Source organism: Nicotiana tabacum, chromosome 11, assembly GCF_000715075.1.
Source record: "Nicotiana tabacum cultivar K326 chromosome 11, ASM71507v2, whole genome shotgun sequence".
Lineage (NCBI taxonomy): Eukaryota > Viridiplantae > Streptophyta > Magnoliopsida > Solanales > Solanaceae > Nicotiana > Nicotiana tabacum.
The window spans coordinates 37,995,214-38,067,302 of record NC_134090.1 but is presented as its reverse complement, the minus strand read 5'-3'; the positions used below and the strand labels follow the sequence as shown (position 1 = coordinate 38,067,302).

General features: G+C 37.2%; 4 protein-coding genes across 5 annotated transcripts; 3 read left to right on the top strand and 1 right to left on the bottom strand.

The window, feature by feature from the left end:
- The first annotated feature begins 23,475 nt into the window (after window positions 1-23,475).
- Window positions 23,476-30,593, top strand: LOC107832667 (protein S-acyltransferase 8). Of its 2 annotated transcripts, none has more exons than XM_075224984.1 (5): window positions 23,476-23,837; window positions 27,280-27,465; window positions 27,938-28,228; window positions 28,509-28,739; window positions 29,788-30,593. In XM_075224984.1, the coding sequence occupies exons 1-5, from the start codon at window positions 23,601-23,603 to the stop codon at window positions 30,172-30,174; spliced, it is 1,332 nt and encodes a 443-aa protein (XP_075081085.1). In that variant the 5' UTR covers window positions 23,476-23,600; the 3' UTR covers window positions 30,175-30,593. The 2 variants fall into 2 exon arrangements, with proteins under 2 accessions (XP_075081085.1, XP_016516014.1); XM_016660528.2 differs by lacking the exon at window positions 23,476-23,837 and adding an exon at window positions 24,360-24,584.
- A 6,749-nt stretch (window positions 30,594-37,342) lies between these two features.
- LOC107832668 (26S proteasome non-ATPase regulatory subunit 12 homolog A) lies at window positions 37,343-47,994 on the top strand. Its single transcript, XM_016660529.2, has 12 exons — window positions 37,343-37,557; window positions 37,655-37,849; window positions 40,592-40,699; window positions 40,779-40,883; window positions 41,036-41,092; window positions 41,183-41,379; window positions 42,704-42,803; window positions 43,843-43,955; window positions 46,405-46,558; window positions 46,692-46,769; window positions 47,383-47,622; window positions 47,698-47,994. The coding sequence occupies exons 1-11, from the start codon at window positions 37,555-37,557 to the stop codon at window positions 47,599-47,601; spliced, it is 1,329 nt and encodes a 442-aa protein (XP_016516015.1). The 5' UTR covers window positions 37,343-37,554; the 3' UTR covers window positions 47,602-47,622; window positions 47,698-47,994.
- A 1,985-nt stretch (window positions 47,995-49,979) lies between these two features.
- Window positions 49,980-52,639, bottom strand: LOC107832669 (uncharacterized). Its single transcript, XM_016660530.2, has 3 exons — window positions 52,162-52,639; window positions 50,729-50,901; window positions 49,980-50,662 (listed from the first exon to the last, which is right to left on the bottom strand). Exons 1-3 carry the CDS (start codon window positions 52,505-52,507, stop codon window positions 50,114-50,116), a joined length of 1,068 nt encoding a protein of 355 aa, XP_016516016.2. The 5' UTR covers window positions 52,508-52,639; the 3' UTR covers window positions 49,980-50,113.
- An 11,771-nt stretch (window positions 52,640-64,410) lies between these two features.
- On the top strand, window positions 64,411-68,996 carry LOC142165809 (uncharacterized). Its single transcript, XM_075224184.1, has 3 exons — window positions 64,411-64,585; window positions 68,594-68,895; window positions 68,955-68,996. Exons 1-3 carry the CDS (start codon window positions 64,411-64,413, stop codon window positions 68,994-68,996), a joined length of 519 nt encoding a protein of 172 aa, XP_075080285.1.
- Window positions 68,997-72,089: the final 3,093 nt, after the last annotated feature.

Here is a 72,089-nt window from a genome sequence, read left to right as displayed (position 1 = left end):
CATCTAAAACATCCGTCTAAGAGTATGGAAAGTCTACACAGTCTAGTACAAGGCTAGTACAAGGAAAATAAAGATATGAAGGAGAAACACTGGGCTGCGAATGTCGAGCAGCTACCTAGTGAACTCCGAACAACCTGGTGGAAGCAATAAGCCCTCATTAGCGGGATCCGAAGCTTCTGAATCTGCACACAGGGTGCAGGGAGTAATGTGAGTACGCCAACTCAGTGATTAATAAAAGTAAAGGCAACTGACCGATAAGAAAACACGTAAAACACAGCAAAATTCTACAAAGGGGCAGTGTAACACCGATACAATGCAATAAAATAGTGAAAACTTATAAAAACACCTTAGTTCAATATAAGCTTCTTTAAAACATCTTTTAACAGTAAAACGAGTGAATGAAAAGCAGTGAGAAAGGATAAACACATAAAACCAGCCCCTCGGGCAAAGTACCAACAGAATCAACCCCTCGGGCTATCTCAAAATTGCACGTATCCGCCCCTCGGGCAATAGCATGGAACAACATCAGCCCCTCGGGCTATAACACATCTCACACTGGGTACCCGCGCTCACTGGGGGTGTACAGACTCTGAGAGGGGCCTCTTATGGCCCAAGCACAATATCAAAAAATCTCGTGGCATAATCAAATAGGCTCTCGGCTTCATACCAAACCATCTTGTGGCGTAATAACTCAGGCCCTCGGCCTCATAATCATGAATCAGAACAATACCGCTGCGGCGCGCAGCCCGATCCCATAATCACCTCACAAATACAAGCCCTCAGCCTTACTCAATCAGAAGTCTCTCAAAGCCACTCGGGCATAGTAAAAATATGATTCTCAACCCAAAATATCATTTAAGATGTCAAAACAGAATAAATATGGCTGAACTATGAAAATAGTAGAATACAGCATGACTGAGTATAAATATGAAGTCAAAATAGTAAGGAATAGTAGTAAAAATCCCCTAAGGGTTCAAAACAGTTGGCACGAGGCCCAAATATGGCATTCAGCCCAAAACATGATGATAGCAAATAGTTTTCGATCAAATACGCAGTAAAACAGTCATACGGGACGGACTAAGTCATAATCCCCAATGGTGCACGACCCCACGCTCGTCATCTAGCATGTGCGTCACCTCAAAGTAGCACAACGATGTGAAATCCGGGGGTTCATACCCTCATGACAACATTTACAATCATTACTCACCTCAAGTCGGTCCAAACTCTAGCCCGCGATGCCTTTGCCTCTCGAATCGACCTCCAAATGCTCCAAATCTAACCAAAATCAGTATATTATCATCAATATACGCTAAAGGAACAAAGCCCAAGCGAAAATAATCAAATTAACTCAAAAATTCCGAAATTGGCTTAAACCTGGCTCCCGGGCCTACATCTCGGAATCCGATAAAAATCACAAAACTGGAAAACCCACTCGCTCACGAGTCTACCCATATCAAATTCACCAAAATCCGATATCAAATGGCCAACCAAATCCCAAAATCAACTCTCCAAACCTTCCTCCATTTTTCTCAATTTTTATCCCAAATTAAATTATAAGAATCAAGACATAATCATGAGATTTTACCAAAAATGGCCGAAATCCTCGAAATAGAGTACTTTATAATCTGCCCAGGCATTTACCCTATGCTATCGCGGACAAACTATAATGCTAGCGAAGCACAAAATTTCCAGCCTTTCTTTTACCCTATGCAATCGCGGCCATTCCCCCGCGATCGCGTAGAACAAATTTTTTCAACAGCCTTCTCCAACTCTTTTGGACAGCCTCTAGTATAATGGTCATAACTTTTTATACAAAACTCCAAATTATAATTGGTTTAACTTCCTGAAAACTAGACATCAAGGGCTACAATTTTTATTTTTGGATAATCTTCAAATTCCTTATAAATTGTGAGATATAAGCTTCCAAAGTCGGGTCAGTGCAGCAGAGATTTTAGTCTACGCGATCGCGGGAAGACTTATGCGATCGCATAGCACGACTCCGTTTTTTTCAAATTTTCTCTATGCTAACGCATTGTACACTGATCGCAGCAGACTCAACCTAAGGAAGAGTGGGCGCTAATACTTTTACCCAATAGCGGTATCGGGGTCAATTTTCCACAGTGAGCTTCAATTTGGAGTTGAGTGTTTGTATGGTCTAGGATTATGTTTTAGCTCCTAATTGATCTTCTAACATTTTTGGTTTTCTTTTGATTATCAACTCAATATATCAACTACAAATTTAAAGCTAAGTTATGCTAAGATATTAATTCTAAGTTATATGCAATATAGAGAAAGGCACTAGGGTCGTGGCATGCACCTAGGTGGTCAACTAACGGGTAGAGATTCCTAATACAAGAATGATGAATATGGGACTTATGCTATAACCGTTGCACTTTTGCACCCACTCTCACACCTCTCGGTAGAGAGAGTGATTTTGCCCAATTGACTCTCTCGAGACCAATTGGGTAGGCCAATTTGCCCAAGCAACTTATGGTTCAAATTGGGTAATTACTCTCTCGAGGTTTAACCCGTTAATTGGGACTACCATTCTCATGGGTCCATCCCAATTCCTTGTTGGAATTAATCTTGGGGTCATAGACTCTCTTTCTCAAGAGGAGTCAAGACTCACTAAGCTAGACTTAGTGTTTGCAACCACCAAATCTTAATGAAAACATAAGATTAATCCAAATAACAAATACCCAACATCATTCATGCACTAAACAATCACACCCATTAATTACCCACACTAGGGTTGAGCCACAACCCTAGCTAATGGGTTTAGCTAGCCATAATAGAAACAGAAATTGAAGAAATAGTAGATGAAATTGACATAATAATTAACTACAATGTTAATCTACTCAAATCCACGTTAATACTAGAAGAAATTGCCCAAAATAGGCTAAAACTATGAAGTCTCGAGTTCAGCTGCTATCTGATAAAAACAAAAAAAAACTCTCCTCTAAAAAGTAAAATGTTCTATTTATACTACACAGGAAAAACCGGACAAAAATACCCCTGAGGGTCTGGCGCGGACCGCGCACAAATGACGCGTGGCCGCAGAGGGTTTTGTGTCTTCATTTCTTGCTTCTGGCACTGGGGACGCGGACCGCACAAAAGTGACGCGCGGCCGCGTGAACTTCATCCACGCGGACCGCACTGATTAGGTGTGCGGCCGTGTGGGCTTTTGCCTTGAATGATTGAGTCTCTGACACTCTTAGGCGCGGACCGCATGAAAAGGGGCGCGGACCGTGCAGCTTGACTTAAAAAATGGCATGGCCTCTGAACTTTCCTGTGCGGCCGCGTGGCAAAACAGTGCGGACCGCGCAGGTTGAGCTTGAAAATGCCCAGCCTCTGAACTCTCCTGTGCGGCCGCGTGACAAAACAGTGCGGACCGCACAGGTCATTTTGTTCCCCCCTTTTGTTGTCTTTTGACACTTGGCAGATTTCACTCCTTTTTGAGCCGATCTTTAGTATTTGTCATCTTGTCGCTCAAACCTGCAATCAAGCGCAACTTGTAAGCATTTTGGGACTAATTTATGGCAGTTAATGCACAAAGCTTAAGTAAGAATGGGTATAAAACATGTAGAAATCACAGTTATCAACTCCCCCAAACTTAAACCTTTGCTTGTCCTCAAGCAAATAAAATGAGACCTACCCCTCAATGGAAAACACCCAAGTAATTCATGTTTGTCCTAAAGTAACCTCAACAAGCATCAATTAGGACTAACAATTGCCCTCAATGCGAATGCATCATTAACATATTTAAACTTTGAAAACTTGTGGATCAAGTGCGACACAAGAGCATCAAGAGTTGACACATTTCATCAAGGAACCTTTCTCAATTTCTTTGGTCATTGTGGAACCCAAACTCACACATCCTCGACTTTCCCTGAGTGAACCTCACCTTTTAGAGTATTTGCACACAAATCGAGGTGAATGGACTTCTCTCTCATCTCTCACAAAGAAAAGGCCCTAAGTCCGGCTCTAAGTACCATATGCTTGCCCCTTATGTAAGTATCCACTAATGTAGGCTTCCCTCAACTCAAGATCATATAGGGCTTTTGAGGAGTTATTGTGAAGGCTTTGGGTAAAGGTAGGACGTGTTTTTGTTCAAATGGGTTCAATCTTCCCTCAAACACTTCTTTTGATTTATTTTGGCACACTTTCTTGACTCAATTGAGTAATTCACTTCCTTCAAGGGGTTAGAGAGACACATTGTCACTCTTTCTTTTGCAATTCAAACCCTTTCTCCTTTTTATCACTTTTCCACACCTTTTTCACTTTTTTGTTGTCCTTGGATTCCCTTTTTGGTTCTTATTCATTTTTGTCTTTCTTTTTGTCTTTTTGTCTTTTTTTTCATTGCCTTCCTTTTCTTTTTGCTTTTGCGCCTTTTTACCATATTGATGCCTTTCTTGTCTCCCCCCCCCCCCAAACTTAGACATTTGCCATTTACTCAAGGGAAGATTTGGGTGCCAAGAGAGGGTTTCGTTAAGAACGGGTATAGGCTTGTAGCTTGGTTCATGAACGAAAAAGGTTTAAGGCTCAAAAGGGTTGAACTAGGGATTATTTCATTGGTAGGTCATGGAAATTGTTCAAATTTTGCATTTTGGATCAAGGAGAGCCTATAATCACGTCTCAAGGCAAGTTCCACCTATGATTTCGCCTCAACAAACATTCAGGGCAAGTTCTAGACCATTGGCTCGGTACTTGGGCTCACGATTCGAATTCTCACTACACACACTCAAGGATTGCCTAAGACGGAGTCGAGGGCCCACAACAACCTTAGATATGATTCAAGCGCACAATGGCCCAAAATGACCACATGATGATTGTTTGGTCAACACAAGAGTCTCAAGGCCACAACTTTCACCATCCTACACACAACATAATATCTTTGACCATAGGATCAAAGGCAAATGTGTTAGGCCCAAGTGAAACTTTGCCTGAGGTACCCTTAACTACAAAAACTTGAAAATCAAAAAGAAAAATCAAAAACAGACTCAAACCCTTAAGAAGGTTGTCACGCCATCTATCATTGGGAAGAGCCACCCGGTTCGCACAACACTCTACCTTTGGAAAGAACCGTGGCATTAAGAAAACCAAGGGCTTATTGCAAACGCCAAAACAAAACAAAAAGGCTACGAGCCTAACTTTGCAACTAAAACGAAAAATTTTAACGAAAAATAGAAAACCAAAATGAAAATCGAATGAATATGTACAAAAGGGGAGTAGAATATACAACCAGGGTGAATGAATATATACATAGAGTTTGAGAGCATCTGGAATGAACAGTTATATACAAGCCAACTACAACTACGAATGTGCAGAAAGTAAAAGAATATATACAGTAATCCAACAGTCAATCCAAATAGTAGGGCCACACCCCCACGAATAAAAGCTAGCATTGTCCCCAATGCTAACTATCAAGATAAGCACAAAAATGAAAGAAAGGATATAGAAAGGCCCCTCAAGCCTCATCCGTCACCCTGTGCTGGTCAGTGGCTCCAAAGTCCTCTATACTGGCGGGGACCTCAGACTGGTCTCCGGCCTGCTGTTGCTATGCTTCTAGGACAGATGCCTGCTCAAGAACTGACTCCTCAACTAGTGGGGCAGCGGAGGGACTCTCCTGAACTGGTGCTACCTCAATCACAACTCCCTTAGTGCTAGGGAGTTTCCTCTTCTTCCTCGGCCTCTTCTCCTCCTCCTGTACCTGTGCAGCTGATGGCTCTACAGCCGGGTCCCCAAATAGTAAATCAAGTGGCAACTGATCCGCCATGAGCTTGTCCACATCCACTCTCAACTGTGTCACTGACTCCTTGGAAGCCTTCTGCTTCCTCAGCTTCTTGTGCTCCCGAGCCAATTTCTCCAATGCTTTGCCATGTGCCCCAACCGCCTTAGTCAAGGCATCCTGCGTCGCCATCATCTTTTCCTGGTTGGCTAGGATCTTCTTCAATGCATCCTCAATGGAGGAAGGAATCTCAACAGTAGCTGGCGCTCCCTGTGCCTGTACAACAGTGGTCAATGTAGACAACTTGGATGTCGCAACTGACATCCAGTTGTTCAAACTGGCAAGGGAATGGGTGAGCTGGTTTGCGGTGAACTGGTGAGTCTTTGATGAAGGAACTACCGGGTCAGCTGCAATAGAAGGACCATCTGCTGATGACGGACCTGGAGGCAATGCCTCATCCGTAGCAGGAATGGTTGAAGGCTCACTGGGTTGCTCAATGACCGCTGGCTCTTCAGACTGGCCAGGTGCGGTGGAAGTGGATGCCACATTTTTCTTTCCCCTCTTCGGGTTGTCCGGACCCAACTGACTATACCATGAGTACGGGGCCACCGGAGGTACCTTGACATCATATTTCTTTTTCTTCACCTTCAATTCTCTGAAGTACAAAGAGAGTGTATTCGGGAAGGGGTAGTTTGTTTGGGTCTCATTACCCACTGTAGAAATGACTCTCGACATAATATTACCCATATTCAGAGGGAATCCCGCCATGATAGATGCTACCAAGACAGCATGAGGGAGGGGAATGGAGTGATCATGTGTAGACGGGTCAAGTCGACTACACACGAAAGTCAACCACCCTTTGGCTTCAAAGTTCAGGGTGTTCCGAAAGATCTTTTCTTGTGCTTTCAACCAGACTGGGACTGTACCCGGGGCTGCCAAGTGCTCGGCCAACCAAGGACGAACCTCCTCTTTCATTGCTAGCTTTTCTAAATATTGCGATTCATCCTCTTCTCCGAACCCCAGGAATTCATTCAACGATTTGCCATCAAACACCACTATCTTGTCCCTCACTTTAGTTACTTTTGAGTCCCGAACTATATGGTGAACATTGCTGTAGAACTCTTTCACCATATGCTCATTCGCCATTTCAACACGTTCTTTGAAGAAGCCCCAACCCTCTCTAGTGCGGAATTGTGCTTGCACATGAGGGTTGAGAGGGACAAGATCGACATCTATGAAATTCCTCTCCGGAATCAGTTTCCTTTTTGGCCACCACTCCCGGAATCTGTGGAAAGCAACCTCACTAACAAACCTGTCTGCCCATGCCTCCGGTTTTCTAGTACGCTCAACCCCCCCGACCTGTGGCTCACCTCCCTCAGCATATCCTCCACTCTCCCATGATAATGAAGATGTGGGAGATGTGGAGTATTTCTCTTCTTCTCTTACTACGGACTTATCAGACGAGTCTGAGATGACATTAACCGGCTTTTTGGAGGAGGCTACATTATCATGATCCAGGGAAGGGGAATCAGGGAGCTGAAATGAAGTGGACATGTGGGTGGGGGCAGACTCCGAGGTAATGCTCCGTGAAGGTGCATACTCACTCCCTGTGGAATGAGATGCAGCTCTATCAGCTTCCCGGATTATCTTCTGGGTTTTCTTTATCAGTTCCCTGGTTTGAGGAGTGAGTTTCACAATCCGCCTGCTTTTCCCTCCTCGAGAGGAACCACCTCTCCTGGGTTGTACTTCTTTGCCCGCTTGTTTTTTAGCCACTCGTTTTTTAACCATTGTCTGCAAGGAATACATGTCTAACATTGTTAGCACATAAGGTGAAGTAGACATTTCAGTTAAATGAAAAGAGTGCAGACACAGTTACGCAGGTAGAGGGGCGCGGACCGCACCAAAAGGCACGCGGTCCGCGCAGTATACTGACACCAACACATACCTCTCTAAATAAACCGACGCGGTCCGCACAGAAATGGTACGCGGTCGCGTTGGTTCAACGCGGACCGCACAAAAATGGTACGCGGTCCGCGCAGGTGAAATACCAAAATGTTGACCTCTCTGAACTCTACACACGCGGACCGCACTATTTTGGTACGCGGTCCGCGCAGGTGAAGTACCCAAATGTTGACCTCTCAGAACTCTTCACACGCGATCCACACTATTTTGGACCGCGGCCACGCTGGGCTCATGCGGACCGCACAAAAATGGTACGCGGTCTGCGCAGAGAGGTTTATCATCTCTTTACCAGAGTCACGCGGACCGCGCACAAATGTTGCGCGGCCGCGTAGGGCTAATTTAACTGAACCGGGTGTTTGTTCAAATAAATCCAATTTTTGTTCACCTTCTTGGGTCCTAAGTGTCCCTACTCAGTTATTTAACAAGATTTCATGCCCATAATTAAACAAAAACACACAAAAATCTAATCTAACAGTTAAACTAAGAAGAAAAAGACGAAAGTAAGAAGTTACACTAGTGGTGAGCAATTAAACAAGACAAAAATTAGACTATGATTAAAATGAATGAGAGTTGTTACCAGGGATTAATGAGATTTCAACGATGTGCACACTTAATGTTGATGAACAGTGAAATTATATCTCAGGTGTAAAATTGGCGAAAAGGTTAAAATGAGGCCCAAGGCCTCTATTTATAGAAAAGCCCTGGGACCCAGTACCCACCTACCAGCGCGGCCGCACAGAAATGGATGCGGACCGCGCTGGATTTTGCATCTTTCACTTTAGCTGTTCAGTCCACGCGGACCGCACTGTTTTGGTGCGCGACCGCGTGGGATTTTGTTAGAGACTTGGTCCTCCAGTGTGGACCACACAGAAATGTCACGTGGCCGCGCTGGGTCTTCTGGGTCTTAGCCTAACAGGTGCTCACACCTACGCGGACCACACTGTTTTGTTGCGCGGCCGCGTAGGCCATATTCAGAGACTGACCATTTTTTGCACATTTGCCCTGCACTGGTTCAACATTATTTCTGCAACACTTCACAAATTATCAGCTCAAAAATCCTACTCTTCAACAGAAAAACAAAGAAAAAGAAAAAGACATGGGTTGCCTCCCAAGAAGCGCCTGATTTAACGTCGCGGCACGACGCGTGTTACCATCACAGTCATTTCAAATGAATGAGTGCCACCACGTGGCTGTCATCAATCTTTCCTAAATAGTGCTTGACACGATGCCCATTGACCCGGAAAACTTCACCATTCTTATTTTTGAGATCAATGGCACCAAAGGGAGTTACACCAACCACTTCAAATGGGCCGCTCCACTTAGACTTCAGCTTGCCCGGAAATAACCTCAACCGGGAGTTGAAAAGAAGAACCATGTCACCAACTTTGAATTCCTTCCCTCGGGCATACTTGTCGTGAAGGTACTTCATCTTGTCCTTATACAAGGACGAGCTGGAGTAAGCATGAAACCTAAATTCATCAAGTTCATTCAATTGCTCAACCCGGAGATTTGCCGCGACATCCCATTCTAAGTTCAACTTTTTCAGGGCCCACATAGCCTTATGTTCCAATTCTACCAGAAGATGACAAGCCTTCCCAAACACCAACCGATACGGCGACATACCAATCGGAGTCTTGAAAGCTGTACGATAAGCCCAAAGAGCATCATCCAATTTCTTCGACCAGTCGGTCCTATTTGCATTGACAGTCTTGGACAAAATACTCTTGATCTCACGGTTGGACACCTCAACTTGACCACTCGCTTGAGGATGATAAGGAGTGGTCACCTTGTGATTTACCCCATACTTGGCTAGCAAAGAGTCAAAAGCCCGGTTGCAAAAATGAGAACCCCCCATCACTGATGATAGCACGTGGAGTGCCAAACCTCGTGAAGATACTCTTTTTCAAGAACGCCACCACACTACGAGCTTCATTATTTGGCAAAGCTATGGCCTCAACCCATTTCGACACATAATCAACCGCTACCAAGATGTAGGTGTTGCCACAAGAACTTACGAATGGTCCCATAAAGTTTATCCCCCAAACATCAAAAATGTCAACCTCTAGAATCGTGTTAAGGGGCATCTCATCTTTCTTCGAAATCCCTTCGGCACGTTGGCATTCATCACATCTTTTCACAAAGTCACCAGCATCCTTGAACAAAGAAGGCCAATAGAAACCACAACTCAACACTTTAGACGTCGTCCTCGCCCCGCCATGATGGCCACCATAGGGCGAAGAGTGACAAGCTTCCACAATACTCAATTGCTCTTCTTCGGGAACACACCGGTGAATTACACCATCGGTGCAAATTTTGAAAAGATACGGCTCATCCCAATAGTAGTCCAAACAATCCCGCTTGAGCTTCTTCCTTTGGTTAGAAGAGAGCTCATACGGAATCACACCGGTAACAAGATAATTGGCAATGTCGGCAAACCATGGCATGTCTAGCATTGAGACCGAGAGGAGTTGTTCATCCGGAAAAGCATCATTTATCTCAAGGCCGTCCAAAGGCCTCCCTTCCTCCTCCAATCGAGACAAGTGGTCCGCCACTTGATTTTCACTACCCTTTCTATCAACAATCTCCAACTCAAATTCTTGAAGAAGAAGCACCCATCTCATTAACCTCGCTTTCAAGTCTTTTTTCGTCATCAAGTACCTAAGGGCGGCATGATCGGTATGAATAATCACTTTAGCCCCCATAAGGTATGGGCGAAACTTCTCCATGGCAAAAACAATGGCAAGCAATTCCTTCTCGGTGACCGTGTAGTTCCTTTGAGCTTCATTTATTGTCTTACTTGCGTAGTACACCGGATGGAACATTTTGTTGATTCTTTGGCCCAAGACCGCCCCCACCGCAACATCAATAGCATCGCACATGAGCTCAAAGGGCAAGCTCCAGTTTGGTGTGGTAATGATGGGGGTAGTCGTCAACTTGTGCTTTAGAAGCTCGAAAGCCTCCATACATCTCTCATCGAACACATATTTGGCATCTTTCTCTAGCAATTTACACAACGGGTTAACTACCTTAGAAAAGTCTTTGATGAATCTTCGGTAAAAACCCGCGTGTCCAAGAAAACTCCTCACCCCTTTGACAGAAGTGGGGGGGAGGGAGCCTTGAGATAACCTCAATTTTTGCCTTATCAACCTCAATCCCACTTTTTGAAATTTTGTGACCCAACACAATTCCTTCTTCTACCATAAAATGGCATTTCTCCCAATTGAGAACCAAGTTTGTGTCTTCACATCGGGCCAACACACGATCCAAGTGTTGCAAGCAATCACCAAATGAGTCCCCAACCACACTAAAATCATCCATGAAGACCTCCAATATGTCCTCCACCATGTCGGTGAAGATTGCCATCATACATCGTTGGAAGGTCGCTGGTGCATTACATAATCCAAATGGCATTCGAGAGAAGGCGAATGTGCCATAAGGACATGTGAAGGTTGTCTTTTCTTGGTCTTCCGGGGCAATGAGAATTTGGTTATAGCCTGAATACCCATCTAGAAAACAATAGAAAGCCCGGCCCGCAAGACGATCAAGCATTTGGTCCAAAAACGGCAATGGGAAATGATCCTTTCTAGTCACCTTGTTCAGCTTCCGCTAGTCCATGCATACCCTCCAACCCGTCACAGTACGAGTTGGAATAAGTTCATTATTGTCATTGGTCACCACCGTTATACCTCCCTTCTTTGGCACACATTGGACCGGAGAAGTCCACGAACTGTCAGAAATTGGATACACCACACCGGCGTCAATCCACTTGATGACTTCCTTTTTGACCACCTCTTGCCCTCATTGAGTCTCCTTTGATGTTCAAGAGACGGCCTAGCATCCTCCTCCAATATTATCTTGTGCATGCAAAATGGGGGGCTAATACCTCGAATATCCGCCAAGGTCCATCCAATTGCCCGCTTGCGCTTTTGAAGAACCGCCAAAGTGGCGTCAACCTGCACGTTAGTCAAGCAGGAAGAAAGAATAACCGGCAAAGTAAAATTAGGACCAAGAAATTCATACCTGAGGTGAGGAGGAAGTGGTTTCAACTCCAACACCGGTGGCTCCTCAATGTATGGCTTGGTGGGTGGAGTTTTGCGGTTTCAAGATCAAGAGATAACTTTCTCGGTTCATAAGAATATGAGCCCATGCCATGTAATGCGTTCACACACTCCACCCTTCTAGCGTCATCATCAACATCCATGTTCAATAGCACAGCCTCAAGTGGGTCCTCAACATTTGCCATTGCGCTTGTGTCATCCACTATCACCGCCGTGACAATGTCAACAAACGAGCACACCTCGGTGCTATTTGGTTGCCTCATTGATTTGCATACGTGGAACACCACCTTTTCATCACCAACACGGAAGGTCAATTATCCCGCTTCCACATCAACCAAGGCCTTCCCCGTAGCTAGGAAAGGCCTTCCAAGAATGATAGGCACCTCGAAATCCACTTCGCAATCCAAGATCACGAAATCGGCTGGCAATATGAACTTATCAACACGAACAAGGACATCATCAATAATTCCCAAAGGCCGCTTCATTGACCGGTCCGCCATTTGAAGCCTCATAGAAGTTGGACGAGGTTGTCCGATTCCCAAGGTCTTGAAGACCGAATATGGCATTAAATTGATACTTGCCCCCAAGTCACAAAGGGCTTTTGCAAAGTCGGCACTTCCAATGGTACATGGGATAGTGAATGCACCGGGATCCTCAAGTTTCGGAGCCATAGAATGCACAATTGCACTCACTTGATGGGTCATATTGATTGTCTCACACTCCATTGATCTCTTTTTTGTAACTAAATCTTTCATGAACTTTGCATATCCCGGCATTTGCTCGAGTGCCTCTACCAAAGGCACGTTGATAGTCAAACTCTTCATCATTTCAATGAATTTCTTAAATTGGTTGTCACCCTTTTGCTTGGCCAACCGTTGAGGATAGGGCGGAGGAGGTCTAGGCAAGGGTGCCTTGGCTTTTGGCACCACCGGTTCGGGCATATCAATGACGTGTTCCCTAGATGGGTTCACGGCCTCTTGAGTCTCCCCCTCACCCTCATCAATATCAATTCTCACATCATTATTTGCACTTGGTTCAACAACATCCTCAACTACCAATGGGATCTCATCATTTTGCAACTCATCTTCATCTACCGGAACTTGGTTTCCTCTTGAGGCATGCACATCACCGCCTTTTCCACTTCGCATTGTCACTGCCATCACATTATTATTGTGTCCACCCTTGGGGTTTACTACCGTATCACTGGTAGAGAACCCTTTGGGTGAGTATTTAAAGACTGAGAGATTTGGCCTAATTGCACTTCCAAGTTCCGGATAGATGTATTATGCGAAGCTAATTGGGCCTCGGAATCTTGACTCTTTTTCATCATTTGCTCGAACATGCTCTCTATTCGACCCATATCATTGCCCGACGAACTCGACCCTTGAGATTGAAACGGAGGCGGGTTATTGGGTTGTTGATACATTGGGGGCCTTTGAAAGCCTTGCCCCCTATTACCTTGTCCACCATTGTTGTTCCAACCACCTTGAGCACCATTGTTGTTGTTCCAATTGTTGTTCCCGTTCCAATTACCTTGATTCCCCAAATTATTGTTCCCCCAATTGCCTCCTTGATTGTTGTTGTAATTCCAATTGCCACCTTGTTGATTGCCCCAATTACCTTGGGGTCTTCATTGTTGATTCCCTTGATTACCTCTATTCCCTTGGTAGTTGTTGACATATTGAACTTCTTCACTTTGGTCATCAAAACCTTCATTCGAACATCCATTACCATCATTGTTGTTGTCATATTGTTCACAATTACCTTGAGGTTGTTGTCCTCTTTGCCTCCTTTTCAACATAGAAACACCTTCCATTGCGTTGACTTGGCGCGGGTTTTGGACTTGTTGCAATTGCGCCTTTGCCAATTGATTCATAGTTGTTTTAAGCTCGGCTATAGCTTGGCCATTATCGTGCAGTTCCTTGTACAAATGGATGACCGTGGGGTCACCTTGGGGCATGTTTGCTCGGCTTTGCCATGCCGAAGAGGTGTCGGCAATTTCATCAAAAGTACATCACATGCCTCTTGGTAAGAAAGTTTCATAAAGTTCCCTCTGGCCAATTGGTTCATGATGCATTGATTTGTGGTGTTGATGCCCCGATAAAAGGTTTGTTGGATCATAGCCTCGGTCATGTTGTTATCAGGGCACTCTTTCACCATTATTCTATATCTTTCCCATATCTCGTGCAAAGGTTCTGTTGGCTCTTGCTTGAAAGCTAGAATTTCATCCCGAAGAGCTTCCATATGACTTGGAGAGAAGAACTTGGCAATAAATTTGTCCGTCAATTCATCCCATGTTGTAATAGAATGATTGGGGAGCCTTTCTAACCAATCCAATGCTTTACCCCGAAGAGAAAACGGGAAAAGCCTCAATCTCAACGCATCCTCAGACACGTTTGTCTGCTTGCTACCCCAACATGTATCCACGAACCCCTTCAAGTGCTTGTAGGCATTTTGATTGGAGGCACCCGTGAAATAACCTCTTTGCTCGAGCAAGGTCAGCATAACATTTGTAATTTGAAAGTTCCCTGCCCGGATTCGGGGAGGAACAATAGCACTGGTGTATCCTTGATTTGGTAGAACTCTGGGAACCACTCTCGGCGGTGCCGGAGGAGGGTCTGGAATGTTGTTGTTCTCATTTGTATTTATATTGACATGTCGGCCTCTCCGTGGGAGTTGAGGTAAGACTTCATCTTGTTCTAGATCCTCTACCTCCTCCCCCGCTATCACATTGCCGAGAGGGTCATTTGCATTAAGAGCCATTGTACCTGATTGATCGACACAACAAAGTCAGTAAATAAGAAGGAAAGAGAAGAAAAACACAATACTAGCTACACAAATAGTCAACACCGTAAAGCTCCCCAGCAACGGCGCCAAAAAGTGATCGCAGCGGACTCAACCTAAGGAAGAGTGGGTGCTAATACTTTTACCCAATAGCGGTATCGGGGTCAATTTTCCACAGAGAGCTTCAATTTGGAGTTGAGTGTTTGTATGGTCTAGGATTATGTTTTAGCTCCTAATTGATCTTCTAACATTTTTGGTTTTCTTTTGATTATCAACTCAATATATCAACTACAAATTTAAAGCTAAGTTATGCTAAGATATTAATTCTAAGTTATATGCAATATAGAGAAAGGCACTAGGGTCGTGGCATGCACCTAGGTGGTCAACTAACGGGTAGAGATTCCTAATGCAAGAATAATGAATATGGGACTTATGCTATAACTGTTGCACTTTTGCACCCACTCTCACACCTCTTGGTAGAGAGAGTAATTTTGCCCAATTGACTCTCTCGAGACCAATTGGGTAGGCCAATTTGCCCAAGCAACTTATGGTTCAAATTGGGTAATTACTCTCTCGAGGTTTAACCCGTTAATTGGGACTACCATTCTCATGGGTCCATCCCAATTCCTTGTTGGAATTTCTCAAGAGGAGTCAAGACTCACTAAGTTAGACTTAGTGTTTGCAACCACCAAATCTTAATGAAAACATAAGATTAATCCAAATAACAAATACCCAACATCATTCATGCACTAAACAATCACACCCATTAATTACCCACACTAGGGTTGAGCCACAACCCTAGCTAATGGGTTTAGCTAGCCATAATAGAAACAAAAATTGAAGAAATAGAAGATGAAACAACCATATTAATTAATTGCTAATGTTAAACTACAATAATCTATGATGAAAACTAAGCTAAAAATGCCCAAGATAGGCCAAAATATGAGTCTCACGAGCTCAGCTACTATCCGCCCAAAACCAGAACTAAAAAAACTGCTCCTAAAAAGTAAAATGTTCTATTTATACTACACAGAAAAAACCGGAAAAAAATACCCCTAAGGGTCTGGCGCGGACCGCGCACAAATGACGCGCGGCCGCGGAGGGTTTTGGGTCTTCATATCTTGCTTCTGGCACTGGGGACGCGGACCGCACAAAAGTGACGCGCGACCGCGTGAACTTCATCCACGCGGACCACACTGATTAGGTGTGCGGCCGCGTGGGCTTTTGCCTTGAATGATAGAGTCTCTGAACTCTTAGGCGCGGACCGCATGAAAAGGAGCGCGGACCGCGCAGCTTGACTTAAAAAATGGCATGGCCTCTGAACTTTCCTGTGCGGCCGCGTGGCAAAACAGTGCGGACCGCACAGGTTGAGCTTGAAAATGCCCAGCCTCGGAACTCTCCTGTACGGCCGCGTGACAAAACAGTGTGGACCGCACAGGTCATTTTGTTCCCCCCTTTTGTTGTCTTTTGACACTTGGCAGATTTCACTCCTTTTTGAGCCGATCTTTAGTATTTGTCATCTTGTCGCTCAAACCTGCAATCAAGCGCAACTTGTAAGCATTTTGGGACTAATTTATGACAGTTAATGCACAAAGCTTAGGTAAGAATGGGTATAAAACATGTAGAAATCACAGTTATCATACACCCCTGAAACCAAAAACTAGCAACTAGAAATGGCCTAGAAATGGTCTGAAACCACCTCGAAACTCACTTGAGGCCCTTGGGACCTCAACCAAACATGCCAACACATCCCATAACATCATTCAAACTTGTTCCAACCTTACTCTCAAAACAACATCAAAACATCGAATCACCCTCGGATTCAAGCCCAAGAATTCCAAAACTTCTGAATTTCGAATTCGATCAAAAAGTCTATCAAACCTCGTCTGAATGACCTGAAATTTTGCACACACGTTACAAATGACACAAAGGACCTACTCCAATTTCCAGAATTCCATTCCGACCCCGATATCAAAATTTTCGCTACCAACCGGAAAATGCCAAAATTCCAATTTCACCAATTCAAGTCTAAATCTACCACGGACCTCCAAAATACATTTCGGGCGCACTCCCAAGTCCAAAATTACCTAACGGAGCTAATCAAATCATAAAAATCCAAATCCGAGATCGAATACTAAAAAGTCAAAACTTGGTCAAACCTTTCAAATTTTAAGCTTCAAACTGAGAACTGTTCTTCCAAATCCATTCTGATTACCCTGAAAACCAAAATCGACGATTTACATAAGTCATAATATATCACACAGGGCTAGTCATGCCCGAGAACTGGCAAGCGAAGTGCAAAAGCTCAAAACAACCCGATCATTACAGTTTCGTATGATAGGAAATATTGGAAAATATTTTCTAAAATATTTAAGCCACTAAATATGAAAAAATTAAAACTTCATATCAAACACACCACAAACCCCAATACCAATGCATATTATGTAAAATAAATAATACTAAAATTTTGATATATAATTTATCCTAGTTTTAGTTAATATTAATAACTAAATACTTGATAAATTTAATCTCAAATTTTATACTGAATTTTCCGTCTAATCCCTATAATATAAGGGGCCCTAACTGTCATAAGTTAAAAAGTTAAATCTCATATTATCTATTTTTGGAATGTAATTTAAAAACGAATAAGTAAAGAGAAACATACCATGAGAGAGTAGTACCGCACAAGAGTTGTTCTCTTCAAATCAAATATTGAAAAAGAGAAAAAGGAAAAAAGAGAGAGAAACGCCCCTAATAGAAGAAAACGAAGAGTAAAAAAAAGAAACAAGGAGAGATACTCCTCCTTTTCTCTACACCACCATACCACCCTCTACACACAATAACTCCAACATGGACCCAACGGCCACTAACTCCCCACCGGAACTACCAGACCTAAGCACTATGCACATCAACTCACCACCATCTAACTCTCAAGATACCAAAACATCTTTCAAAAATACCCTCCTAAACCAAAAACAAATACTCCAAACCCCCAGTACTACTCAAACACCACCACCTCCCCTAGATTAATCAGATGAAACAGAAAGTGAACAAGAGCATGAATGCTTTATACCTCTAACATCCACTGACAAATCTCGTCTCTACTCCCCTTGGAAATCCTCAGTAATTGTAAAAGTGTTTGGACACAAAGTTGGCCACCAAACGCTTAAAAACAAACTCTTATCCTTATGGCAACCCACTAAAGACATACCCCTCGTAGATCTTGGTTGTGTTTTCTTCCTAATTAAATTTCAGCATGAGGAAAACATGAATAAAGCCCTACATGGCGGACCTTGGTTTATCTTTAACCACTTCCTCTCAGTCCGTAAATGGGAGCCAAAGTTCATAGCTTCAAATGCACAACTCACCTATGCAACCATATGGATACGTCTACAAGAGCTGCCTACTGAATTCTACGACTTTGAAATCTTACATAGAGTGGATTCAAAACTTGGAACACTGCTTAAAATAGATACATGCACATCCGCAACCACTAGAGGTCGATATGCACGTATCTGTATTGAAGCTCCACTTGAATGCCCTGTTAAAACACATGTATTCATCGGCAATCATCGTTAACAAATATTATATGAAGGCCTCACACTGCTATGCACACGCTGTGGACGACTAGGCCACAATAAAAATCTATCACACAAGCACACTCTTCTACAACTCCGCTCTCAACCACACCTGGCTCCACCATTACTACAAAAGCAACCACATCCACACCAAACAACAACACATTTCCTACTCACACCCCCTCAACTTCACATACACCAACTGCCAACGAATGGAAAATAGTCACTTTCCCAACACGAGCTAAAAATAACAGTCCATCACGTGGGAAAGGAACTCATCCAATACGATCACATTCACCACTGGAACATAACCACCCTCTACGTGAAGTCAAGACGGCTGGGCCACAAAAGTTTGATCACATGAGCCCTACAGGTAAGTTCTCTAACGAATCACTCCCATCCCCTACCACCCCTACTAAAGGAAAGGACATACATACCACCACCACCACCACCACCACCCCCCCAGAAAAAAATTTAATAACAAAACACTCGCTCTAATTGAGGAAAATATAGATATTCCTATGTTGGATTCCACCACAAATACATCTGGCCCAACATTACCCTTTCCCAAGCCCAAAATAGCCTCTCCTAAATCAGATCTAATCCCCCAAAGCCCAAACCAAAATACCACAACCATGCCTACTCATTACAATGGCCACCAATCATCACTCCATCCCTCCACGTCCAACTAATCCCATGCACCACCAAGCCACGTGTATATTACTACTAACATGGAGACCAACTCATCTACCCCGTCAGACCAAGCCCCATATCCAATTTCCAAACCCCAAATAACCAAGCTCATGATGGCCCTAATACATTTACTCTCCCAAGCCCAAAGCCATCAACACAACCTATTCCCAACCAACACACTCCTCACTCAGCCCAATACCTATCACTCACGTCACATGCAACACCCCCCTATGATATTACCCCTACCAGCCCTATATCATCATTTACTCCATCAAATCAACTGCACCACTGACCACTCCAATTAACCTCAAGCCTAAAACCACTCTATTAATTCCACTACAAAATTTTACCACCACTACTACACGCAAACTTTCTCATAAAACAACCCAACTCCAGCATGAATTTTCTCCAACTAAATCACCAACACAGGAGAACACTCTCCTACTCCAACACACCTCTTTTCAACCACCCCATAACAATGAATCGTCATATCAACCACCCTTGGAACAACCCACCTCGGAACCTACCACCTCTATACATCACCCAATATCCACCAATACAAACATACCCTCTATCTTGGTTAGAAATGAGCCTACAGGATCATGCCCTCACATTTATGATGGAGGTGGAAGGCCAGAAAGTGATACTCATGCTCCAAAACCCAGCAGACATTGCGCAGATAGTAACGAAAGGCATGAGGATGGGGTGGAACTCTACAACTAATATCTATAGGCCATGCACCCACCATCATCCATGTAATACTTCCAGACACACACCTCACTCTCACCACTGTACTACAATCAAACAGCTTTGATGGATTTCTTATTTTATCCACCACAGATTCCCTTACACTCACTAGTTCCATGGATACAACAAAGGTCAACTCTTTATATACCATCCCCCTTGCATGCACAAGCAGCACCATATCAACCCACTCCAGTACGTCCCCCACAAGCAACTCCCAACATACTCGATGAAATAGAACAACTCGAGGTGGCAGTAACAATGGCGGACATCAAGGAAACACAACCAATCTTGTGCTTCCTCAAAAACAACAAATATTACGATCTCAAAGAACATTATGCAAGAAAGGTGATCATCATGTGCCCACTGGAACTTCAAAACTGCTCACTAAATCTACGACCTACAAACAACCCCGAGGTAGGAAAATACGGGCTAGTTTTGATCCCATCACTATTGGGACCAACAGTGACCCAAGTGGAGGCACCACAGACTCCACCACCCCCACCCACACACAAAAATCAAATGCAGTTTTTATAATCTAGAATTATCGTGGAGCTCAGTCACAAGACTTCAAGAGAAATTTTCGCCCATTACTCAACTACCACCAACCTGCTCTGGTGGCATTACTAGAGACTCACATCCTTCCATGGCCATTTGAAGGAAGAATTTGGCTTTACAAACCTGGCAGAAGCACCAGCACAAGGCCATTCAGGTGGCATAGCATTGCTATGGCATGAGGACTTGCTTAAGCTTGACCAAATAAAGGTTACCCCAAAAGCCATACACTCTATTGTCCAGGTACCCCTTAACCCTAATACTTGGTTATTTTCAGTTATATATGCAAAAAATGATTGGAATGCATGTAATTTTTTATGGGATCACTTAATGACAATGCATGACAATATTCATATGCCTTGGTTAATTGAGGGTGATTTTAATAAAATAACACGTGCAAATAAAAATTATGGAGGAAATCCTATCAATAATTCTAGATGTGACAAATTTCTCCAATGTCTTGATTATTGTAATTTATTAGACTTAGGCTTTAGAGGGAGTAGATATACCTGGACAAATAAAAGATGCCTAGCTAATAGAATTTTGGAATGCTTAGATAGATTCGTTTGTAATTATGAATGGCTCAATATATTTCCTGAAGCCAGTGTACAACATATTCCTAGAACTCATTCGGACCACTGCTTGTTACTCCTCCAATTAAAGCATAAATTTCCTCGTAAAAAAATATTTCGATTTGAAACAATTTGGTCCTCACACCCATCCTTCCCTTTTCTAATTACTAATAATTGGACTCCTAATAAACACTTATTGACGGCAATTGAGGATTTTACTGAAGATGTCCAAAATTGGAATCAACACACTTTTGAAAATATTTTTAAAAAACAAAAGAACATTCTGGCGCGTCTTAACGGTCTACAATCCTCCCCTTCTTACCCCACCAGCCATTTCCTCCAAATATTAGAATGAGACCATATAACCGAATTTAATCAGTTGCTTGGGTTGGAAGAGGATTTTTGGTGCTTAAAATCCAGAATCAATTGGCTACAACAAGGGGATGCAAATACTAAGTTCTTCCATCTCACAACACTACAACGTAGGAGAAGGAATAGGATCACTACTCTGAAGGATCTATGTGGTAACTGGGTTACGGAACATCCACTAGTAAATTCCTTAATAACTAATTATTACAACACCTTATTCACCACCACACACACTCAATCCGTCATTAAGCTGCCAACACATGGTTTTCAAACACTTACTGCCATATATCATACAATCTTGGCATGACCATTAACCACTAGGGAATACATCAAGCCATTTGCTCTTTCCAACCTCTTAAAGCACCAGGGCCTGATGGATTACACCCTTTTTTCTATCAAACATATTGGCCACAAATTGCACAATCAGTAGTATCCTTTTGTAATGGAGTTTTTACCTCTGGCCAAATACCAAATCAAATTAATACAACTTATCTATGCCTCATTCCTAAGGTCAAAAACCCTTCAATGATCACTCAATATTGCCCAATCGGGTTTTGCAATACTATCTATAAAATTATCACTAAAATAATTATACATCGTATCAAACCTTTTATTAATAAAATAATTAGTCTGGAACAATCTGCCTTCTTAAAAGGGCGTAGAGCAGTAGATAATGCCATAATCGTCCAAGAAATTCTTCAATACTTTAGAAAGAAAAAAGGTAAAGTAGCAAATTTTTTGCTTAAACTAGACCTAGAAAAAGCTTTTAACAAGATGGAATGAGGATTCATTAAAGAAACATTACATTTCTTTAATTTCCCTCATAAAATCATCTCTATAATTATGTCTTGCATCACAACAACCTCTACTTCAATTCTTATTAACGGTCATCCTTCACCTTTCTTCTATCCGTCGAGGGGCACCAGGCAAGGTGATCCGTTATCCCCTTACCTCTTCATTTTATGCATGGAAAGACTATCAAGACAAATATACCAATTGGTAGATTATCAACAATGGAAAGCAATCAAATTATCCAACAAAGGACCACAATTCTCTCATCTCCTTTTTGCAGATGATATCACTGTGACATCCAAACTAACGACATCAAGTGTACACACAATTATTGATACACTTACAATTTTTACATAAAAATTCGGATAAAGTATCAATTTTGCAAAATCAAAAATTTATTTCTCCAGAAACACCACACAAGTGGACAAACCATTTGTCCTAACCTCTTTTAACATGAGGGAGGGTATCCTATTTGGTAAATATCTTGGATTCCCTTTGTTTGTTAATAAACCAACATCATGCGATTTTCAGTACATATTAGACAACTTCAAAGCTAAGTTGTCAGGATAGAAAACTAATATGCTTTCAATGGCGGGACGTACTACCTTAATAAAATCTACCTTGAATGCAATATATTAAAACCCCTTCCCAATTCATTCAAAGAATGAACCGATATCAAAGAAATTTACTATGGGGTACTACTGAATACAAAAAGAAAATTCACTTGATTAGTTGGTCAGTAGTACAAAGACCTAAGCACCAAGATGGATTAGGATTCAAAATCTAATTACTAAAAATAATGCCTTACTAGGAAACCTAGTTTGGCGCCTTTTTAAAAACCCTAACACCCTCTAGGCATCCCTATTATTGAATAAGTATAAAAATAAAACCATAGTATCCACCATTCTTTTACATGGAGAAATATACAAGTAGGATGGAAACTATGCCAACTAGGATTAGTATGGCATGTTGCAAGGGGAACGCATATCAATATTTGGAACGAGCTATGACTTGGACCTAATATTATCCTCCAACATTCTATACATGGACCGCTAAACTCTCACGAAATACATAACACACTTAGCACCACATCATCAACACAACAATTGACACAAACTCACTATCCTTTATATTACCGGGAAATATTCTTTCATTGATTAAACAAATCCATATCCCTACTTTAACTAATCCTTATGCTTTTGATAAGATCATTTGAGGGCTCACTCCCAATGGACAATTCTTTGTTAAATCATTATACCTTTCGCTACAGGAACCAACAACACATTACGCTCATGATTGGTTGTGGAAATTAAAGTTACCTCCAAAAATAAGTCACTTTCTTTGGCTAGTCTCACATCAAAGATTAACCACAGCTTCTTACTTATATCATATAAATGTCACCTAATCCAATATATGTAATCTTTGCCTTCAGACCACAGAAACAATTAACCACCTACTATTCCTTTACCCCATCACAACCACCAGATGGTCTCAATTGAATATTGACCATATCTTACAGACCTGTGACACACAACTCCTAGCACCAATTCAAATCATTCACTATTTAATCAAAAACACTCAAAGTCTCCCGTACAACCTGCCATCAAGCACCCTTATCCCACAATAGCATATCTGGAAACTAAGGAACCATTACCTCTTTAATCGAAACTCTCACCCACCCCCTTCAACACAACATTTAATAACACAGGCAGCAGAATATTATTACCTTATTAAACAAAACACACAAATACAAATACGCACACACATGTATGTCAAATGGCATCCACCACCTTTAGGAAAAATTAAACTAAACACTGATGGATCTAACAATGGTATAGGGGGAATATTCCGTAATACAACGAGACAATGTTTACTGGGGTTCATGGGTGCAAGCTCCACAGATAACTCCACCTACATGGAATTAAATGCATTATTACATGGTTTGCAACTAGCATGGCTTCATCAACTCACCCCACTGGAAGTGAACGTGGATTCTACTAAGGTAATATCAATGCTCAACAACGATAATTTGCACTACTCATCTACCTTAATGCAGGTACTTAATTCAGAAGCTGGGTAATCCTCCAATTATCCACACATACAGGGAGCAAAACTGCACTGCACATACTCTAGTTCAACATGGTTCATCTGCCAATGCCCAAGACTACACAACAACCTTCACTCAGCCACCAACTTTTTTGCTACCACAACTCTTGGCTGACCAGCAGGGCAGTGCCTATCCGAGATTGGTGAAGTCTACATGCGTGGCAAACTTGTCCTACAGTCCCACCTTTTTGGAATATGATCACTCTAATGATCAACATTTTGATTACAATTTTTGTAATGTTGTACACCAAACTCCTTGTAATGTCACAAATTAAATTAATGTTCTTTTGTTGACCAAAAAAAGAAACAAGAGAAAATATATATTATATTAGTTCAATTATATTATATGATAAAGAATGGAAAAGAAAACTAGTATAGAGAATTAAAAAGGCAAGATAAAAAAAGCCACCAACAATCATTAAATCCACCGCATTTGAACCACAGACCGCCATTTGAACCCAATTTGTCTACAAAAAAGTTGGAAAAAGCCAAAAAAGGAAAAAGTAAAAAAATAAAAGAAAATGAAAGCAAACAATTTCTACTACTTGTGTACTCTTCTTCTTGTTGCTTTAGCAAAGTGACAAAGAATCACTCTTTCATGGCCATGCCTAAGCGCGTGTACCAATCTTGGAAGGCCAACAACGTAAGCCATATATATTTAGCTCTAGATTATGCACACTTAAATATTATATATTTTTTCTTATATTTCTCTGCTTTTTTTTCTTTTTATAGTTGAGTTAATGGTTTCTTTTGAAGTATACTGGCAATTGGGTGTGCTCATATATTGTGTTAAAGCTTGATGGGTTGGTGTTACTTTGCTGGAATTTGATTTGGGGTTTGTTGTTTCACTTAGCTTGTCTTGAACGAAAAAAATATATGAAAGCTTTGTTCTTTTGTGGGTGTTGGAAGTGAGTTGTGTTTGTTGAATTCTTTGTTTTGAGTTTCAAGTTATGGTTATTCAAATTCTTGAAATTGTTGTGAAGTAGTAAATTTGATGGCCAGTGGCACTGGCGAAGCCAAAAATTCTAACAAGGAGATTCAGAATGCACTACACTAAAAAAAATTGACATAAAGGGATTCAACAAGTTATCATGTATATATACATAATATTTCTAGTACAATTATCCGGCGAAGGGGATTCAATTGAACCCCGTCACCATTTATAGCTCCTCCACTGGCCAGTGGTCTCAAATGGTTTCTTATGGTCCAATGAGATGTTTATCTTTAGATGAATTGTTGTTGGTTAGTTCTAATTATTAAAGTATCAGCATTGATAATCTTTATGATGTTATGTTTTTTTAATTGCTTGGTCATTGTTGTGGCAAAAGTTGTCAGTTGCACAATGCTTGTCGAGTTTAAGTATTGAAATGCTTAATATGTGCTTATGGAAAATTGTAATTTTTGTCATTTTAAAACTTTGTTCCATCTGTTAGTTATCTGTTATGACCTCGACATACTGCATTCGGTGTAAAGTGGGGCATACTTTGTGACCTGAATTTGTGAGTGGTATTGTCATTCAAGTCCAATAATGGTAAGGACTTGAATTAACGGTGTTGCATTTATTGCAGTGCCTCTTTGTATTAATATGACCCCTTAAGCTTAAGGTGATGAAGCAACTTGAGTTTGTGAATAATTTGTGGTACTGATAACCAAAAAATGGCGTGTCTCCAACGACATTGTGGTGCTAATTTGGCCTTGATTAGAAACATGTTATTGGACACTGATGTAGAGTTGGAAAGCAACATGCCACTTACTGAATGTTCACTGAGCGGTGATGAGAAATGTGTTGGTGGATGGAAATGTGTTGCTGGACGGCGGCATGCCGCTGATTGAGCATTGACTGGAGACATGTTTCCAGATGGCAACATGACACTAAGTATGCATTGACTGAAAGGTGTTGCGTATGGTAACTTAACCGTAACTAAGTGCTTACTGCAAACTTGTCGGTGGATGACGACAGACTTGTCAGCTGACTTGTGCTGCTGGAACAATGGTCTGAAGAGGCTGGAACAGTGGCCGGAAAAGATGAGGAATAGAGGTGGCAATGGTACAATTTATTAGAAAAAATAAATAGACATCGTCAATGAGATGCAGTGTTGTCATCTGTCGAAACATATCTTAACTGGCAGGAAGAGATGAGAAAGACCTAACTGGAAATAGATGAATGGTCAATTGAAAGAGGACGAGATTTTTTTTCTCATGCACATATTCTTCTATTTGCATCTGTTCACAAGCTATGCATTGGACATATTGCTTTAGGCGATCACTTTTAGCAGGGTACTTTTCCAATTGCAAGAGAAATGCTGAATATTACTTGCAAAATATGTGGCCATAGTTATACTATTTCTTCCCAAAGGAAAGAATGCTTTTTTAAGTTTTTGTTCTCTGTACTATATATAGATTTTGTATCAATAGATGGAGGTCTGTTGTAGTTCCTACATATAAAGAAGCAGTTCATATTGGTAGAGTAGGGTCAGTTGATAGAAATAGATACATCACTAGTGGATCTCTTTTAACTCACATTATATGTGAGTACGGTTGTGATATTGATACTGACAGAGAGCAGCTAACATTCATATTTGCGAAACTTTAGATTTTAAGTTTTAAAGTTTATTGCAAAATTTAGAATTGCAATTTCGTTTATGTTGGAAGTCAAGCTACTGAAAGACTGTGGTGGCTTAAACATTGATATGCACTATCAGGGACTTGCTCATCAAACTTGCAAGTTCCTATTATTGACTCATTTTTGTAGGAACACCATAAGTTGATGTTTTTTTTTTGTTTCAATGTGGTAGTATAAGATACACCATTGTGGTTTAAGGGTATACCAACGATGATTCAGATAAAACACCAATTGGTGAAATGAATCTACGGTGGTGTTTATGTAATACAAGGGATTTCCTACATCTGCTACAAACTCTTTGGAATCTGTAATGTAGTTGAGGATCTTAGCCTTCTTTGATCAATAAAAGGATCTTTTGGTTCCTCCTGACAATGTGGAGGCAAAAAACTCACCTCTTCTCAAACATGAGTCCACTTTGCAAACCTCAAAGTAAAAAAGTCTTAAGGTTTCTCCTAAAAAGCCTGTCCTATCAAAAAAAGGAAAAAAAAGAAGTGAATACAACACTCCAATGCACCTTCAGCGCCCAAGGGAACCAGTAAGATATGGACTTGATTTGCTGTCTGTAAAGTTGATTACATATTGTGATCAATTATTTGTTTCATAAAACAAGTATTGTCCAACTGTGAGTATGTTTATGCTATTATTCTTTTGGACATATGACCTTATACTTGACTTATTTTAATTTCTATTTTGTTGTGGTTTCTATAATGTGCAGAAATTCTTGCTTGGCGGGAGGCTGATATTTGGACCAGATGCTAAATCATTGATTATAACCTTCACGCTTATCCTTGTCCCTGTTGTTATATTTTGTGTGTTTGTGGCAAGAAATCTCGTGCATGAACTCCAGCCAGGAAGTGCAGGATATGCAATTTTGGTGATAGCTATTGTCTTCACAATTTATGTTAGTTTCTTAACTCTTCCTTTTACTGGCCTTTAATGATCCATCACACTAGGCATATGTTTCAAGAAAATTTCTTGTATTCCTTCTTCAATTTCTTTGAACGGAAATCTATGGATTTCTGCCTTCCCTTTTCTTCTCTCCCAGAACGGATCTAGAGACTTTGTTTTCTGCAAAAATACCCACATTGTCCATCCTTTTGTTTACATTTTTTTCAGTTGCCTTTACCCCATCATTTTGTTTGCCTTTCATAACTGCCAAGGTGTTTTCAGCTTCTTTTCCGCACCTAAGGTGAGCACTCATTCTTCGCTGGCAAGCTGGGTGATAAATGTTTTTTCTTTTGGCGGGCGGGTTGGGGTTATTTGAGAAACTCTGTTATTTGAAGAATTTATAGTTGGAGTTATGTAGTTCCATGGTGCTTTATTCAGGTATTTCTTAGTGTTTCACTATTCTAATGTTGGGTTGGTTGCCATAGGTCTTCTTACTTCTACTCTCAACTTCAGCAAAGGATCCTGGAATTGTCCCTCGTAATTCTCATCCTCCAGAGGAAGTACCAGGGTATGAATCCTCAGTTTCTGTTGAAGCTGGCACTAGACCTTTGCCTCGCACCAAAGAAGTCCTTGTGAATTGTTTGCCTGTGCGAGTTAAATATTGCGAAACATGCATGTTGTACCGTCCACCAAGATGCTCTCATTGCTCAGTATGTGATAATTGTGTGGAGCGATTTGATCACCATTGCCCTTGGGTGGGTCAATGCATTGGGAAGGTAAGTACATCCATTTTCATTACTGTTTCTTTTCAAAGTTCAATGGATAATCTGCTATTTGTTGCTTTTCTTACTCCTCCCACTCTCTTTGGTTCATCTAAAGATGGAACGTGGCAACTGTATCCTGGCTTCGAATTGTTTATATAAGTTTCTTATGTGTGTATATATAATATTTCTAGGAGAAGAGAAGCTTATCTTCTATTTTAATTGCTGTTTACTGTTTGGATATCCTTTAAAGACACTTATTCCTTTCTTTCTCATCTTCTTTTTTGGTGTACAGCGGAACTATCGTTGCTTCTTTCTCTTTGTTTCTTCAACAGCCCTCCTTTGTGTTTTCGTCTTTTCCATATCAACTCTGTATCTGAAACTTCTTATGGATGACTCTGGAACTATTTGGAAAGCTATGAAAGAATCACCAACATCTGTGGCATTAATGGCCTATTGTTTTGTTGCACTGTGGTTTGTTGGAGGTCTAACTGGCTTCCATTTGTATCTCATAGGTTCAAATCAGGTTAGTTTGGTTTTAAAGGTCTTGCTATCAATAATTTAACTCTTATCTGCTGTTGTGCATCTGAGTGCTATCATACTAATACTTTTAATTCCTATATGATGGCGTTGTTATTGTCATGGTGTTATTGGGAAGTTTAATACAATATCGTTTTTAGGAAATGATTAGCAGATACCTAGAACATAGTGACATAATTGTTTCCCGTTTGCCCTCTATTTGCTATCGTTGAGGGAATTCTTTATTGAATTTTCTTCTTTACATTTTTGGCTATTTTTTAAGTGTCATTGTTTCCAAAAAATGTGACAAATGTTTAAATGATTTCGTTAGTCGTATATATTGGAGGAAGTGGAAAATTCTTGTTCAAGAATATGATCTATATTCTTGAAATGTAAAACACGTCTTTCCTTGAATAATTCTTTTTAATGTTTTTTATTTGCCTTGCGAAATGTCAGTATGTTGTTTTCATGTCCATCTTGATGGTTCTTAAATTCCTCATAAAGAGCCTCTATAAGGGCTAGCACCTAGCTTGTCGAGTACTAAGTAACATCAAAAGCGTGTGAGTAGTAGCAGGGTAGTGTAAATAAGGTAAGCAAATCGTAGGACTCCATAGTATAATCGGATTTGGAGAGATTTTTGGGGGGTAAGACAACTAGGGTTCGTAGAAGATGAGAGCGTGTGAGGGCGGCTGGGAAAAGAAAATGGTCTCTTGAGTTTGGAGTGGGAATATAAGGAGAGTGAGGGTTTTATTTCGGGCCGTTGATCATTTTAGATCAACGTCCGAGATTAAAAGGGAAGGTGGGGCGAGTTGAATAAATGGGTCCCGACCGGATTGGAATAAAGAGTTTATTTTGATAACATACAGCTTTTACTGGCTGATTGTATTTCGTGATGATGATGATTAGAAAATTTATTAGATATTAGTATGTTATAGAATGATTCTGTTTTTATTTGGAACACCTTTTGTTTCTTTTTGAATATAGACCATTACCTTTTTATCTTTTTCTCCTCGTGCTTAATTTTGACATGTTTTAGTTACTAATGATCTCTGCAGACCACATATGAGAACTTTCGTTACAGGGGAGATAACAGGAACAGTGTGTATAACCGGGGATGCATCAACAATTTTCTTGAGGTATTCTGCTCAAAGATAGAACCTTCAAAAATCAATTTCCGTGGATATGTACAGGACGAGGCATCAAAGCCTCCTAAGAGTAACATTCATGAAACAGAAATAGATATCTCTGATGGGGATACACGAATTAGGGTGGAAGACGATCTTGATATTGGAGATGATATCATGAAGATATCCCAACGACGTAACTCTGAGGAAGGTGGTGATGTTAGAGGTAGAGGAAGTGACAGGTCGCCCATTGGTCGTTCTGAGGTTGACTTTGGATTTGGTTTGGAGTCTCATTTTACCTCTAGACCCTCATACTAGCCGGGGCAGTTCAAGTGAAAACGAAACTAAATTCAATATCACCAATTTTTTCAACGATTCCTACTTCCTTCTGCTGGCATTATTTGGAGCACTCAGAAGGACGTTCAACTGATCATTTATTGAGATCTAAAAATGTAACACGATACTTATCGCTAGCCATGAACGTGCACTGGTGTTCTCTTTCTCAGGTTTCTCTCCTCTCCCTGTTCTCGTGAAGATATGATGAAATGACATCTTTGTTGGAGAGAATGGATGATCGTTTTTACTATCGTCTGCTGGTTATAAGCGATTCTTGGAAAAACTATAGCTATATATCAAAGGCTGGTTAAATTCTGTACTATGTATCTATCTCCTCTGGAATTTGACAATGTGTACATCTTTTCTTGTGGTTTAAGGTGCTTTTCTGAAAATTAAGTTAATGGATTTTCTGTCTTTGTATTTTAACACAAGAGCAGCAGCTGAGTTCGTCTATCAAGGTGGATATGGATTGTTTTTCTGTAAGTGAGACTTGTTCAGCCTTCACCCATGGATAGGAAAAGTGGAAAACTGATATTTGAACAAATAGTCTTGTTTTATGTTTATAAATTAACATGCATTTAATTTCATTGCATTAACATCTAAGCATTTTAGTCTGGGCAAGCACATGGAACAAAATGCATCATATCTCATACGTTTAGAACATCCTCATATATTAGGTTAAAAACGGTTTGACCTTTCAAATAAAGATAGATAAATGAATAAACCATAAGCAGATCTAAGATATTGGACATGAATATGACTTTGTCCCTAAAAAATATATTAGAAAAATTGGGAGCGTTCTTTTCAAAATTCAATTCAATAAAATCTCATCTTAAATCAACAATTGAAAAAGAGTTACAAATTTGAAATTCATTAATAACTTTGCATCTCAAAAAGTTAAAAAAAATAAATTTTCAAATAAATATATTTGAAATTTTATAAAACTTTAAGTTACTATTAATTTAGCGGCATCTCGTCATTTTGGAGGGAAAAAAAACGAAATAAACATTTGTAGCACTATCAAGAGGTAACATGTATGGATGTATATAGGTGGAGTTGGTTTTGAATTTTTCAATTACCAAACCAATGGTGTCGAGTTTTATAATCTATAAAGCAAGCCAAACCAACAAAATCGGGTTTTTCGATTTTTCGGGCTTTTTCTCAGGTGAAGTCTTTTTTTTCTTGGTAATAACTGTGAAATATTACCATTAACAACCAAACAATTACACTTACACCTATACATCATGTCCATCTTCCGGAAAGAGTAACATGATTAAATAGGCCTCCAACAAAACCAGCAACTAGTTACATAATTTGTGAATAAAAAATCTGCAATTTGGGTAAAGTCTTCATAACACAAAATATGTAATTTGTGCCCCAAATATATTACGACCCGGCCAGTCTTCTCATGAGTTACCATTCGTTTTTCCCATTTCTGCTTCTTATTGCTTTGTCTATTGGTTCTATGAGTGATCGGGTTGGTTGGCTCGGGTTCGGAAAGGTTTTGAGAAGGTTTGAGACACTTAGTCTCTTTTGAGGAAATTTAAGTTGGAAAAGTCAACCGGATGTTGACTTATGTGTTAGAGGGCTCAAATGTGAGTTCCGATGGTTCGGATAGCTTCGAGAGGTAATTTTGGACTTAGGAGCGTGGTCGGAATGTGTTTTGGAGGTCCGGTATAGATTTAGGCTTAAATTGGCGAAATTGAATTTTGGCGTTTTCCGGTTGATATGTGAGATTTTGATATAGGGGTCGGAATGGAATTCTGAGAGTTGCAGTAGTTCCATTATGTCATTTGGGATGTATGTGCAAAATTTCAGGTCATTCGGACGTGGTTTGGTGGAGTTTTTTATCAAAAGCGGAATTCAGAAGATTTTTGGAAACTTAGGCTTGAATCCGATGTGTTTTGGTTGATTCGATGTTGTTTGAGGTGTTTTGAAGATTGGTATAAGTTTGAATAAGGTTATGGGGTATGTTCGTGTTTTTGGTTGAGGTTCCGAGGGCCTCGGGGTGATTTCGGATGGTTGACGGAGAGTTTGGAATTTTTGGTAAAGCTGCAGATTTTCTGCTTCTGGTGTTTCCGCACCTGCGGTTCGGGGACCGTAGGTGCGATGCCACAGATGCGATGAAAAGGGTCGCAGAAGCGAAAAGGGCCTAGGAAGGTTGGGGCCGCAGAAGCGGCTGAGGAGCCGCATTTGCGATAGCACAGGTGCGGGAAAAGGATCGTAGAAGCGGAAAGTGGTCGTTTAAGTGATGACCGCAGAAGCGGTCTAGTGACCGCAAAAGCGGGTATTTGGCCGCAGATGCGAAATCACTGGGCCAAAAAGTATATATTGTTTCCTTCGCGATTTTTGAGTTATTCCACCATTTCTAAGTCGGCTTTGGAGCTCTTTGGACGATTTTGAAGAAGGATTTACAGGGAACTTCGTTGAGGTAAGGATTTTGGACCTCAAACTCGTTCCTATGGTATTATTTCACGGATTAGAGCTATAATTAGTAGAATTAAAGGTTAAAATTGGGATAATTAGGGCTTGGTATTGGAGACCTAGACTGGATTTGAGGGACCATTTGTGGTCGAATTTTGGTACTTTTGATATGTATGAACTCATGGGGAGATGAGGAATCTATGGATGTGAATTTTATTGAATTTCGAGACATGGGCACAGGGGTCGGGTTTTGGTAATTTCGGAATTTAAGTTGTAAATTAATTATTTTCGCTTGGGCTTCGTTCCCTAGCATATTTTGACGTCGTGATTCTGATTTTGGATAGATTCGACGTGGGTGGAGGCCGATTCGAGGGGCAAAGGCGTCGTGGACTAGAGTTTGGACCGGATTGAGGTGAGTAATGATTGTAAATGATGTTCTGAGGGTATGAAATACCCGGATTGCACATCGTTGTGCTATATTGAGGTGACACACATGCTAGATGACGAGCATGGGGTCCTGCACTGTTGGGGATTGTGATTTAGTCCGTCCTAAATGACTATTTTACCACGTATTTGACTGAAAACTATTTGCTATCATCATGTTTTGGGTTGAACGCCATATTTGGGCTTCGTGCCAACTATTTGAACCCTTAGGGGATTTTTATTGACACTTCCTCACTGTTTTGATTTTGTACTTGAACTCAGTCATGCTATATTCTACTGTTTTCAAAACTTAGCCATGTTTACTCTACTTTAACACTTAAAATGACATTGCAAATGATATTTTGGGCTGAGCATCATGTTTTACTGTTGCCCGAGTGGCTTTTGAAATTCTGACTGAGTAAGGCCGAGGACCTATGTTGTGAGGAACACCTAATTATTATTATGAGGCCGAGGGCCTGAAATTTGTACTCCACGAGGTGGCTTGTTGATATGAGGCCGAGAGCCTAGTGATGATGCCACGATATGGCTTGATATTGCGCTTGGGCCGTAAGGGGCCCCTCCAGGAGTCTGCACACCCCCAGTGAGCGCGGGTACCCAGTGTCATGTGAGAGATAGCCCGAGGGGATGGTGTTGTTCTATGATCTTGCCCGAGGGCCGGTCCTTTATGTGTTTATCTTTCCTATTTGCCTGTCATTTGCTTGTTTAACTGTTAAAAAGGCATTTTATGAAGTTTTAAACTGAACTCAGTAATTTTACACATCTTTACTGCTTCCTTATAACCTATAATGTGCCTTACGTGATTTCTTGCTTTCAGTCTTTATTTATGATTATTACTCACTGAGTTGGAGTACTCACTCTTCTCCCTGCACTCCGTGTGCAGATTCAGGCGTTGCTGATCCTGCTAGCGAGAGTTGAGAGCTCCCGACAGATTTCAGAGTTCACGAGGTAGCTGTTTGGCGTCCACAGTCCCGTGTCCCCCCCCCTATCTCATTTCTTTTCCCTTATTAGTGACTTTGTAATAGTTTCGTAGACTTTTCAGACTTGTACTAGAATTGATAGATGCTCATGACTAGTGACACCCCGGTATCGGGCTGTGTTAGGTTTTATTTCTGCAAACTGTAATGTTCATTGCTTACTTTTGGATTATTTATTACGTTTTAGACTTAATTCTTAATGTTTAACTGCTTAAAACTGAAATGGAAAAGTGTCGGTTGTCCTTGTCTTCACGAGAGGCATCATCACGACCGGGTCCGATTTTAGAGTCGTGACAAAATATTCTTTAGTCCTAGTGAGATACAATTATATAATGTACTTTTCAAAAAAATAACACAATAATATGAGATAAATCATAGACTCATAGCATTATACTAAAATATTCAATGACAAAGGTAATAAAATTACATAAAGTAAATATTCTAATTGATAAGCCATAATAAAAATTAACATATTAATCTAAAAATACTATATAGGTCATGCTAAATAAGCATACCTAATATGTACTATTAATTAAATAACTAAGCATTAAAGAAGAAGATGAGGTAAATTATGAATTTTCATTATAAATCAATGTAAAACTAAAAAATAGATATTCAACACTATCGTCATTTATAGTGTTGAATTGAAGCATTAATATTGATTTGAACTTTGTTTGAGTTACTACATTTATGAGCTATAAAATTTATTTACCATTCAAGAATGTTAAGTCCAAACTTGAAATAATAAGTTAAAAGATAAACCTATGAAAAAGTTTAAGAAATATTTATAAATTACATTACAATAAATATTTATATACAACAACAACAACAATATACCCAGTATATATTTCCAACAGGTGGGGTCTGAGGAGGGTAGTCTGTACGTAGACCTTACCGTTCCAATAGACTCTCGGCTCGGAAAGAAGAAGAAGAAGAATAAGGAAAGAAAGAAAGGAGGAGAGAAGAAAAAGGTGGGAGATAAATGATAAGTAGTACCAAATAATAATAACAGAGAATACAATACCTGAAACAAACAAAATCACATAATAATGCAATTAAGATCTGAGAATACGAAGGGACATGCGTGTTACTAAGACTATCGGTGAGCAACTAAGAAACTCTCAACTATACCCTAATCCTCGACCTCCACACCCTCTTATCAAGGGTCATGTCCTCATTGAGTTGAAGCAGCGCCATGTCCTGCTTAATCACCTCTCCTCAACACTTCTTAGGCCTACCTTGACCTCTTCTCAAACTTGCCATGACCAACCTCTCACACATCCTAACGGGGAGTTTCAATACTTCTCTTCTTAACGTGTCTGAACGATCTCAACCTCGACTCTCGCATCTTGTCCTCCACGAAGGCTACTGTTATTTTATCTCGGATAGCTTCATTCCTAATCTTATCTCTCATGGTACACCCAAACATCCATCTCAACATTCTCATTGCTACTTTTATCTTCTGCACATGGGAGTTCTTAACTTGCCAACACTCAGCCCCATACAACATAGTCGGTTGAACCACTACTCTATGAAACTTACCCTTAAGTCTTGGCGGCACATTCTTATCACATAAAATATCAGAAGTGAGCCTCCACTTCATCCATCCTGCTTCAATGCGATGTATGACATCTTCGTCAATCTCCCCTTTACCTTGAATAATAGAGCCGAGATACTTAAAACTTGTTCTCTTGGGGATAACTTGAGCATCAAACTTTACATCTATGTCTGTTTTATGGGTCCTGTCACTGAATTTGCACTCCAAGAATACTATTTTGGTTCTGCTAAACTTGAAACCTTTAGACTCTAAGGTCTGTCTCGTCAATCAACACTATATTATCGGCAAATAGCATGTACCAAGGCACCTCTCCTTGGATGTGTCGCGACAACACATCCATCGCCAAGGCAAATAAAATCGGGCTAAGAGCCGATCCCTGATACAACCCCATCACAATAGAAAAATGCTCCGAGTCACCTCCCACAATCCTCACCTGAGTCTTAGCACCATCATACATATCCTTAATCACCCCAGTATACGCTATCGGAACGCCACTAACCTCCAAACACCTTCACAGAACCTCCCTCGGGACTTTATCATGCGCGAAACAAGGTCAATAAATACCATGTGCAAGTCCTTTTTCCTTTCTCTATACTGCTCCACTAATCTCCTCACTAGATGAATTGCTTATGTAGTCAAATGCCCCGGCATGAATCCGAACTGGTTCTCGAAAATAGACACGCACCTCCTCACCCTGGCCTCCACCACCCTCTCCCAAACATTCATAGTGTGACTCAACAACTTTATACCCTATAGTTATTGCAATTTTGAATATCACCCTTGTTCTTGTACGACAGAACCATCGTACTCCACCTCCATTCTTCAGGCATCTTCTTCGTCCTGAAAATAACATTAAACAACCTGGTGAACACTTCAAAGCCTGCTCGCCCTGCACTCTTCCAGAATTTTACTGGGATTTCGTCTTAGCCCGTCCCTGCACATCTAAAAATGTTTATATGTATAAAATATTTTTAAAAATTATATAACTATATTATCAGGTTGATTTGGTTTCGGTTTGACTTTTTTAGTTAAAACCAAACGAAACCAACTATGTTCGGGGTTTTTTCCCAATACTAAACTTTCAAACCAAAACCACAATCGGATTTTTCCGATTTAACTTGGATTGTCGGTTTGATGTTGTTTATCAGTTTTATTTCTACACCCCTAGAAATATGCAAACTTTCTAGAAGCACAATGGGTCGTCTAATATGTAGGATAACGGATAATAATAATTTTGAAATTATATGGGGGATTATTTTATTTCACATTTGGTTGAATTTTACATCGGAAATTAACAAATTTTAGAATCAATTAATTTACAATTGAGTATTATTCTATTCCATATTGAATAATTAATTCCACAAAGAGCTTGTTTTAGTGGGCGTTTGTATATAAAGAATTGTGAAATTTTGGAAAAAAAAAATTCAAGTGAAAATAGTATTTGAAAATTAGAGTTGTGTTTGGACATAAATACAATTTGGAGTTGTTTTTGAAAATTTGTGAGTGGTTTGAGTGAAAATTTTTAAAAATAGTTTTTTGGAGCTTTTTCACTTTTTGATTTTTTTTAAAATTTAACTTCAAGTGAAATTTAAAATTTTTATTCTGATTTCGAAAAAAAGTGAATTTTCTTGGATTAAGGAGCAAAATAATGGAATAGGATGAAAGTGTATTTTCGCGAATCATGAGGACTACAATGAAATCTCTCTGTTCCTTTTCCTTTAAAGATATATTAACGCCTTTTTTTGGCAGAGATAACTATTCCTACAAGAAAACTGGAATATAAAAGAAAAATAAATAAAAACAGAAAACAAGTGAAAAGACTCGGAATTAAAAGTTAGAAGTCTTCAAATTCTCTCTCTCTCTCTCTCTCTCTCTCTCTCTCTCTCTCGCTCTCGCTCTTCTCTTCCTTCTAGGGTTTCAGAATCGATCTCCATCGAACTCCAAAAAACTCAAAAATTCAATATGGTGAATGTTCGATTATCCTTTAGATTTCTATATTTAGTGCTTAATTTTCGATCTGTTCCCCTGTTTATTTATTTGATTTTTTTGTGTGTGTTTACAGGAAGGTGATGGGAAATTGGAGGCGCAAATAGAGAATTTATTAAATGTAGAGAAGCAGATGAGGCAAGCTGGAGATGTCGCCGGAACTAGAAAAGCGGCTACAGATATTCTTCAGCTTTGCTTCGAAGCTCGCGCTTGGAATACTTTAAATGAACAGATTGTTCTCTTGTCTAAACGCCGTGGTCAATTGAAACAGGCATGCTCATCTATGTCATTATATTTATTTATTTATTTATCAGTTTATTCTATTAGTTCGTTTAAACAAAATTGTTTTTTTGTTTGTCTATGAGTTTGGATTTGAAATTCAAGGTTTTATTTGCTAAATTATGTGAACTTGTGGAGTAAAAAGGTAGAAAGTTTCAGAAATTGGTAGTTTGTGTGCGTATAATCTGTTGATTGTAGCTAAAGATCTTGACTTTTTCGTGCAAATGAAGTTTGATTTGATCTTTTGACTTATATGCTTCCTTAGTCCCTATTTATTTGGCTCTATTTGACTGGGCACGTATTTCAAGACAGAATGAAAGATATTTGAAACTTGTGCTCTAGAACAAGTCATAACATTTTTGTGGCTATAAATTAATCTTATTAAGGGTAGAATGAGAAGTTTAAAGTGAAATTGTTTCTAATATAAGGAGGTATCGTGCTTTTTGGGCAGTCTAAAAGGGAAAGTGCATCAATTAAATTGGGACTGATGGAGAGCTTTACTAAGTAAATAAGCAAGATTGATTTGATGAACCCAACTGTGATGCTGATGCTAGGAATGGTTAGAACTTAGAGGAAAATGTATTAGTAATCCTTGTTTGCAAGAGTTAATAAAAACAGTTTAAACTAGTATTTAGACTTGCCAAAATTGGATTTACTTTCCAACTTTTCCTTTTTTGCTTCTCTCACACTTGTTTTTCTGACCATACTACTAAAGTGGTTTGAGTTAATTTTTTTTTGATAATCAAATTTAGACCATTCTTGATTTGTGCATGTTGTCCTTGTGCATGAGTATACTTGTTTTTGCAATATGTATTACATAGCGGAGATATAATATGCTGACTAGGTTCTTTGTTGATCCTGCTGTAAATTTAATGAAAAGAGCATGGAGGACATGCTGATTCCATAGTGTGTAAGTCAAAACTTTATGTGTTTTAGCAACGAAGCATGTAACCTTTGTTTAACGAAGGAGGAGGTGAAGGGAAGGAGAAGAGGTGAGGTCATTGGGCTAATGTTCTTCTCTATGGATAGGATTATCTCTATGCTTTGCTTGGTAGAAAGGGAATGGAAGTGAGATTCTTGCCCTTATTTGGACATCAAAGAAGCAAAAGGATAGAGTAGTCCTTCATATTTTAGTTCGCTTGATTTAAAAGGTCATTTGTATGTAAGTGCCTATGAATTCTTCCTTGAACATAGTGAAATTTGGTAGGCTGGAGATCTGCTTAGAAAAGGTGAAAGGCTGTACTCTTTTTTTTTTTTTTTCAAAGGGATACCGGAAAACTGGCTTCCTTCCATCCACTTTAATGCTGCTCACAATCATAACTAGTACTACTAGATAAGGTTTTTGGATGGATTTTGCCCCTTGTTTGATAAGTAAAGAATAAATTTTATATTGATGTGTTCTAGCAATAAAAAAGTGCTGGTAAGGAAAATACTTCCAAGATGGTTCATTATAAAACATGTAATGAGCTGACAAAACCTATAAAGACATCTACATCATTTGCAATTGCCATGTTGCACCAGCATTTTTCCTGTTTCACTGATGAACTACCTTAGAGATGGCTTCTTTCGTGATTCTTGTTTTTTTAAAAAATTTTCTTGATGAAGTTTCTTTTTAGAATGATTATTTCAGGGTGATATTTGGTTGCTGGACTTCTAGAAGTAGTATTCAAATTTATGGTTGGGGAAGATAAATGACCAAAATTGAATTATTAGAATTTAAATGAAACGCGGGATAGATAAAGACACTTTGAGCTTTCTTGGAAAGGTATTTGGAGAGGATGCCAAAGTTCTTGATTAGTGACATTAAGCGGAGAGGTCCAAAGGAAGAGCTTGGGATTAAGCACCAAACAAATTAACAGAGAAGTAGATGTAAGGGGGTGAGGATACGAGGAAAACTGTCAACTACGACCAAGACACAAATATAGAATCCTATATTGGCAACCAAATTTTGGATCAATAGCTCTCTTTGTGTAACTTTTGAGCACTCTTGGCCCACAAAAAAATGTCTTGGAGAGGGGAGGAGTTGCGGTATTAAATGATCATGGATGGTCTTGGATGTGTTTGCCTAAGGAACAACAATTTCTACCTGGGTACTACTTCTGTATACAACTTACTGGAACAAGAAACACAAAGTACCTATAGATGCAGTGGGCTAGGATGCAAGGAAGTATATGAACGATTGAATTGCATAGCACGGGAGGCCTAGGCACTTGGTGTTTAATTAGAGGGAGACTTGACACAATGGTAAGAGTTGTTGCCATGTGACCAGGCAGTCACGAGTTCAAGTGTCGAAATAACCTCTTGCAGAAATGCAAGGTATGACTATGTACATAAGACCCAATGTGGTCTAGCCCTTACCCGGACCCCGCACATAGCAGGAGCTTAGTGCACTAGACTGTCCTTTTTTAACGTGACTGGGAACATGCATATTGTGGCTACATCCGGAATGCTTGGGAAATTGGCCGTCGATGTGCTTGTGTTTTAGGAAAATCAGGCCAGCATACTCGAATTTCTTGTAAGCGCCTGAGTCCTGTTCATCCCATAATTGATGTGGCTTTTTGGATACGCTCTTCCTTTTTGCCCTGTATATGTATATGTAGTGAGCCATTCCCGTGAAAAATATACACATGGGGCAATGCAGTACTTCGTCTAGTTTTGATGGATGATTTTATGCGTTCATTTGTCCTCTTTATACTTTAGTAACATGTTTGATGTTTTTCTTGTACTTGTGCAGGCTGTACAGGCCATGGTCCAACAAGCAATGCAGTATATTGACCAGACACCAGATCTTGACACTAAGATAGACCTCATCAAGACGCTTAACAATGTGTCTGCGGGAAAGGTTAGCGTGTTTTCATTTTCATAAAAACATTGCTGCAATCTGTTTCTCCCCTACTGAGCAACCGTGATCTGGCATGTAGATATATGTCGAAATTGAGAGAGCTCGCTTGATTAAGAAACTCGCCAAGATTAACGAAGAACAAGGAAAAATAGCCGAGGCGGCTGATTTGATGCAAGAAGTTGCGGTAAGTATTTGGTGACTTTCGCTTTGGTGTTTTCTAGGTCTTTTTTGCTTTACTCAATCGATGTGAAGCTGCAACAGTGGGGTTCCTTTTCTTTCTGGAAAAATCTTTCTTGATGGTTTTCACTTACAATATGCCCATGGCGTAACTAACAGGTTGAAACTTTTGGGGCGATGGCAAAAACTGAGAAGATAGCCTTCATTCTTGAACAAGTATGTGATAGATACTCTTTCTTTTCTTTCTACTCAAACTTAAATGAGAGCATGCCTTTGGACTAACTGCGTGATGCTGGAATACTGCAGGTTCGTCTATGCTTAGATCGTCAAGATTATGTTCGTGCTCAAATACTCTCAAGAAAGATCAATCCCAAAGTGTTTGAAGCTGATCCCTCTAAGGAAAAGAAGAAACCAAAGGAGGGTGAAAATGTGGTTGAGGAGCCTGCTGCAGATATTCCATCACTATTAGAGTTGAAGCAAATCTACTATCAATTAATGATTAGGTACATCTGATTATGTTTTAAATGTGGGTTTTGTGTCAAGTTGTTTTCTCTAGATTTGATGATAGTGTTACACCCTTTGCGCTATCAAGCATTCAGCTCATTTATGCAAACTCAAATAGGATTTTAATATAGTATTATTTATTTCTTTAGAAAAACTTGGAATAGTTAACTACAGTCATGGTTAAAACTTGCATCTTCTGCCCTTATTTTGGTGATTTCTGTAGCATCTGGACCGGACATATTAGTGTTTAAGACACAACTTTCTTATGTGCTCATTTTCAGTGTTTGCTGACAGTTACTCTACATACCTCGCTTTTACGTTTGAGTTTGGATAAGACATGCTTCCTGAATTAAAATTTCTGAGTTTCCTCATTGTGTATATGTTTTAGTTATCTATGAGAATTTTAGTGTTTTATCCTTATCAACTGTACCAAGGGACTAAAGGGAATGCTATCCATATTTTGTCAGTAACGATTCATTTTTGCAGAATGGTTCACATTTTCATCCAAAGATATGATACACATCTGTGCATTCATTACAGTTGAGAAATAGAGAGTAATGCAAATTCCGCATAGCTGCATGTTTGAGACAGTTTCATATTTGCTCTCTGTTTTGGTTTATATGATGAATGGATTTCCATCCATAAAATTTCACTAGGAGCAGGGGACTAAGCTTTAGGAGGTCAATTATAGCTCTGTTATACTCTGCTCTTCCCTTCAAGAAGTGTCTGAGTTTTCTTGAGAATACAAACAACAACAACCCAGTAAAATCCCACTAGTGAGGTCCGGGGAGGGTAGTGTGTATGCAGACCTTACCCCTACCCCAGGAGAATACATGATAAGTAAATTAGGTGGTTGTGATCATCTAAACTCTATAAATTTTAGGCACCTAAGTTGAACAAAGTAGTCAAAAACAACAACAATAACAACAAACCCACTTTAATCCCTTAAGTGGTGTCTGGGGAGGGTAGTGTGTACGCACACCTTACCCCTATCCTATAAAGGTAGATATGCAAAATAGTCAAAAACGAAAGTGCAAAAAAGTTCCAAAGCATGTTGGAACTTTAAGCGCAAAGCACAGTTAAAGGCTGGGCTTTAGGGAAGAAAAGCACAAAAGGGAAAAAAATTAAAAATAGATGTGCCCTTAACTTCTCCAAGAATTTTAGGTTGGAGCAGGACTGCCGATTCGATCCTAGGGCCTAAAATAGCCTGCTTAGCAATTTAGAATGATGTAGCTCTAGATGAACAAATTGTTGCAGTTGGAGATCGTTCTTTGCATTTGAATATCTTAAACTGGTGAGTCATTTGCTCTCCTTCTGGTGCAGGTATAACTCACATAGCAATGATTACCTTGAAATATGTCGTTGTTATAAGGCTATATATGAGATCCCTTCTGTGAAAGAAGACCCAGCACAGTGGATACCGGTAATTGGTCCTTTTCATGCATACTCGCGTTCTACTTCATTATAATTTCGAGATGTTGCTTGTCGTATTATCCAATGCTTATTCAGTTTTGAATTCTTAAAGTAGTACATCTGTGAAATGTACTGTTGGTGAATGAGCAATTCCTTTGAGAAAAAATTAAATAATAATTGTGCTGCTGCACAACTTCAAAATAATGTGACATATCAAATTCATTTACCAATGTCAGATACCAACTTTGACAAAACTAAAATGGTTTGGAAATTATTAATCTATTGGAACGGAGACGTTATTGTTGCATAATTTTATAAGAGAGGATGATTAAATTAATTTACCAATATGAAATTCCAATTGCTACGTCAAGTAAAGGTGCTGTGGAATTATCAATATATCAAATTCATCGTGGCATACTCTGTCTTTCTTCTCTTTTTCTGGGAAATGAATGGTTAAAGAAGAGAAGAAATAGGATTAGTTTTCTTTGGTATCATTTGGTAATTGTGAGCTGAGACTGGCGTTGTAGCCTTATGCAGCTAGTCAGGCATCTCAGGGGAGAAGGGCATCCTTATCATTTTTTAGATAAGAGGGTAGGCATCCTTTTCATTTGTCAGAAAGATGATTACATGGGGGAATAAAAGAAGAAAGCTTTATCACTTGCAAGTCCACTCTTGTTGATCAAATGGTCTTGGCTTCTTCTCGACCTTCAAGCACATGTTGGAGCACAACAGGCATCTATGCTAATGTTTGTGTGTAAAACAACTGTAACACAGCTTTAAAAAAGAAAGAAATTTGAAACTGGTATATTAGGAGAAAAATCTGTGGATGGATAGCTTCTTTCTATTTTGGTAAATGGTAACTTGAATCTTAATAATTGGCTATTTTTCTTAATGGAGCTGGTATGTTTTTTATTTTAAAAACATTTCCAACTTGTTGGGGTAGATAGATGTAGGTAGGGGAGCTCGTCAGTTGTATTTGAGATTCCAAATCTTGAAGATGACTTATTGCACATAATACTTGATCAACCAGCATGCTGAATTTTATGCAGGTTCTGAGGAAAATTTGCTGGTATTTGGTATTATCTCCCCATGATCCTATGCAATCAAGTCTTCATAACTCAACTTTGGAGGACAAGAATCTTTCAGAAATCCCTCATTTCAGGTTTTCGTGTGAAAATTCTCTTACAATATGTTTATTGATGCTACTTATAGAAAAAGGAAAAAAGGAAATACTATGTGGAGTTGCATTTGCTTATAGGGTTAGTGGAGTTAAGATTTCTCAAAATTTTGGCAACCATAGTCAACTCGTGCAGTTATGGACTATTTGACAATAAATATTTTGTACTCCTGGCACAATTTTGTATGACAATTTCTATTCGGCATGCCGCATGTCGAGGATGTTGCCACCATCCATCAACAATCTTATTCTTTGCATGTTTCAAAGACTTCGAGATCTTAAATAATTAACTATTCACAAGTTTATCCTACGTTCTGTAAACGAATGAAGTTTCAGCAACTGTTTTAATATTTCTTGATTACTATTTATAGTACTAGTATCAAATTAGCATGTTAAACTCTCTCCCAAGTCAAATCGTATCACATGTGATATATTGGCTGGAAAAATAGAATTCAGAATCTTGGCTCATTGGATTTTGTAATTTTTTGCAATGTTTGCTTACTTGATACTCCCACCGTCCCGTTTTATGTGATGGTGGTTGACTGGGCACGGAGTTTTAAGAAAGAAAGAAAGACTTTTGAAACTTGTCTAAAACGAGCCATAAACATTCTTGTGGTTTTAAATCATCCCACTAAGGATTAACGTGAGAAGTTTAAAGTTAAATTAATTCTAAATATAAAAAGGTATCATTCTTTCCACGGGACAGACCAAAGAGGAAGTGTGCACATAAAATGTGACAGAGGCAGTATGCTTTTTGCATGTTGAGGCTGAAGGAGATCGGAGTCGTTCAATGATTAGGTGATCTTTGAAGTCCATATTTTCTGAAAGGCAGAATACCCAATTACCTTGTCCTTGGACCAGAATTTATAGTCGGCCCCAACTCTCTTTTTCCACATTTTAACACCCCTACTTTGTCAAGACACATGTTTTAAACACCTCCACCAGAGTGTGATCCTGAATTGCGTTGACAATGATAACACGTCATGCGCTAAGGCCTTTTATTGTGTGACACGTGTAATTTGCGTGTCCTACTTGTAAAAACCAGTTTATAAAATTTCTGATTTTTGTACTATCTCTTCTTCTTCTTCACCCTTCATCATTTACGTCTCCTCCTGGACAACCTCTTGACACCTCTTCTGTCACCAACACCAAAATTTTTCCTTTTCTTGCATTGATTTTCCTCTAAAATTTCTTAGCCCACTCCTAACTTCATTTTCCAACTCACCTTTACGGTGGCACCTTATTTCCCCACCAGAATCTTTTTAACCTAATCTCCCCCTCGTCTCATTCGTCCTCTCTTTACCAAAACAGATCTGGTCAAAAGAGAGATGTGAAAGATGGTGGTGGTTCCATCAGTAGATCTACTGCCAGAGACCTCTAGCACTACCGTCCTTACCGCCTTCAATTCACATCTTACCATCTATACACAAAACGTTCCACTGACCGCCCTGTCAAAACCACCTTTAAATACCGTCTTCCCCATTATTCCAGAGATCATCCATGCCACTGCACTGGTACCAACCTCACTTCTCCACTTCTTTCCTTCATCACCTTCTTCCCCCTACCAACCACCATACCTCCTCCCGCTCGCCATTCTTTTAACAACAAACATGTTTTTAAAATCCATTTCCATCAACAATTCATCGTCATGATCCACAATTCTTCATCTAATTTTACCAATGATGACTCTCAGAGAAGTAAAAATCCCCATCTTTTTCAGCACTGCCAAAGAAACCTCTGATATTCCCTAATTTTGCCTCAAATTCAGCAATGTAAAGGTGGTGCGGACGGAGCTCCCTCAGTCCATTTCCATTGAAGTTGGCGGAGGTGGGGGACGTGAATAAAGAGAGGGAGGGGAAAGGAAGAAGAGTAAGCTGGAGGTGGGGGGACAGGAATAAAGGAGGAGAGGAAAAAGAAAGAAAGGCATCAGCCTTTTGGGAGTTCAGGTGAATGGAATTCACGGTGGAAGAGGGTTTAAGATGTGGAAGCAGGAAGAAGGAGAAGGGGAAAGAAAGAAACGAAGGGGGGATGGGTGAAGGAGTGACCGAAGGGGTTGTTTCTTTTTCTTTTCTTTTTTATATTTGTCTTCCTTTTTATTGTAAATTTTAATGATTTAGTACTTTTTTTAGTTAAATAAATAATATTCATGCACTTATCAGTGTGATTGGCACGCACTACTGCCACATAAGCTGTGCCACCACCACATAAGCATGGTCAGTGGTGTTTAATAGCTATTCCGTCGAGTGGGGGTAAAAAATGAAAAAACCGGGAGTTGGGGGCGGCCAGCTTTTAAATCCGGTACCAGTGCATATCAGAATGGTCAATGATTGGGGATCTTTGAAGTCCATACTTTTTGAAACTGACACTTCAAAATTGAAACTCTAAGCAGAAAAATCAAGTTATGGCTTTTATTAACCTTCTGTTTTTACTTCAGGCTGCTTTTGAAGCAATTGATTACCATGGAGGTCATTCAATGGACTGCTTTATGGAATACTTTCAAGGATGAGTTTGAAAATGAAAAGAATATGCCTGGTGGCACTTTGGGTGACAAGGCTGCCGAAGATCTCAGACTGAGAGTTATAGAGCATGTAATATCCGAAGGCTTAAAGTTTCTATTGGTTGATTCTGTTATTATGGTACCTGTTGACTTTGTGTATGCTGCAGTCCTCCATTTTGCTCCTGAATTTGATGTTTCACTTTTCAAATACTCTTTCCTTGCAGAACATCCTTGTCGTCTCAAAATACTACTCGAGAATAACTTTGAAGAGACTGGCAGATTTATTGTGCCTCAGTATCCAGGTGCACATTAATTTATTGCTATTCCTCATTCAAATTTTATTCATGTGTTGTGTACAACAGCTACATGTTTTACTTCCAACTTTTGTGGGATGTGGGATGTGGGGTGGTCCTGCTATTACAAAGCCAATGTGATCTAACCTAAGTGCAAAGGCTGAGGCTCCAAGACTCTACAAGTCGTGGGTCTCTCTGTGCCTTGCAGTGATGTAACTTTGATTTTGTAAATCCATAGGCTGCTGGCTTTGTTAATTCAGAACCTGTTCGTGATAGTTTAGATCACTGTTGTAGTGCTCTGATGGAGGGAACTTTGTGCTACATTTTTGTGTTACAATAGTAAAGGTGATTCTCTGTCACAGTGTGTAAAATAAAATTGTGTTAACATTGATCGCTGGTGAGCTGCTAGATGTTTCCAATATTATATTATTTCATATTTACCTTCTGTGGCGTTAACTTTCAAATGATGGAACTGAACCAATCTCTGGGGGCCCACATTCTATTTTCTCTTCATTGTTGCGGAGCATAGCCTGTCTAGACACTGCAGCCGTCACAGAAACTTTTACCTCTCTTAGCATACATTTCTTCTGGTGACCCTCATGTTCTTTCTTTTTTATCTCAGGAAGCCGAGAAGCATCTATCTGAAATGGTTGTATCAAAAGCATTGGTTGCTAAGATTGACAGACCTATGGGTGTAGTCTGTTTCCAACCGGCAAAAGACAGCAATGACATCTTGAATTCATGGGCTTTTAATTTGGAGAAGCTGCTTGACCTTGTAGAAAAGAGTTGCCACCAAATCCACAAAGAAACAATGGTGCACAAAGCTGCATTAAAGGCTTGAAAGACTAATCAGACTCTACAGGTAGAGCCTCACATCAATTATAGCAATTCCGGATAGGGAAGTTGATTATGTGACAAAATTGAAATCCTTTTGCAGTCTGGGTTGCTCTATTTTAAAGGACTAGCAGCAGGAACTAAAACTTGCAATCAACCTTGCTCCCTACTATCATGATCTGACTGCTTGCCTTTCTCGGTGTCAGGGCTTCGACTTTCTTCCCCCATTTACCCTTTTGTATCTTTATCAATGTTTCTCCGCATGATTTATTTATTGAGAGCAACAAATATCCAGGTTTGATGCTGAAAGATCTCAGGTTCTTTAATGTTTATTTACTTGGTTATTTATCACATTCAGAGGACTGGAGAATGAGAGCCATGGTTTTATTTCAAATTTTAATGGTGTGCCTCCATGTTTTGGAATCCGATTTTAGAATTTGAGATGATGGTAAGGGATACGTAAAGGGTCTTAAGACTATATCCTTGCCTTGGCATGGTAGCAGGGGAAGGAATTTTTTTGCTTGTGTTTGGAATAGACAATTGCATCCTGCTTCCTGAGGTTGCTTTCTTATTCAAATAATCTAAAATGAAACATAGAAGGCGAAAAAGGAACACGTGACTAACGGAAGAAACTTATCCATGATATGTAGACCAAATCATATTAGTTAATTATGATCAAGTGATATGTGAAGGAAAAAGTTAACATTAATTAATCATGGTCAAGAACTAGAAGTGCGCGTAAAGAGCGAGAATCAATAATGCTATGGCTTCTATTTATTGTCTGCATGGCGTCCAGGTAAATGACAGACTCTAAGTTGTGATTAGCTCTTCCAGCATGATTTTTTTTTAATTATATATACGCTGACATTTTAAATGCCGGTAGCGAAAGGGGATAGGAAAATCTAAAGTTACACTAGTAAATCTATATTTGTTCACATTATTTTTTAACGTAGTCGTAGGTAAACTATTACGTCGATATCGCTTTCTCTACTTTTCAGTTTCTAGATTGATATTTAACTTACACTTTCCGAATAAAGAGAAATTAATGATCAAAACAAAGCCAAAGTACATTCATCGCAAAAATGGAAAGTCGTAATGCTTTTCCCTCTAAAATTGAGAAAATACTAGAAGCTAACACAATATTGTTTCCTTCAAAAAGAAAATTTAGTACGTTATTCAATAAGCTATTATTGGATTGTCTGTAGTCCTAGAGGGTGATTGGCTAAGCTTATAAGCTGGTCGAACTAGCTTATAAGCACTTTTCGGCTTATCTACGCGTTTGGTAAATTAAAAGTGCTTATAAGCCAAGTGCTTATAAATAAAAAATAAGCCAAAAGCCATAAGCTGGTCACCCCCAACTTATGAATTTTTAGCTTATAAGCACTTTAAGTTTGACCAAAGTTTTTACTATTTTATCCTTACAATATTCCTTTTTAGAACAAAACTCTTACATGGAATCTAAAATTTTTAAAAAATTGCGCCTTTATAAATGTAAAAGTTCTAAGGTTATTTAAGTCATTTTAACAGAAAAAGAGCTTATCAACACTTTTTTTATCAAATACTGTAGCAACTTATTATCAATTTCAGTATTTGTATCCAAACGCGTAACTGCTTATTTATTAAATGAGTTTCAATGCTTATCAGCTACTTCAAATCAGCTAATTCAAACGGGCTCCTAGTTGAGCTTTGAATAATATTAGAAGGAATATTTGCCGTAAACTTTTCTCGTCTTATCAAAGATTTATAAGATCATTTATTAGTTTATTGTTCTTGATAAGAAAAAACATAAGAGCGATCCGGATTAATGTTTACTTTTTTTAGGCGGTATATATGGATTATACACTAAATATACATAAATTATATATGCATTATAAATATATTATATATATATGTATGATTGAGTGTGCGGCTATTTAATTAGGTTAACTTTGTAAGAAGTTATCCTACTGCAGATAATTTTATTATTAAATAATAAGTTGTTGACCCCACTAATAGAATCTCTGTTGCTATGGCCCTACTAATACTCCAAAATTGAAATTGAATAAACTTCAGAGGAAAGGTTCTTGAATTTCTGGAAGATTGGAAGTTGTATGATGATTTTTATACGTGATTTGGTTGACATTTTCATTCTTCTTTATACTTCTAGAATATTTTAAATTGGCATTTAATTGACTTGGGCACGCGCTTCTAACTGGAATTCTGGAAATAATGAGTCGTACAATCAGTCAATGAATAAAATGACGGCGGTTGGCAATGTATCACCAAAACTAACAAAAAGGAAAACAAGACCTTAATCCACGTACTCCTGTGAGTTCTGGCAATGTTGGCCAATTCTTGTTCACTAATACATTAAAAGAAATCACTTCATGTGATGGATATAATTAATTAATGTACTAGCTAGCTAGTCAAATCTTCTAAGAAGATGACATATTCAAGTACAATAATATTATCCAGGAGAAGAAGAAGGGTGATCATACGCCGAATTTGACCAATTAGAAGCAGTTTGAAAATCGCTCGCACTACTCAGGGGCGGAGCTAGAGCTGGGCGGAGCTAGAGCTTCAGTTACGAGTTCGCTCTGACTAGCATTTGGCTGAATATGAACCTGCGGCTGAATAGGAGATAAAAACATATTTGGAAAATAGGGCAAATGCAGCCTATGAAACTCATCATCATTGGTAAAAGTTTGATCATTTAAATCAGCACTATTATTCAAAGCTTGATGATGAGAAGTGTGAAGTATTGGCTCGTCCGTTTGAGGACGTTCGATAAAATTGGAACGATACTGAGAAGTGTGAACTATTGGCTTGTCGTCCCTTAGAGGATATTCGATAAAATTGGGACGATACAGAGAAGTGTAAACTATTGGATCGGGCGATGAAGAAACGGAATAAAGTGTATTTGGAGAATCAGACAATACTGGAGATGGCAAGAGTTTAACATTTTCTGGGAAATTGAGTTTGGCTTTGCTACCTCTGAATTTAAGAGCAGCTTCATCATAAGCTCTGGCAGCTGCTTCAGCTGTGTCAAAAGTTCCAAGCCAAACTCTTTTTTCCGTCTTTGGAGTTTTCTTTTTATATTCGAGTTTGTTTGATTTTGTTTAACAGAATAAATAGATAGAAGAATATAGACTATTATTATTATTATTATTATTATTATTATTATTATTATTATTATTATTATTATTATCTCCTCCACTAGATTGATCACTGCTACTGTTCTGATTATCATTTGTGGAAGTGTATATAAATGTTGCTTCTGTTGTTGGTGTGCTGCTGGTAATTGTCCTAATGCTTGTACCTTCACCACCTATATAACATAATTTCATTAAGTTATAAAATGACATGACTATAACTTGTATACAACGACAATACAAATATTTTTGTAAGCTATCAGACCATCTGAAAAATAACTAAACATTATAACGGCTCATAATAAGTGGAACTAGTTATTTGTACCTCAAAAACCATATAGACAAGTTTAAAGAATCATACTGACCAATATTATTATTTGTGGAAGGACAAAGATTTGGCAAAAATGGTGTGTACAGGATATGCAGAGAAAGCATGTGTAAAATCTGCTATTCAAAATAATGAAAATGTGATAATGAAGCACGTACACATCCACCTAATTGTATCTTTCATTAATAATGTACTAAAAATCAATATAGTGAAAAGTCACACACTTGATTTATATTGTATGTTTCAAGTGCATTTTTTTAATGGAGAAAATGGCAAGAATCAAAACTAAAAACAAAGGCATCTGCAGCAATTTACTTCTAAATAAAATGCAGAATGAATACAACTCACATAGAAGATCAACCAAATCTTTTAATCCATTTATTCTCATCTACATTTAGCTGTTATTTAGCAATAATGATTCCTGCAACACATCCAAACTATTGAATTGTGTGTCTGTTTCATCTAAATATTTAAGCTTCAGCCCGGAACTTATACCCACTCTAATATCATAGTATTAATGTTTGATCATCTTATCTAAATGTTAATTAAACCGTTAGAGAAAATATACTTTTAATAATCAGAGGCGGATCCAAAATTTAAATTTTGTGGGTTGAACATTTAAGATTCTAGCATTGAACATATTGTATTTTTAAAGTTATGGGTTCATATCTGTTATATGGGTTCAAATTCTACTATATCTTATAACTTTAATGAAATTTTACACATAAATTTATTTTATGCCTCGAAAGCTATGGATTCAATTGAATCCGTATAATGCTACATTGGCCACTAGTTAATTATGTTTTCAAAATACCCACTGAAAACACAACATAAACTAAAAGAAAATCCAAAACTTTAAGGAAAAAAGGGGTATTATCACTTTTAGCCGGCGCCAGAAACTATTTATATGTGGTAGCCGAAAAATGTATAAAATTTGTATAATTTTTATATACAAATTTGTTAACTATTTGTATAATTTTTGTATATAACATACAGAATGTATATATATAACGCAAAAATTATACAAATTTTATACACTTTTTTCGGTTATTATTTTTACGGCGGTGTCATTTTTTTCAAAAAAAAAAGTAAAGTAAAATAAAAATACCTGATGATCTCATATCAGAACTTCCAATATGTAAGAATTGCTGACTACTTTGCCGTTGTTCACGTCCTCTTTTCTCACCAACCCCCCAAGAAACTGAAGAAAAACCTGAACCAAGATTATTCTCAGCTGCACCATTTTCATCAGTCAAGATTTGGTGATTCAATCTATCTTCACCAGCAACAACATGTTTTAGTGCAGAAACCATTACAGACATCTCCTGTTCCCTATTAATATTACCCGAAAACATCGATTCCAACACATTATAATTATCATCTCTATCCCTATCTTCATGTCTTCTCCTGTTAGATATTTTGTCTCTTGAATTCGCCACCTTGTAAATACACATGCAATATTCAAAAAGAGAACTCAAACAAAAATCTCCAATACAGAGACACAAAAGTTTACAATATATATACTAGTCAAGAAGGTTGACAAGAACAAACCAGTACCAATGCAAGTTTCTTAAACAAACCGTTATATACATATTTATATATAGACATTTAGACAACACACACAAGTTGGGAGTTGAAAATTATAAAAAAGGAAAACAAAAAGAACTTTTCTTTTGAAGTAATAAATAAAATAAGCGCCGCCAAATAAAGAGTCGGTCAGCTTATGAAAGAAACCTCAGCTCCCATATATTCTCTTCTTTAGTTAACTTTTTCTTAGCTTGATATTTTTGGGGAACTCTAGGGACAAGTGGAGTAGTGAAGAAGACAACAAGCTAAGGCGGTTGCTGTTTTTTATTTGATTGAGACCAAGTGTGAAGTGAAGAAAAAAATGGTGTGAAATGAGAAAACAAGAGATAGGTACTTTAGTTTATGTTCATAATAATTCTGAGGATAAGAAACAGTGAGAGACCAGCCGGTTTTGTCTGTCGGCGGTTATATTAAGAGTTCCAGAGGCCGACATGGGAGACGAGGAGCCGTTCTTCTTTCTTCTTAGTAATACGCGAGTTGATGCCCGTGCATAAGGCCAATATTTAAGTTTAGGTAAAAGTCGTTTATATTAAATAAATTTAATAATTTTTAAAATAACAAAATTTAATGTTTTATCAGAGATAAAAAAAATGTTAATATTTTATGTTATAAATCTTGCAAACTCTGAATGTGATAAAGGAATTGATCTTACAATACGATATATATAGTGTAAACTCTCTTCTTACAATAGGAAGTTCATATAATTTCTAAATTAAATTTCACATGTATCAGCATTGGCGGACGCACATGGTGGAAAACGGGTTCAGTTGAACCCGCTTCATCAAAAAATAATATTGTGTGTATATATAAATTACAAATAAATTTACGTAAATTTTGTATAAATATTTTATTTGAATCCAATTGACAACTACTATTTTACGATTAAAGTTATGTACTTCTAAGATTGAACCCACTTACATAAAATCACGGGTCTGCTAGTATGAATCAGACAAATTACTCTTGTAATTTGCTTTGGAGTTGTTACTTGAAGTTTTGTCACTCATTAAAGATGTTGTTTGTAACTTATTAATAATTTTGTCACTCATCTTAATAGTTTAAAAGTTTAAATTGTTGAACCTGACAAGTTTACCTTATTGTCAAACAGTATATTTTTCATTTTATGTTTACGTGAAATTGATTAATTGATTTTTATATTCTTAGGTGAGGTTATTGAGTTACATATTTTTTCCTTTTGTTATGCTAGGATTATTTTTGTTGTCGTTTACAACTAAACTTCCATGGATGCTCTTTTTTCTTTAAATAAAATAGGTTTTATATCTCTGACTATCTTATGTATGTTAACCTTAGTATATATGGTTAAGACCTCTCAATAAAATAGATGCTATTTGACCAGCGTTAATCAATAAAGCGTTATCAATTTAGTAGGAATTATATTGAAGTCATAAAGATGTGTATACTAGAGTTAAACCGAGTTCATCTTCAACGGATACTAAAGTTATTCTTAAGTCACTTAAAGTCATAATTTTATTGGTGTCAGCTATTAATAGAAAATTAAAATTTAAAAGGAGCTGGTTTTCATGATCATATTGTGTGAATTAGCAGGAGTTATAAAATTTTTGTTTTACTTATAAGCATTGACAATCTACTTTTGTTGCAATGCCAAGTTATCTAACGCAACTATAATTAGATTCACATTTAATATTACTTCATGTCTAAAATAAATTTTATTTTAATCTTTTTGTACGTTCATTAATTCTCCTTCTTGTCCTTTCTGAGCCGAGAGTCTATTGAAACAACTTCTCTACCTGCATTAGGTAGGGGTAAGGTTTGCGTACAGACTACCCTCCCCAGACCCCATATATTGGGATCATTGTATGTTCATTAAAAAAATCATACAAAACAATAATTATAAGATTTATTTAATTAAGTTATGTTTTATATTATAGTCAAATTAATCATTATACTCTATGGGCAATTTATTAGATCGAAAATAGATTTAAAAAACATTACTAACGTCGTTTTAATTTCTCAAAGCAACATTTATTTTGGCCACATATATTTAGCCAAATAAAATGACATTTATTTTTTAGGGGAAGGAATATAAGCTAATTTAAACTATTTACATGTGAAATAAATAGAAGAAGAGGACACTTGTTTTTCGGTTTTACGTCAAATTAGACTCTATGTTACTCAGGAAAATTGTTAACTCAAATAAAGATTTTAATATTATCTTTATAAGATTATAAAGATGCATATAATAAAGTTAGATGATTTTAGCTTCAATTATTGATTATGAAAATTTATACTACTATTGTTTTATAGGAAACAAAAACTCTTAAGATTTGAATTATGGGAAGAAATTTGCGTTTTAAAAAAATGGATTTTTGAGAGCACATATGTCCAACTAATTATTTGTACAAATGTTAACTATATAATTTAAGTTAATAATGATCAAATTAAAAGAAGAAAACATAATTGTACAAGATTTAAAACATGGTAGCAAATATTTTATATTCCATAATAGAATCCCAGTTGGCCCCAGCCACATTTTCACATGTGTATATATTTATTTATGCATGTTATTTATAAAATATTCCTAGTATATTTACAAAATAGGTAAAACATACATAAGATATATATCAATATACATGAAAAATTTATGAAATAATTTTAGTATGTTTCGAATTTCATTAGAAAATTTTAATTATACAAAAATTATAATAATTGTATAATGCATATGCCTTATTCAATGGTCACGCACAATAAGTTACAAAACTTGACCTTTATTTAGAATTAGGATTGCTCATCTATTATACAATTAATTTTATGAAAGAGAAAGAAAATTAGAAGAGAAGAAAAAGGAACGTTTTTCAATTTATCTCTAACTAGTATTAGTACCCGCGTGGATGCGCAGACACTAATCATGTCAAATATTTAAGTTATTTAGATTGTATGTAAATAATCTTAAAATTTACACTTTCTCACTAAATATAGATAATCATTGGATATTAACTACATGAAAAAAATTAACCATTTTTTCTATTTTTCTTTTTCGATACCATTCTTGCCGGTGTCATTGGATCCAAAAAATAATCAAGAAGCAAAATAATAACTCATATTTATGGCAAAACAATCAAATGTTAAGACAATGGATGACTCTTTGGATAAGACTTAACTCTTTTACTACTACTTGAACTCTTATTTGGTGTGTTGATATCTCTTAAAAATATTTCTTTCTTAAAATTTCAGTTTCTAAAATATTATTTTTCAATAATAATTATTTTTATAATGATGTAATTGAAAATATTATTCTTAATTCAAAACTCATTTTAATTGGCTATCTAATAACTCATATTTATGGCAAAGCACAAAGGTTGACACGATATAAACGATTCTTTGATTACGACGTGATTCTTATACTACGACTTGAACTCTTATTTGGTATGATTTTATCTTTCAAAAAATATTTCTGTTTTGAAATTTCAATTTCTAAAACTTTATATATATATACATATTATAATAATGACTATCTTTATAATGATGCAAGTATATATTATAATAATGATTATCTTTATAATGATGCAAGTGAAGATATTATCCTTAATTTAAAATTCACTTTAATCGTCTATCTAAAAATTTAAATGATTATTTGACCGAATTTATTTCAGTATGACTCCACTTTAAGTTTATCGATATCTCTAGTCCCAGAATTTGAATTTTTAATACCCTATATATACAAAATTTTTGTTTTTGTTCTTTGAATTATTAAATGTTAAATTAGTTGATTATTATTATTATTATTATTATTATTATTATTATTATTATAAAATATTGCATATATTGTCTTAAAATTGTCAAGTAGTTTATTTTTCGACACCATACTTGGCTTAACCTCAATGCAAACTACTCAAATTGCATTCCAATTCAAATTCGAATATCATATCAGTTTGTTAGTAATAGTGATTTTTTTAAAACGACACATAATGTAAATTAAAAAAATGTTCTAAGGTATCCTTATCTTATAATCTATGTATTTGAGTTGAAAAAATATATTTGAAATTGATGAGATTAACTTTCAAATTTTTTATACTCAACAAAGATGAAACATAAGAAGAAATTTGTTGTCATCTTTTATTTCTCATTTTTAGATCTTTCTAACATTTTTCTCAATGTTTATTTTCTTTTATCTTATTTTTTATGTCATTATTTCTTTTGTTACAAAAAAATAATTTATTTAACTATAAAAGGATGAGTTTTAATAAATATTATCTACATATGAACTTTAATTATATTTTTAGTCTTTGGTTGAAGTTATGAAGTATTTTTTTGGCTTTATCTAATCAGCCTAAATAGGTGCTCACCCGACCACTTAAATTAAAAAATTAAATGATGTGTAATTCATATATAATCCATATATAATATGTATATAATCGTGTGTTGTCAGTATCATTTATTTATATTAGCTATAAAAAGTAAACAATAAATATGGTCGGATATTATGTAAATATTCCATAAGATTTTAATTTTTTGAGTTTATCCATAACTTCTATTATAATAATTTTAAAACTCTCTACTAATATTAAAAAATATCTTATCTTTTTATTATATTTGAATTAAAAAAGTAAAGAGTTTTTTCAAAATAATTTGTTTACATTTAAAAAATATATATTTCACGTCATACCAATATTTTCCTTAAAAGTCGCTATAGAAACCAATTGCTCTCTTGTTGAGTTTGAAAAAAAAAACTTTCACATAATCTAATGATTCAAAACTAATATTTTTCAACGAAAAAAATATTATACCCTTGCAATATTGGCTTGACTACAGCTAAATGAAGGGGTTTCAACTTATATCCTTCAATTCCTTGAATGTGCTAAATTGAAATTAATGTTAGCAATTGTATAACCAAAGTTTTGTTATTTGTTTGATGTCCATTTATGCAAATTGACTCTTCAAACAAATATTCTTCAAGAAGAAAAAAGAAACGACTTTTTTTTTAATATTGACTGATTTTGTGATGTTTCTTTCTCCAGCATGTATGTTTACTTTATTATATATGTAAGTAAACTTTTATTTGGTTTTGTAAACTCTTTTTTGTTATTTAGATAAACATAGTCGTGTACCCTTATATTACATTTATTTTAAAAGAACTTTATTTTATTCAAATCTAGCTACAGTGTTTCAAAGAACTACACTTATAGTATTTTAAATGTGAAAGAGTTTTATAGTTATATGGAGTATTTTTTTTTTTTTTTTTGGTTAGAGGCGAAGTAGTATTTAAATAATTAGAAAAAATAACAAAAGTTCCTAACATGATTGCATATGATCATTAACCGAATTAAGTATGATAACATGATAAAAAAAGATAAATTTTATTTTTAATTTAAATTCGAATTTTAGAACTTTATCTATAAATTCAAAATTATCTTTTAATTCAAATTTTGTATATATATATATATAATATTTGTATTTAACTAAAATAGTCAAATATAGAATAAAATTACCATATACTATTGACATTTATTAGCTTGCCACTTGGCTTAATCATAATGTCAATTATATATGATAACTTTCTTGCTTTAATATATATGTAGATGACATTGAAACAGTTGAAGGGGGCCCCACTTGGTCAGTAAGTGGCAATTTTAAAGTGCTACGGTGACACGTGGCAGGAAAAGTTGAGGTGGGTCTTATTATTCCAGAAAGCTTATCAAGTTTGTACAAGCAGTAAAGCTAACAAGTACAATATCTTAAAAGCATATAAACTTTGAAATTCCGGAATTATCCCTAGCCAGGCATGCATATTGGCCATGACCTGCCTACTTATCCTCACTTATAGTATAGGAATAGATTAACCTTACACTAGTAGTTTGGTTTGAACTTTATTTAATATTTGTGTACACGTGGTACATATAATAGGTCTAACTTCTTGATTATCCGATTTTGTTCTGAACATCCTATCAAAATTTCTTATTAACGAAATCAAGAGAAATGTCGTGACACCAAACAAATATTAGATAAAATTAATATCGCATTTTAAAGTCGAAGCCATAAAATTCAATAAGAATTGCCAGTGGATTATGTAAAGGTATTTAATTTTTTTTTTTAAAAATTGATAACAAGTAAAAATTTATTACAGTATAATTTTTCGGCAAAGAATGTTCAGTTAACTATTCTTGACTACACATTGCTTCACCCTTGCCTCTAGTGAACAATATATATTAGTACAAGTTACTAGTGAATTTCTATTATAATTAGTATTAGATATGATCATGTTGAAATTATACGGAGCAAGGATGTTGAGTAAAGTAGAGTCTAAAATTTCATATTAATTTGCACGAGAGATATTGGATATATAATGAAATAACAAGGACACTCACACTATAGTGATGCTGATGCATCTTAATTAGTGTGTGCTAAGATTAAAGCGGACCATATGATTTATATTTTTATTTATTTATTTATTTTATAGTGTCATACTAGTGAATGGATGGCAGGATATATTTATATAATTCATCTTTCACGTCTTTAGCAAATCTTGAACATTTCGAGTCAAAGCAATCCGGATTATGTCGACCATTTATTATTAATGTATAGAAGGATAGGCCTTTTATGATTAAAATTTTGGATGTTCTATATGTGAATAAATGATTTGGAGTGATATAGATGTAATTCTTATATTCTTATTTTTAGACGTAAAATTAAAATTATTTTCCGTAGGATAATGTTATTAAAATTTTGGAGTGATAATGTTATTTTCCGTAGGATAATGTCTATATAAGAGGAGTGAATTCACATGAACCCATGCTTTCCTCCCTAGATTATATATATTATTCATATTTGACTTATTTACTTCTTAAAAAGCATGTAAGAACCCATGCTCCAGTGAGCAGTTTGGCTTAGCAGTAAATGAGTACTTCGCCCCCAGGGTCAGGGGTTTGATCCTCGCTTGCTCCCTTAAACTTTTAAATTAAAAATATTTCTGTGTCTTTATTTTTTCCTTTTCTTTTGTGGTTACTCAGTCTTAAGTTATTCTTTAAAATAAAAATCTTAACTAAAATATTTCATGATATCTTTTTTTCTTGAAGATTATCAATCTCGAAGATAATAAAATTAATCTTAAACTCCCACTATAATCAAAAACTAATAATGCAATTCACATATCTATAGGGAAATAGAAGTACTGATCACGTCCAACTAGGGGTGTCAATGGTTCGGTTCGGTCGGTTATTTTATAAAATTTGTACCATACCAATTTTTCGGTTATTCTATTATGTATAACTAAAATTAGACTTTTCGAAACCGTCCCAATCATGTCAGTTTCTCTTCGGTATCGGTACGGTTCAGTTAATTTTCGGTATTTTTTTAATATCATGTAAAATTCACCAGTAGAAGTAGAATGCAATAACATACGTTCTTTTATAGGACTTAGCAAAACTCTCTAGACATTTTTACTGTTTAAAGGGTGATGAATTAAAAAAAGATGGCTAGAGTATAGATCCATCAACTATTCTACAACAGCATAAAAGAAATCAAACAAAGGCAAAGAAAATATAGATCACACGAGTTGAAAGATATACCAAGCTGGGACTCAAGAATAAAGTCTATAGAATATTAAATATTCAAAAAGATAAATCTAAATTATATGAAAGGAAACATATTCAATACATTGTAGTTTGCCACTCATAATCGCTAGAATACTTTGTGTCTTGCTAATAAAGATACTTGAAATAACTTAGTTTAAGTAGAAGTAGCATAATAGGTTTTAGGAATTAGTATTTTGAGTTTAATTACTTGTTGGCTTGTAATAGTTTTCATAATTCCAAGGCCCAAAGAAAATTTAATGCATTATTATTTTTAAACTTACTAAATAAATATATTTTCTACATGTAAAATTTATTCGGTACGGTTCGGTATTTTTTCGGTTTATTTTTATAAAATAAAAAACCTACCCTAATTATCGGTGCGGTTATAGATTTATATGAAAACCTACAGTTTCTTAAAAAGAAACCTAAAAATTGGTTCGGTGCGGTACGGTTCGGTCGGTTTAGTCGGTTTTCGAATATTCATTGACACCCCTACGGACAACTATGCCTCGAGGTGTAGCGGTCGTTGCAAATATAATACAGTTTACAAGTCCGGAGTCGAATCCCACAAGGAATTAACCTAATAATCACGATCACTAGTTTCGCAAGAATTCAAATAATTAACCTTCATAAATATTAAATAATGGTTCGAGTGTTTCCTACAAGAGCAAAGTAATTAAAATGCTGTAATTTATAACTAACAGAACAAATACTGTAGACAAGATTGGAGAAGTCTAGGGTTATGATTTTCTCTATTATTGGAATCCTCCCCACTATGTTTCATACAAATTCGCCTAAGTATTCTCTACCGGTCGTGGATACTTTGGGTCTTGTAAGTCTCTTCCGAGCAACTACCATAATTTACTAGACTTATTCTTCCAAATTACGCTAGCTGACACTAATTTACCGCTCACTATGATCGCACCAAGGTTTCGTTATTCCTAATCCCACCTTTAAACACTCTGTATTGATTCCTCATATACGTTAAGAGTGATGTTGTTCAACAACTACCTAAATGTGTATCATTTTTCAAGCAATATACACTAAATATGCACAGTCAATTGAGAGCTCTTTAATCAACAACAATAAAAACGTAGTTGACAAGTAGAAAAAAGTCAAAGACAAATTTATATTAAACGCAGTAGAAAATCATCCTCAATAGGTTACATCAAACACTAGATGAGAAAGTTTAGCCACTCATAAATATATAGACAAATCATGATGTTCAAAGATATTAAACTACAAAGTAAAGAGAAATGGAGGGAAAACTCATTTGATTCCTTGCTCCACAATACTCTATGGTCTTTTTCTTTTCCAAAATAATGCCTCCCCTTCCTCAACTTATTGAGGGAGTATTTATATGTTAGGCTAGAGGTCCTTGAGTCCAAATCTAGGTTGGAGTATTTTAATTCGTGAACTTTTGACCACTGGGCGCCTGACCTTACGAGGCCAGGCTTGTAGCGTGTCTGGGATCTCGCGAGGCGAGGCCTATAGCGCGGCCAAGCTGGCTATGCCTGACTTGTAGCGCGGTCAAGCTGGCTATAGAGTTGGCTACGCCTAGACTATAGCCAGGCTTGGGTAGTTCTATTTTTGTGCTATTTACTTGCATTTTCGTCCTCTTTTCGTGCAACTTTCATTCGACTCTTTCTTCCGATACTCCTACATATAAAATAATATAATTCAGCTCATTTATCGCACAATTAACCATTAAACTAATAAAATATAAGGCGAGTAATGTACTAAAAATATAGAATTCTGGCCAAATATCAAGTACGTAAAAATATCTACGTAATAATTTGGATGAAGAATTTTTAGTAATTTTTAGCTTGCTATATATAGCGTAAGATATTTTGTAGTGTAAGTAATGATACTATTACAGATAATTTTCCAAGTATGAAAACTCGTCGAGGACATAAATAATGCTAATATTATTAATTCATGAAAAAGTAATTAAACTGCCCATTTAGGGAATAACGAATTCAAAAAAGTGCTGCCCCAAGAAAGTTGAAACTCATAATGTGCATTTCGCGACCTCCAAGTTGGATCAAGACAATATTTTTTAGATTTTTATCTTCCTACGACTCTTATTTTCAAGGAAAAAAATTTGTCATCTTCTTCTGTATGGAAAATTGGTCAAATTATATATGTTAGACATATTTCTAAGAAAAATACTAGAAACTGTTCCCTTTTTCTTTTCCTTTTCTTTTAATTCTATTGGTACAATTTTACATATCGCAACCAGTACTCCGCCTTTTCTCTCAAGAAAGGAAACAACAACAACGGTCCAGTATAATTCCACAAGTGAGGTTTGAGGAGGGTAATATGTACGCAGACCTTATCCCAACCCCGAGGGGCAGAGAGACTGTTTCCAGGAGACCCTCGGCTCAAGAAAGCAACAAGATACGATATATTAGTACCATCAATAGAATCATAATAAAATAACAGCAATATAAGAAATACGGAATAGGTGGAAGGTATAATAATAACCAGCAGATAAAGCCCTGCATCAGTAGATGACCAGTAGCATCCTAAGACTAACTCCTAACTGACTAGTCTCACTCTAGTGCGCTATAGAAATATTCACAACTTCCCCCTAACCTACAACCTTAATGCTCGACCTCCACAATTCCCTGTCAAGGGCCATGTCCTCAGTAATCCTAAGTCGCACCATGTCCTGCCTGATCACCTCTCCCCAATACTTCTTAGGTCGCCCTCTACCTCTCCTTGTGCCTACCACAGCCAGTCGCTCACACCTCCTCACCGGTGCATCAGTGCTCCTCCTCTGAATGTGCCTGAACCATCTGAGTCTTGCTTCCAACATCTTGTCCTCCATGGGGGCCACGCCCACCTTCTCTCGAATATCTTCATTCCTAATTTTATTTATCCTTGTATGCCCGCACATCTACCTCAACATCCTCATCTCTGCTACTTTCATCTTCTGGATGTGTGAGTTCTTAACCGGCCAACACTCAGTCCCATACAACATGGCAGGTCTAACCACTGCTCTATAAAACTTACCTTTTAGTAACGGTGACACTCTCAAAAAAGGAAAGGAAATCAAAAATCCCTCCTAACGTCGTATTCCTTCAACACCCCCACCCCCAAACATAGGCTAATTTAGGTGATAACAAAAGTCGCTACAATTAATTAATGGCATAAAACTAGCAAAACAAATGTCATGAAAACTATGATGGTAGAAATTTACAAATTATGTCATGAAAACTATGATAGTAGAAATTTACAAATTATCTTTTATGGATACATATCTTTATATAATCGAGTCCGATTAAATTGAAATTGATCAAAATTGTAATTTGCCTAAAGACTCCTTATTTAATTTTAAAGTGATCAACATCCAACCTCTTGGATAGAACTGAGATTAAAGGTTAAAGGGGAGAGCTGTTTCACTCCAACTCAACCTCAATGGCCAAGAGAGCATAATACTAATCCAAAACGCTCAATGTCTTGCACAACTAGTATCCGAGGGCCTTCACCTATCTATGAACAATTACATAAACCAAATTTGGGTCAACAACATAATGCAACCACTAGCCCTGGGTATGAACACCAATCTAATCCAAATAATGCATGCCCAGTGGAACCTACCTCCTCACTTCAACCAGAACCCATACTTACCACAAAATATGAGGTTGGATCTCCCTTTATTCCCTCCACAAGAATTGACTACCCTAAACGCAGTGCTGATGCCATGGGATCCGACCCAAAATAACATGCAAGCCCAAATGCCAGTGAACATAGGGAACATGGGGCATCAGGCTCCACAAGCTCCATTTCCTCAAGATGTAGGAAACCCAATGAGGGAAGGAATGGAAGAACCAATAGACATAACAGGAGAATTAATGGTGGAATCCTCAAACCTAGATGAAGTCAAAGTATATCTATTCGAGAAGATGCGAGAGAAGAGGCTCATATTATCCTGCCCAAATTTACTCTTCAAATGCACTATGGACATCTGTCCACCCCAGGATCCCACAGTGGGGAAGAATGCAATGATCTTAGTGCAAAGCTTAAAGAGGAATCCAATATTCCCTGTATGAAGTCAGATGAATGGCCACCACCAACCACAGACTCACTTCATGAATCATGCTAGAACTATAATTATCTGGATTATTAGGGGAGGTAACAATGATGACTATAAAAGGAATTTTCGTGACTTGATTAACTCTCACCACCCATGTATGGTTACCCTTCTTGAAACTAGAATGTCTAGTCATGGTTGTTTAATGAATGAGTTTGGCTTCTCAGACATGATTGAAGTTCCAGATGAGGGTCAATCTGGTGGATTGGTAGTCTTATGGGATACAAATTTGGTGAATGTCAATAACTTTGTCAGGAGGAACAATGAAATCCATGCCTTAATCGAAGTACCTCCTATTCGTTATATGCTATTATATTACAACTAGAAATCTAACGTGGGATAATATTTGTGGTATATTTGATAAGTACAAAGGTCCATGGATATTAGGGGAGATTTTAATGATGTTTTAAAAGCTAATGAAAAGTTTGGTGGGAACCCTATTAGTAGGAGGCGTGCTTCAAAAATTTGGGCTAAGATAAATTATTGTAAGCTGATGAATTTAGGATTTAAAGGTTGTAGATTTACTTGGTCAAATAATAGAAAACATAGATCAAACCGTATAATGGAAAGGATTGATAAAATCTTTACTAACGATTCTTGGATCAATCTATTCCCTAAAACCTCCGTTATTCACCTCCCAAAAACACACTTGGATCATAACCCCATTCTACTAGAATTAATTTCTAAAAATAATAACCTGCTCCCAAAACCATTTAGATTAGAATCCTTTTGGACGGGGCAACCAGATTTTGTTACCATAGTAAAAAATAGTTGGTTTGGGGACCTTTTCAAAAAGAAAAACAAACTATTAACAAGGCTGAATGACATTCAAAATTCTAAGGCATATGATTACAGCCCTTTCTTGACAAATCTAGAGGTCAATCTCAAAAATGAATTGAACAATTGCCTCAAGATGGAAGAAGAATACTGAAAACTTAGATCTAGAATTCACTGGCTTAATAAGGGTGATTGCAACTCAAAATTTTTCCATCATAGTGCTACCAACAAAAGACAGATTAATAAAATTGTTTCCTTCAAGGATTCAGAAGAAAATTGGATTGATGAACCCTTAAAAATTATGGACCACACCAAATCCTATTTTCAACAAATATTCACGATGAATCATGACAACTCTAACTGAAAATCTATCAAATGCGACACTACTAGTCACAAAAATATAGACCTATCATCTCTTGACAATCCCATATGTTAACATGAAATAAGAGGTGCTATTTTCTCGTTCAAGCCTTTTAAATCCCCTAGTCCCGATGGTTTACACCTCTTTTTCTTCCAAAAATTTGGCATCTGATTAAAACATCGGTTACCAACCTCTATCTAAATGCTTTTGAATCAGGCACTCTGCCGAAGGCACCAATGACGCCTACTTATGTCTCATACCAAAAGTTCCTAATGCTAACGACCTCAAAAAATTTCGTCCAATTGGTTTATGTAACACCATTTACAAAGGGATTACCAAGATCATTGCTAATAGATTAAAACCCTTCCTAGCAAAAATTATCAGTCCCTACCAAGCTAGTTTCCTAAAGGGCAGACGAGCTAGTGATAACACAATTATTATTCAAGAGCTCATTTTAAGAATGCACAAGTATAAAAGTTCCAAATCAAATATGGTTTTAAAGATTGATCTTGAAAAAGCCTTTGACCATTTGGAATGGTCTTTTATCTATAGAACCCTTTGTCACTTCAAATTCCCCCCAAAGATCTCCAAACTAATCATGCACTGCATTACCACTAGCAGAATCTCCATCTTGGTAAATGGTAGCAATAGTAATTTTTTTTAAATCCTAGCAGAGGTATAAGACAAGGTGATCCCTTGTCTCCATATATCTTTATCCTTTGCATGGATATGCTATCTACCCAAATTTCTCACAATGTTGACATTAATTCATGGACTCCTATTAAGATTGGGAAAAATAATTATCCTTTATCCCATCTATTCTATGCGGACGACCTTACGTTTATGTGCAACATTGATAGAAATTCTCCTAGCACTATTCTCTCATGCCTTAATAATTTCTGCTCTCTATCGGAGCAGAAAATTAATTATCATAAATAAAAAATTATAGTCTCCAAAAACAGTCCTATAGCAACTGCCAAATCTCTAGCAAATCTCTATGGTATTAAAATTAGCAAAACATTTAGGAAGTATCTAGGATTCCCAATTATCAATACAAAGCCCAAATTGTTTGACTATTAATTTATTCTTGATAACATGACTAGGAGACTGGCCTCGTGGAAATCAAATTTCCTCAATTTTATGGCAGAACAACTTTAGTAAACTCAGTTCTAATTAGTATGCCTAATCGCATTATGCAATACAACTTCCTACCCACTAATATTCTCAAGCACATCGATAGGATCCAAAAAAATTTTATCTGGGATACTAACAATATAAAAAGAAAATCCACCTCATCAATTGGAAAACTTTAACTAGTGCAAAGAAATATAGGGCCTAGGAATTCGTGCTGCGAGGGACAAAAATATTGTTAACGTAGCAAATCTCTCTTGGAGATTAATTCAATATACTCACTCCCCTTGACTCACTATCCTCTTCTCCCTTTATGGTTATACCACTAATATAAAATACTCCTCCTTCATTTGAAAAAGCATAGTAAAGGGCTGGGGAATATGTAATAAAGGTATTAACTGGATCCTTAATAACTGTTCAAACCTGAATATTTGGCAATCTAATTGGATTCCTAATTATCCAAATTTTAGATTAACCATTGAAGGTCCTATTACAAAAGAGGCCAACAATCTTACCATAAGAGACATTTGGATTAACAACAAATGGGATCTCAAAAAAATTCCTTTTGACCTACCTCATCCCATAAGCAACAACATTCTATCTATTTATCCAAAGTACTGCCCCAGAGACGACCGACCTGGGCCCTAACTAGTAATGGTAAATTTACCTATAAAAGTTTGTTACCGACCTGGGCCCTAACTAGTAATGGTAAATTTACCTATAAAAGTTGTTACAATCTGGTTAACCCACAAGATCCTATTGATATAGATTTCACCTGGATTTGGGATCTCCAATGCCCGAATAAAATTAATTTTTTTTTATGAAAATGTCTCCATAACAAGCTGCCAACTCATGCCTACCTCCAATACATTGGTATAAACATCGACCCCATATGTCCCGTGTGCAAATCAGGGAAAGAATCCATTGAACACATCTTTCTTGATTGTATATCTATTCATGATTTCTAGGAATTAATAGGCTATAAAGACTGTGCAAATCTCAACACTTCCCATTGACTCACAATTCTAAGAGATCTTAATACCCCGAATCTATCAAAAATTGTCGCTTGGATAGAGCTATTTCCCTTTGGGGAGATCGACGGGGATGTCACGCACCGTATCGGGGTGGGGTGGATGAAATGGAGGTTAGCGTCTGGAGTCCTGTGTGACAAGAATGTGCTATCGAAACTCAAAGGTAAGTTCTACAGAGCGGTGGTTAGACCGGCTATGTTGAATGGGGCTGAGTGTTGGCCAGTCAAGAATTCACATATCTAGAAGATGAAAGTAGCAGAAATGAGAATGTTGAGATGGATGTATGGGAATACTAGGCTAGATAAGATTAGGAATGAAGATATTCGGGAGAGGGTGGGCGTGACTCCGGTGGACAACAAGATGCGGGAAGCGCAACTTAGATGGTTCGGGCACGTACAGAGGAGAAGCCTAAATACCCCGGTTAGAAGGTGTGAGCGGTTGGCTTTGGCATGTACGAGAAGAGGTAGAGGGCGGCCTAAGAAGTATTGGGGCGAGATGATCAGACAGGACATGGCGCGACTCCAAATTTTCGAGGACATGGCTCTTGATAGGAATGTGTGGAGGTCGAGCATTAAGGTTGCAGGTTAAGGGGTAGTCGAGCGATTTTCCTCTTTGTCCCGGTTTCCCTCTTTGTACCGGCTAGTATGATAGTGTTTTGTCTAACACTGCTAGCGATTTATGTTGTATTTCACACTTTTACATAATATTTGTGTTACTGCCTTTTCATTTATTTGCTGTCTCTCACGTTGTTGATATTATTTTTCGGGTTTTTGTTGTCACATATCTATTAACTCTGAGTTGAGGGTCTCCCGAAAACAACCTTTCTACCCCCTCCGGAGTAGGGGTAAGGTCTGCGTACACTCTACCCTCCCCAGACCCCACTGGTAAAATTTTACTGAATTATTATTGTTGTTGTTGTATTTGGAATATTTGATTAAACCGTAATAAAAACAATGTGGAGAACACCTCCTTCAAATTCACCCTCAATTGTTCCATTATGTTAGCAGTTGAATATAAACTACTAACCCAAAGAGAGCTTACAACGGCTCAGAAACATGCAATTATGGTTGCGTGGCACAAACCCCATAAAGGTTCCCTCAACATCGATGGTGCTTTCAGAAAGAGAGATAACTTAGCAGGATTGGGAGGTTCATTCAGAGATAGTAATGGCCAATGGATTATGGGTTTTCAACACCATTGTCTAGCCTCATCTCCCCTCCAAGCTGAATTGGAAGCACTCAAAGAGGGTCTCTACATAGCCATGACTAAAGGCCTTACACCACTGGTCATAAAAACAGATTCAACGAAGGTAATTAAAACTTTAAAACAAAGTAACGAATCATATTATATGATTGTCAATTATTGCAGGTGGTTAATGCACCAGCTGAAGTAGCTAACAATACAACATAACTTCAGAAATGGAAATCAAATTACACATGGACTGGTGAAGGAAGCTCTGAAAATCACAAGGAACACCTACTACTGGATAGGCCACCTACTTATATTTAAATAAGTGAGATGCAGATAGGGTTGGCTATGTTTATTTTGTGAAAAAACTATCTACTAAAGTTTGATGTAATCTTGCCAAGCTAGGCAATATCAACGTCCTTAGGACTACTATTATCAAGATGATGTAACAAACAATATTAGGTAACTATATATATATATATATATATATATATATATATATTTTGCTTGTCAAAAAAAAAACCTTTCGAGTTCCTCGAGTCAAGGACTCAAGGGTGCGTAAAAAATGTCATGTTTGCTCCCCATACTATATATATATATATATATTTATTTATTTATTTTGCTTGTCAAAAAAAAAACCTTTCGAGTTCCTCGAGTCAAGGACTCAAAGGGTGCGTAAAAAATGTCATGTTTGCTCCCCATACTTTCCTGTTAGAAAAAGTTATTGATTCCATTATCGAACCAAACAAAATTATTCCCTTCATTCTAGTTGCAACCATTTCATATTGTTTAAGGAGCAGTATCTATTGAGAGTGGATATCAAGCATAAGTAATAATAGTACAAAATTGACTTCTGGTGAAAAAAATTTCTTCACCTTCTGGATGAAGGAACAGTTGACCTAGTCTTATGATTGATGTTGCCAAAAAGGTGAAGAAATTAGTCTTTCAGAATATTGTCTCCGTCCCATTATTTCCATATTTAGCTCGCAATGTCAACTTAGATTTTAGTCAAAGTCGTTTTATGAATAAATTTCATGATACTTATGATGAAATGATAAAAATGATATATTACCTGAAAATACCACTCGATAAGCAGTTAAGAATTTGAAATTTATATAAATATGCAAAATGCGTTGGACATTATATTATATTTATAAGATCATTTAATAGACTCTTTTATTGAAAAAATAATAACTCTTGAGAAGTAAAAAAAAAATTGACGAAAACCTTGAGATAGAAAAGGTTGGTTTTATTTGTTAGAAGTAAATAATGGCGAAGTACTTCTAAGTTACCATTGGTTTAACACAACTAATGTGGGGATTGGCCTCTATTGTGAAATGGAAAAGGACCTCCCGCCTAAATATAAATTAGTGAAATCAATATTCTTGTGTACTATAGTAGTGGGAAATACACTAAAAACTAGTTGGATGTAGTCATGTTCTTATCGAGTTTCAATCTAAATTAAAGAACATTAAGATCTTATTGGTAGTGTGATAAGGGAGTAATATGCACATTTTGGACATCAGAGGCAATAGGTGCTTTACACAAAAATGCGTACATCATATATAGAGATAGTAACTAGTTAATGGCAATTAAGAGTTTAGTTAAAAAAGTTCAAGATTTAATAGTATGTATTTATTAAAAGCAATATTCGAATTATATACACAGTATACTTTTTGACAAAAGATGTTTAACTGATTACTCCTAAGTTTATGTAGCTCCGTCATTGTGCCTACTGTCTAGCATTTCTTGAAATAGAGGATGTTGGGATATATACTATTAATCATGAGTTTAGTATTGTTTATTCAATTTTAATAAAGTTTTAAATAGATCATATATTAGTCTGTGTCCTTTTCTTATATAGTAAATGATTTACTATATAGAGTTTAGCTTATACACGGAAGATTAAATCATCAGTTCTTATAAGTATAAAGTTTGAGTTCACAATCTAATGATGGAATTGGACAAACCATCATGGATGATTGTAGCACAAGATTAAATATAATTTATCTTGATTATGAGAATGGTTTAATTCCAACTTCTTGTGCTAGTACATTTTGTATGTATTGAATGGACCAGGTAGAAATAAGTATTTTATACTGACCTAATAAAATAAACCTTTATCCATTAAATATACTTATACTCTTCATCTTGATATAATTATTATTAGTTGCGTATATTATTTTTATTTTGATTTATTAAAAGGCGAGATTCTTTCGTGGGTCAATATGCCTGGTAAATTAGATAATAATAATGTACGTATATTGGCGAAGTAATAGTTAGTTGATGGAATCCATGTCTCGGTTTGGAGATTGATGATACACCTTTATGAAAGCTTATAAGTTTTTATGTGTAAACCCGGCCAGTGAATTTTGTATCCAACACATGAAATAAGTTAAGCGAAAGTTTAAAGGAAATAATCAATAAATTAAATCGTCAGTAATTTAATTTAATTGATTAGTATCTTAATCTTAACATGAGGAGTTAATTAAGATTTAATGGATGGATTTCAAAATTGAATAAGGAGTGCAATTACGAATTTTTAGTGGAATAATTCGTAATTAATTATGGTGGATACTAATTTCGAAAATTAGAAATTAATTCCATAATTAGAGCCTTGTTAATTAAATTATGTGGTCCCTGATATGCCTAAATAATAGGAAATAAAGGAATCTTTTTTCTGATAGAAAAGAAAACCCAACAAGTTTTGGAAAAGGGGTTTAACCTTAAAACTTGTGCTATAAATACATAAGGTTTTCCACCTAGAGGGGAGAGCATGATGGTGGCCGAATTTCAGCCCCTTTTCCCTAGAAAATTTCGCCCACACGAAATTACTATTTTCGGATATTATTTGGGTAACACAGTAGAAGACCGTGGAACGTTCGGGAATCATGATCGTGCTGATGATGGTGAATTCATTGAGTTGCTGTGGAATTAGAGGCTCATGTGATAAAGAAGCTTCGTTCACGCTTCAAGAGGTAACCCGTGAAGTCCCGTTTATGCTATTTATCTTGATTACATGTGATTTTGATACTAGGATTGCTTCCGCTGCATATAATAATCTATCAATTGGTATCAGAGCCCACTCACATCTAATTAGATAACTAAGTTTTTTCATGAAACAAGAATATCATGTTTATGTGCGCTTTTGAATTACATGTATATGTGGTTTTCTGAAAAATTGCACTGCTGTTTTGTGAATTAACTGTGCAAAAAATTTGTATTATTCTTGTAATCATGAAATATCTGGTTTATATTAATGTTTGATTGGGAGGATCTGGATATTTTTTGGTAAACCATAGAAAAACGCAAAAC

Bases quoted from the DNA above. Each gene is read 5' to 3' on its own strand.
- LOC142165809 (XM_075224184.1), top strand. From the start codon at position 64,411: ATGTCTAGTCATGGTTGTTTAATGAATGAGTTTGGCTTCTCAGACATG. The intron at 64,586-68,593 runs GTTATATGCTAT...TTATGTTAGCAG, and splicing joins AATCGAAGTACCTCCTATTC to TTGAATATAAACTACTAACC. The intron at 68,896-68,954 runs GTAATTAAAACT...CAATTATTGCAG, and splicing joins TAAAAACAGATTCAACGAAG to GTGGTTAATGCACCAGCTGA.
- LOC107832668 (XM_016660529.2), top strand. The intron at 37,850-40,591 runs GCATGCTCATCT...GTACTTGTGCAG, and splicing joins GCCGTGGTCAATTGAAACAG to GCTGTACAGGCCATGGTCCA. The intron at 42,804-43,842 runs GTAATTGGTCCT...AATTTTATGCAG, and splicing joins ACCCAGCACAGTGGATACCG to GTTCTGAGGAAAATTTGCTG.
- LOC107832667 (XM_075224984.1), top strand. From the start codon at position 23,601: ATGTATGTCAAATGGCATCCACCACCTTTAGGAAAAATTAAACTAAAC. The intron at 23,838-27,279 runs GTAATATCAATG...TATAATGTGCAG, and splicing joins TGAACGTGGATTCTACTAAG to AAATTCTTGCTTGGCGGGAG. The intron at 28,229-28,508 runs GTAAGTACATCC...TTTGGTGTACAG, and splicing joins TGGGTCAATGCATTGGGAAG to CGGAACTATCGTTGCTTCTT.
- LOC107832669 (XM_016660530.2), bottom strand. From the start codon at position 52,507: ATGTGTATTTACAAGGTGGCGAATTCAAGAGACAAAATATCTAACAGG. The intron at 50,902-52,161 runs GTATTTTTATTT...TATGTTATATAG, and splicing joins TTCTGATATGAGATCATCAG to GTGGTGAAGGTACAAGCATT. The intron at 50,663-50,728 runs AATAGTCTATAT...GAATATAAAAAG, and splicing joins ATAATAATAATAATAATAAT to AAAACTCCAAAGACGGAAAA.